Here is a 72089-nt window from a genome sequence, read left to right as displayed (position 1 = left end):
GCTTCGTCAGTCTAAGTTTGAACGCTTTTACACTAGCTTGGTTTGTTAGTATCGCTACGACAAAATTTGACGAAGTTACCGCGTTTAGCTTTGTCAGTCTAAGTTTGAACGCTTTTACGCTCACTTAGTTAGTTATAATCGCTACAACAAAATCTGATGAAGTTATCGCATTTAGCTTTGTCAGTCTAAGTTTGAACGCTCTTATACTCGCTTAGTTTGTTACTATTTCTACAACAAAATCTGACGAAGTTACCGTGTTTAGCTTCGTCAGTCTAAGTTTAAACGATTTTACGCTCGCTTAGTTTGTTACTATCGCTACAACAAACTCTAACGAAGTTACCGCATTTACCTTCGTCAGTCTAAGTTTAAATGTTTTTACGCTCGCTTAGTTCGTTACTATTGCTAAGACAAACTCTAACGAAGTTACCGCGTTTAGCTTCATTAGTCTAAGTTTGAACGCTTTTACGCTCGCTTAGTTCGTTACTATCGCTAAGACAAAATCTGACGAAGTTACCGCGTTTAGCTTCGTCAGTCTAAGTTTGAATGCTTTTACGCTCGTTTAGTTCGTTATTATCGCTACGACAAAATCTGACGAAGTTACTGCGTTTAGTTTCGTCAGTCTAAGTTTAAACGCTTTTACGCTCGCTTAGTTCGTTACTAACGCTATGACAAAATCTGACAAAGTTATCGCGTTTAGCTTCATCAGTCTAAGTTTGAACGCTTTTATGCTCGCTTAGTTTGTTACTATCACTACGACAAAATCTGACGAAGTTACCACGTTTAGCTTCGTCAGTCTAAGTTTGAATGCTTTTATGCTAGCTTAGTTTGTTACTATCGCTACGACAAAATCTGACGAAGTTACCGCGTTTAGCTTTGTCAGTCTAAGTTTGAACGCTTTTATGCTAGCTTAGTTCATTATTATCGCTACGACAAAATTTGATGAAGTTACCGCGTTTAGCTTTGTCAGTCTAAGTTTGAATCGCGTTTACGCTTGTTTAGTTCGTTATTATCGCTACGACAAAATCTGACGAAGTTACCGCGTTTAGCTTCGTCAGTCTAAGTTTGAACGCTTTTACGCTCGCTTAGTTTATTATTATCGCTATGACAAAATCTGACGAAGTTACCACGTTTAGCTTCGTCAGTCTAAGTTTGAACGCTTTTACGCTCGTTTAGTTCGTTAATATCGCTACAACAAAATCTGACGAAGTTACCGCATTTAGCTTCGTCAGTCTAAGTTTAAACGCTTTTACGCTTGCTTAGTTCGTTACTATCGCTACGACAAAATCTGGACGGTTACGCTACGTTTAACCGTCGATCCTAAGTTTGAACTTTTTTACGCTTGCTTAGTTCGTTACTATCGCTACGACAAACTCTGCCGAAGTTACCACGTTTAACTTCGTCAGTTTAAGTTTGAATGTTTTTCGCTCGCTTAGTTTGTTACTATCGCTACGAAAAAATCTGATGAAGTTACCACGTTTAGCTTCGTCAGTCTAACTTTGAACACTTTTACGCTTGCTTAGTTCGTTATTATCGCTACGACAAAATCTGACGAAGTTACCGAGTTTTGCTTCGTCAGTCTAAGTTTGACCGCTTTTACGCTCGCTTAGTCTAATTTTGCCCAGTTAAGTTTGCATTGGGGGCATTTTTATATACATAGGGACGTCTCGTTCTATGCCATTTCAACTACATAAATCAACAACATTGTCAGTTTTCCGCAAATATGTTATCTGACACAATAACAATATTCAATAGCAAAACCATACTTTATTTTTATTTTTCATCAACAGAATTTTTAGTTATATAGTATTACATTCACACAATTACCTAATCAATTATCTCAGTCAATTGTCTTACGGTCACTCGATTAAATCTTCGTTTTCTTCTTCGAAATCTACATTCGCTTCGCTTAGCGCTTTCGGTTAATTATCTTCCACATTTATTATTTTTTCTAAGGCATTGCACCACTTTTTCTCAATGAAACTTATATCAGCTTTTTTTAATTCTTCTACGACATTAATTGATACCTTTCTGTGATAAACTTTTCTCTGTCGACTCTTTGTGAATATAATTTGCTCGTAATACCGTCGTTTCTCCGTAAGGCGAAAATTCGCTTTACGTCAACTTTCTTAGTGTAAACTTTCTCCAGCTTCTTTCTTTTTTCTAAGGCATTATGCAGATCTTTCTACGAGAAATTTTTCGAGCGAAATTTTTTGACAGCTTTATTATTTTTTCTAAGGCATTGTGCCGATCTTTCTACGAGATATTTTCCGACTGAAAAGTTTTGACAGCTTCATTATTTTTTTCAAAGGCATTGTGCCAATAATTCTACGAGAAATTTTCCTATTGAAAATTTTCGTCAGCTTCATTATTTTTTCTCTAAGGCATTGTGCCGATCTTTCTACGAGAAATTTTCCGAGCAAAAATTTTCGTCAGCTTCATTATTTTTTTTAAGGCATTGTGCCGATCTTTCTACGAGAAATTTTCTGAGTGAAATTTTTTGACAGCTTCATTATTTTTTCTCTAAGGCATTGTGCCGATTTTCCGAGCGAAAATTTTCGTCAGTCTTCATTATTTTTTCTAAGGCATTATGCCGATCTTTCTAAGAGAAACATTCCGTCAGCTTCATTATTTCCGCTCAAAACTTTTCTTCACAGACTTTTCATCGATATCTTTTGCTCGTAATTCCACCATTTCAACCTGCGACAAAAATACAAATCTTTTCGTTAGTCTTTCAGACTTAACCAAAATTTGAAGATAACTGATAAAAAAAAAATACTAACATAACTGTTTCATGCTGTCGAAAATCTTTGACACCGCTTTATCATATTTTCTGAACTTTTCTCCGTCTTCTTCGGCAGACCAAATTTAATTTTGATCGAAACCAAACAATTTGAGCTTAGTAGCCTTGCAAATCCAATTTGAAACTGATCGATCCTGAACTCAATTATGCCGGTCAATCTTTAGCTGCCTATCTAATTCGAAATTACCGCCATCTCATAATAGTTAAATTCCAATATAGACTTAATTGTAAAACCACGCTCTGTTTCTTATGCGTGGTTAAATCGATCACTAAATCCATCTTTTTCGATCTCAACCTTCTTGTTTCGTCTTATTCATCATAAATCCACTCGATTTGGAGTCCTTACTCTTGATTGTAGGAACCAAGTACCAAGAGCTAGTGATCCAGATGTATAGTTACACATAACAATATCGATGAAGGGAAAAACAAAGTTAAAAGAAGAGATAATCATCACAAAACCATAGTCCAGTAGTGGTGTCGTCTTCTCCCAATTCGGTTTGTCCAAGCTTCAATTCTGCTGGAGCTAACTCAAGTTTCTGCCTCCCCCAAGATCTGTTTTTCTGCTTTTCTTTCTTGTGGAGTTTTTTTTTTTTTTTTTTTTTTTTTTTTTTTTTTTTTTGCTCAGTAAGTTTAAATTTATTAAATGAAAAGGAAAGTACAAAATTTTGTGGGCGACTGTGGAAACAGCTCCCTTCAGACTAAATGAGACTAGAGTTCATTCCTTTCAAGGCTGTGAAACTCTTTACACCAAGCATTTTAACAATGATTCTAGCATCTAGTGTTGGAATATAATTCAGAAGGTTGCCCCTTTGGTGTTTGCAATGATTTGGGAGTTTCTAAATCGGTGAGCTTTCCTTGACAATTTTGGAATTCGATAGATACTCCAAGCAAAGATTTCTATGTTTGTGAGAGATGGGGGATCCTAAAGGGATGATACAGTGCATCTAGGATGGACAGGAAATGGTTTGGCCTTTAGTAAGGACTGTGCTGGATTTATATAACAACGACTTCATGTTGGTCACGTCCCTCACCTTCTATTTCTATTTTTTCTCAATTCAAATGCTTAAGGGCCCAACCAAGGTCAAAACAATAATTCAAGCTAGAAATCATGTCATCAGGTCATGTGCTCATGCCACTAAACCTATATAAACTTCAAAGGCCATTCAGATGCCACCAATGCATTTCTTCTTCTACAGCTGCAACACTTTGGTTTCAATGAACAATTTATGTTTTTGCCACACTTTCATATATTATTTCGATTTCCTACAAAATCATCGAAAATGCACTAATTTAATTCAACATTTCTAGCAGATATTTTCATGCTACCGACTTCCATTAAATTTAAGGTTCTAGTCGAATTATATTTTCTAATGTCATCTCATTCCATTATCAAAACTATTTTTCATTCTTTTTTCTAGTTGATTTTCTTTTCTCTTCGTTCACATGCCAAAAAGGGCGTTTTGACCGCCATCTAACACGCGCTCTTTTAAGTAAAGGATGGTGTATGGATGATGTTGATAGATGATGGTCATTGAACAAAATAGAAACGTATCAAAACCTAATTATCCCTCAATAAGTAAAGGATAAGTAGGGTATCGTTCCACTTTTAAGTGTATGTTATGTGAAGGACAAGACTGGAAATGGGGTTTGAGGGATTAAAAACTATAATTGTAGAGATTTTAGATTATAATGCTAAACTAAACTAAATTAACTAAACTATTCAGAATTTATAAGAGAGAGAATTCAAGAGATTAGAATCCACCAATATTTTTTATCTATGACCTTCTGCTTTATGGTTGTTCTTACAAGTAGACTACAATTAGGCAATCGAGCGAGTGTCGATGCCCTCTTGGACGAAATATCGTTAACAATTAATTCTACTTAAGGTTGTTCATATATTTATACTATTAATATCTTCTTTCCTTTTATGTAAGCTCGGGCAGCCATTCAATGTATTACCGAGAGCAACATCAAGGAGTACTTCCTAATAGGACGGCCATTCAATGAATCAACACTTAAGACAAACACAAAGAATACTTCCCCTAGGCAGCTACTCCCTGAGCTACCCCTTCTAAGGAAACACAAAGAATACTTCTCTAACTCTAAAGAACTATACTACTAGAAGAAAAGTAAAGAACACTAGCATGATATTAATATTGCAAAACATAAACCCTATTCTATACTTCCATCCCCTAGTGTGGGCAATGGAACTAATAACTAAAAATATAAATAACTAACCTGATTGAAGAACACCATGAACCAGAAGAATCATTAAACCTTAAGCATCGGCTTCATCTCTTCCCTTGAAGGAGAAGATTAGCCTTCCATATATATAGAAGGAAGATCACAAAGAATGAGAAGAAGAAGAGTCGAAGAACATAAGACTGGAAAGACTAACTTATTAAGACTCAACTAGTTAAAACCGAATCTTTTATTACTAATCTCTCTCTTCCTCCAGTTTTGGAGACAAGAATATAAGTGAATTGGCAAATTACATGAGGCACTTAGGTCCTTTATTTATAGGGGTTATAATGAGTTCTAGAAGCATTCCAAACCGCCATTTGTTTCCTAATACAAATCAACTTCTTTCAGAGTCCAACTTTGTCTCCAAAACTGAGAAGGAAGTGGCTATAGTGTCATTTCATGCATCTAGACGCACGATCCTTGTGTCTCAGACGCGAGCATTGCGTCCCAGAGGCGGAAGTCTATTTTCCCTCTTTTGCTTTATCCTTTATCCTCTTTTGCGGGCTTTGGTCCAAGCAACGAATCCTTTGGCCTTGGCCTTCCAAATAGGCTTTAAAATAGGTCCAAGTCGCATCTTTAATAGCTTCAATTCCTTGGCTTTCTCCATGATTGTCTATGGGCTTCCCATGTGATCCTTAATGCTCTGAATTGCTCTGTTTTACCCCTTTTTCTCTAATATTCCACAAAACTCTCTTTTTCACCTGTAGAATTATAAAACATAACTTACAAACACTATTAGTCCACTAAGATGGCTAAACAAGAGGCATAATCGAGGGTTAAATTGCACTTTTTGAGCACTTATCACAACTCCCAACTAGCATTTTTCTAGTCTCTTAGCAAATAAGAAAAAAAAAATAGATAAGTGATCAAAATCACATCCGAATAACAAAAATAAAATCCCAACTCACTTTCGCAAACATCGCGATTGCATTTACCATATGTAGCAAGGCTTTAAACCTTTAAGTTCCCAAAAAAGGACGAGTTATAGTCTCGTGAGGGTTTTAGGTGATATACCCACAAAATCAATCAATAGCATGTTCAAGAATGATAGTATTTTTCAGAGAGAGAAATTCCTTACCCACTTACTGCTTACTCCAACAGATGGTCTCCATTGCTAACTACATTGCTGCAAAAACTCATAGATTATGATGGGAGATAGTAAAAATTGACAAAATTCTCAATCAAGACTTATGTGTGTACTTAGTCAATCTCCTATACTCTCCTATCCAAGAAATGGAATCCCTAGTTTACCTTTAGACAGATGATCTCGACTTTCAATCCTCACCGGTCATACTCTCATAAACGAATCTCTTAGAAAATGGAATATTATTTTACCTCATGTATGTGGGGAAAAGAATAATGAATACGAACATCCCACATGCTACCTTGAAAAACAAATTTCTAGATGACAGTAGTCTCATGGAAAGAATGTCAATCACATATGAAGTGTCGGGTCCTTCACTTTAGCATCATCTCACCTATTTTAGACTTCGTACCATACTGTAGTGATAAGACATGGGTTGTAACTTGGCTTAGGTATTGGTTTATGAAGGAAAGGTAAAAAGGATTCAAATGTTGTTTCTGAAAAACACTAAGGGTTTTGCTTCATTCTTTGGAAGATTCTTCAAATTCTGTATTGCAGAGAAAATTCTTCTTTTGTCTTAGCTTTTCCAACCATTATGTTCAACTTATTCTTTTCTTTTTTTCTTTTTTTCTTTTTTTCTTTAACTCAGTGGTATATCATTGATTAGTACTAGATATGTTTGTTTTCCTCTAGCTTCTTTCACTTAGAACAGAATGATGGTCTTCATTGTATCTCTCTAATATTTCCTTGTAATCTTCCTTTTGTGCTCTTTCTTCCTCCTTGTGTCCCTCATATACTCAGAAACATATGTGTATGGCTGATAAAGGTTTTTGGCTATACTCCTTGTCTAGAGTTGGGTAAAAGATAAAGGGGTTTGGAAGAAATGGCTTGATGTAAGGCTCAAAAGGGTTTAACATGATGGTCCTACTAGGTGGGATAAAGGGTGAATGGGTTCACTTCTTGACTTATTAGTATGATACTCTGTTTCGAATAGACTACAAGACCTAATGGCTATCTCCCCAGTTGATGTCACTTCGTGATTAACCAAATCAATAAATAATGAGACCATATTACAACGACATAAAGAACTAAAAGATGTTGAGTCACTAAGACTCGGATTTTTTGTAAGAACTCTCCAAAGAATGGGTATAAAGCTCAAGTCTCATGGGCTAAGTCTAAAAAATCTACTTCCAGTTTACTAAGGGTTTAAATCTCTCCTCTAACAAAAGTACACAAAACTGGCCAAGTACTATGGTGGTGCCTTGATAAATAATTCTATCAATAAGAACTATGTCTGAGCATAATAAATGGTCTAAGCGATAATGAAATCAATAATATCAACTATCTATCAAACTCAACACTAAGTAGTATAGAATATATATATCCCAGACTCATCATTAAAATTCATTTTTCTCATCTTTCGATATAAAACAAAAAATATTTTTGTTTTTGAAAACTAATTTTCGAAATTCATTTCTCAAGTACACCCTCCCCCTACTTATGCATGCATTGACCTCAATGTATAAAGAAGTAAATGAAATGGATGAGAAAGAGATAGGATATTACCATTGATGCCGAATATCAGTATTTTGATCTTCCTCTGTCATATTAAGGTTAAGCTCACAAAATAGAGAAAATCAAATAGAATTAGTTCAAGAAACAAACAAAACAAATATTTTTAGGTCTTTTTACGTCAGATCCCCAAGATGTAATGTGAGTCTTTTAAAGTCAGATTCTCAAGACTTTTGAGTCCTTTATAGTCAGATCCTCAAGACTAGTATTCCCACCCACTAGGTTTCACTTTGTAAGGATTCTTTCGATCTCTCTCAGCAAGTGATTGACAAAAGTATACCTTGTACCAACAATTTTCTCTTAATGGCTGTAATCCAGGAAAAGTTTCAAAATGGCAATTCTTACACCAACCTAGCTTACACACTCTCCTCTTATGCACATATGAACTTTTACCGAACCCTACATGAGCCATAGAAATAATCTTCCTTTGAAGGTCAACGGGGAGTAAATCCCAGAAACTAACAGGTGGGGAACACTTAGGTTTCCATCTCAAAACTAATCTCTCGACAACATGCTTACTTCCTGTAGACATATTCACTTGATCTACTAGAATTCCTTCCTTTGAAACTTGGTGACCCAGCACTATCCCTTCCTTTACCATGAAGTGACACTTTTCCCAGTTCAGAACTAAGTTGGTATTGCAACAACGTTTAAGGACTAAGGAGAGATGGTGCAGGCAATCCTCAAACGGACATGTGAATGTGGTCTTCTCTTGGTCCTCAGGGTGGATATAGATCTGAAAATATCCTGAGTAACCATCAAGAAAGTAGTAGTAAGCTTGTCCAGCTAATCTTTCTAATATCTGATCGATGAAAGGTAATGGAAAATAATCTTTCCTCGATGTGCTATTTAGCACCCTGTAATTGATGCAAACTCTCCATCCAGTCTGAATCCTAGTTGGAATTAACTCATTGTTCTCGTTCTCGATCACTATGGTTTCGGACTTCTTCGGCACAACTTGAACTGGACTAACCCATTGACTATCAAAAATAGGGTAGATAATGCCAGTGTCAAGGAGTTTGATGACCTCTTCTCTAACTACTTCCTTCATCTTCGGATTAAGCCTCCTATATGGTTGCTTAGAAATCTTGGAATCATCTTCCAAATGAATCCTATGTTGAACTATCATAGGGTTGATCCCCTTGATATCATCAATTGTCCAACCTATAGCTGACTTGTATTCCTTTAAAAGTGCTACTAACCTGGATTCCTGCTCCTCAGTCAAATCTGATTCAATGATTACTGGGTAGCTTCCCAAATCTCCCAAAAAATCATACTTGAGTGTAGATTGCAAAGGATTTAATTCTAGCCTACGTGGCTCCTTCTTAAGCTCTTTAAATGGTCCATCAGGCAAAGGCAATTCAAACTTTTCTTTGAACTTGTTGTCATCCATGACAGGTGATGAATCCAAAATAGCATTAATTGCCTCGACACTAAGTTCCACACAATCTGAGTCTGTCAGAGCTTTCAACAACTCGTTAGCAGGATATGAATGAGTCAGATAATCCTGTGCTAACGCTTCAATCATGCATACCTCGTTCACATCACACACCTCCTGTGGTTGTTATAACATATGGAAAACATTGGTCTCGACTCTCATATTACCAAAGGATAACATCATATTACCATTTTGACAGTTGATGAGTGCATTTGCAGTGCCCAAGAATGGTCTGCCTAGAATGATTGGTATCTGCCTACCAGATGTAGATTCTGTGTCGGTTGGCTTGGTAATAGATAGTGGAGTGACAGGTGGAGTCACTCATGATGGCTTCTTCTTACTTACTTCCACAATAGTTCCTTCAACTCCTTTTGCAACAGTTTCTTCAGTAGGTGGCACAACACAAGATATATCTGGAATATTAGAACTGGGTGGGATGGTGGGGACATAAGTTACCTTAAGCTCCGCAGAATCTTTTCCTGGTTCATAGACAATCTTGTTATCAACTTTCTTGCCTTACCTCAGAGTGGTGACAACATTAACTTGGTCATTCAACTGAATCTCCAGGTTATCCACCTGTAAGACACCTCTTCCTTTCGGATTTGGCTCTAGTTGGCTTGGTAATGCTCCTTTTAATCTCTCTGTCAAGGCGGCAGCGATTTGCCCTATCTGGCCTTGAATGACACTGAAGTTATTCTCCAGCTTCTGGGTACTTTGATTTGTCTGTTTCAGCTCATTTACAATGGTGGTGATAGTTTCTTCCAAATGTGGGATAACTGCATTGCTCGACTGAGGCGTAGGGGAAATATGTCCACTCATAAGATCTGGTACTAACTCTCTGTTTGTGTTGGCTTGGTATTGCTGGTTCTTGTATGACTGTTGATTTCTATGGTTCTTTGGTGGTTTTGAACCGACATCGGTTATTCGAACCGATTTGATCGATTTTGGAATCCCGGAAGAAAATTCATCCGATTTGTATTTTGTGGCTTCCAAATTAATTCGTCCTTGATTGAATCGGGTTATTTCTTCCTAAAGAGTTGATACTACATGCCTCCTCAAGCATTAGTATCCGGATAATCTGAACACTCTTCAGTGGTGTGGCCTTCATCAGAACATAGCTCACAAATGGCAGAACAAGGCTTTGATGGCTGAGGTTTAGCTTGAAAATTGTTTGCTTTTGGAGGATTCATGGAGAACTGATCAAACTTCTTGTTTAGAGTTTCAAGTCCTGTTGATCGCTTGCCATAATTGATAGCATTGCTTGATTTGGGTATTCTTGAATTTGGTTGCCAAATTGCTTCGGCACCCCCTCCACTCTAGCTACGTCCTCATTGCTAGTACTCCATTATTGAGTGTCTTCAGCTAAATTCTCGAGAAAGTTGTAGGCTTTCTTTCCATCCAATGATGTAAACTTACCTTGATGCATTGACTGTATCATCTGCTTGTTCATAGTAGAAAGTCCTCGAAAGAAAAATGAGCCAGTGTGCTCTTATCATAACCATGAAGTAGACATGAGACTAACATATTATTTTATTTCTCCCAGTTTTGATGATATTCTTTAGTCACCTGCCCTTTGAAATTGTTAATGGCTTATTGCATAGCATCTGTCTTCTGGGGTAGGTAGAACTTGTTCATAAACTTTGTTCTCAACTTCTCCCAGTTGTTGATTGAATTGGTTGGCTATGCAGTTAACCATTTGGATGCTTTGCCTTTGAGTGAGAGTGGAAAAAGAATTAACTTAATACTCTCATCCCTGATATTCTGGTTCTTGAAAGTTCTGAGGACTAATAGAAATTTGTTCATGTAAACATAAGGTTGAACATAGTCTGAACCATTGAACTTTGGAAGCATAGAGATTACTGATGCTCTAAGTTCAAACTAGTTAGCTTCTGTCTCTGGAAAAATAATACTGCTGGGTGGTCTCCAATGATTGGCGAATGGAAATCACTCAACTTCTTCCTCTGTTGTGCTTGCATGGGTGGGATAGCTTCTGGATTATTGGTGTCCAAAACACCTCCATCATTGCGTGCGGCCATTGTTTCAATCTCGTCTAGTATTCTTGTGAGCTGGTTGTTAAACCTTGTCCACTGTTGTGTTCTTACCGGACGATGATATGGACGACGGGACATACACTAGAAAATGCTATGCAAAAATGACGAAAAACTATCCTACAATGCTTGAATAATATGCAACTATTCTAAATTATACTAAAATGTAAAACACCTTTCCTTCAACTAGGTTGGGCTTTGCAGCTAGTATCTCGCCCGTTGTCTAAAGTTGTCTCATCTAGGGTTATGGTGAATCACTTGGATTGCTTAAGTACCACATCCCACAGACGATAATCTGTTTGTCAAGATTAGGACAAGAAACACTAGAGTTTGAATTTTTCGCTGTGTTGGCTTATAACTTCAATTGTTGAAAAGGTCCTAAATGTAATTATACTAGAAAGCAATAAAACCAAACTATGATGCAACTATACTAAGAATGAAATAAAAAGAATGAAGAGTCGACTAACCTGGATGGTAGATCTTGTCTTTGAGATGTCCTTCAAGCTTCTCTCTTTCTCAAAAGGATGGATGATGCGGCTAAAATTACCTTAAGATCCAAAGTTCTAATCTTGAAAGAAAACGTTAAACATAAACAACTTAACCCGGCAGCGGCGCCATTTGACACGCGCTCCTTTTGTGTGGGTAGATGGTGTATGGATGATGTAGGTAGATGATGGTCGTTGAACAAAATAGAAGCATATCAAAACCTAATTATCCCTCAATAAGTAAAGGATGAGTAGGGTATCATTCCACTTTTAAGTGTATGTTATGTGAAGGACAGGACTGGACTGGAAAGGGGTTTGAAGGATTAAAAACTATGATTGTAGAGATTTTAGATTATAATTCTAAACTAAACTAAACTAAATTAACTAAACTATTGAGAATTTATAAGAGATGGAATTCAAGAGATTAAAATCCACCAATACTTTTGATCTATGACATTCTGCTTCATGGTTGTTCTTACAAGTAGACTACAATTAGGCAATCGACCGAGTGCCGATGCTCTCTTGGACGAAACATCGTTAACAATTAATTCTACTTAAGGTTGTTCCTATGTTTATGCTATTAATATCTTCTTTCCTTTTATGTAAGCTCGGGCAGCCATTCAATGTATTACCAAGAGCAACATCAAGGAGTACTTCCTAATAGAGCAACCATTCAATGAATCACCACTTAAGGCAAACACCAAGAATACTTCCCCTAGGCAGCCACTCCCTGAGCTACCCCTTCTAAGGCAACACAAAGAATACTTCCCTAACTCTAAAGAACTATACTACTAGAAGAAAAGTAAAGAACGCTAGCATGATATTAATATTGCAAAACATAAACCCTATTCGATACTTCCAGCCCCTAGTGTAGGCAATGGAACTAATAACTAAAAACATAAAGAACTAACCTGATTGAAGGACACCATGAACCAGAAGAATCATTAAACCTTAAGCATCGGCTTCATCTCCTCCCTTGAAGGAGAATATTAGCCTTCCATATAGAAGGAAAAACACAAAGAACGAGAAGAAGAAGAGTCGAAGAACATAAGGCTAGAAAGACTAACTTATTAAGACTCGACTAGTTAAAACCGAATCTTTTATTATTAATCTCTCTCTTCCTCAAGTTTTGGAGACAAGAATATAAGTGTAACGCCCGTATTTTAAAATACGTTTTTATCTATTTAATTAATTAATTTAATTATTTATTTTAAAAATTCGTCGGATTGGATTCGGGACATGTGGGCCTGGTTTCTGGGCCCGAGTCTGTGTTGGGCTTGGGTTTCGGACCCAAGTATATAAACACATTGTTATGGAAAATAGGGTTCAGAGAAAAAATAAAATAATGAAAATGGAGGCAGAGATTGAAGCTTGTTTGCTCGAGCGTTGGAGCGCGACGATTCGGACTACGAGGAATTCATCGAGCTGTTAGTTAAGGTGAGTAGCTATTTTGCTATTTCACCGGATTTGTAGTTTACATATATCGGCGTATACTGTTTCTACTTTTTTTTATACTGCTCATTTTTCCTATTGTATTGGACTTCGTGCCATTTGTAGTTATTAAACTTTGTTAAATTCGGATTGGTATTAAACTGTCGAAACTTTGTTGATTTGGGTAAACCGTTTTCAACTCGAGGTTTTAATGGCGGCCGAGAACTCGCCAATAAACCTTTATGGGTGGACTGTTAGTGTTGGAATAACGAACTTAGTTGGTTGTTGGGGGTCGAGTATGCGATTGGTGGGGCTATTGGGAGCCTTGAATAGGCGTCAATGGCGCCGAACGCATTACTGTCATATTGTGGTTGGAACTTTTGAAATTTTGTTTGTTTGGTTTTGTTGGTTAATTGAGGAATCGTTGGTGGTGGTTGTTTGATTGAGTGTTTAGGAGTGGTGGTCGATGCTGCCAAAGCTTGGTTGGAGGCGTTAATGGCGGTGGACGAACCGGTGGTTGGGCTATTTTTGGTTTAAATTGGTTGTTATGTTTTGTGGTGATGTGTTGTGAGGTTGGTTAGTGGTGTTTGAGTGTGTGTGAGGGCTGAAAATGCTGTCGATTGGAGCTTGAAACAAGCTTTAATAGAGGTCGAATTTTAGATCTAGGTTGATGTATAAATGGGGATTGAATGATTGGAGTTTTGTTTTCATTAAAGTTGGTTGGGTTTGGATGGGGAGTCTAACCGACTTAATGGAATGGGAGTGGGTGGCCGGCGCGTTTTGGTGGCTGGTGGAGGAGAAAATTTGGGGAAGAAGATACACTGTAGCTGTGGTTGGGCCTTGGGCCGAATCCACTTGCTATATGGGTCGACCTTGTTTTGTTTGCTTGGGCCGAGTTCAGTTTTTGGGGCCTTGGTAATTAGTTGGGCCCGATTATGTTTTAAAGTGTTGGGCCAGTTCATTTCTATTTTGTTTGGGCCCTTTTCCTATTATTTGTTAACTTGTTATGGGCCAGTTCTAATTTTTGTAATTGTGGGCCGGTTTTCTCTTATTTTGTGGACCTGTATAATTTAAAGTTTTCGGGCCGAACTCGGCCAGGTTTTGGGCGATTCAAGATAAGTTTTGGGCCCGTTTCTAATATTGCTTGGGGCCAGTCCATAGGACTTAAAATAGATCTAATTGGGTCTTTAAATGTTTGGACTTTCGGGTTATAAGGTTTGGGCTTGGCCAGTTGGGTCCGAACCATGACTTTGGTCATGAGCCCATGAGCCATGCACCTTTGACCTTAGCCATGAACCAGGGCTATGACCCTGAACATGTTGAACGTGGAAACGATAGTTTGACCTTGACCATGACGTGTTGACTTTGACTTTGACTGTGGAATGTTGACTTTTCCCGTTTTTCACATATTTGATTATATGGATAAATATAGTAATAATATATTGTCGAACATTATATAACATTGTTTGTCATTATCTAATTAAGATTTGACGTGAGTAGTGTGTGTAAAGCATATATATATATATTTGATTTTGATGATGATCGTGGACTGTTTAATTGTGCTGCATTTTATGTTGTAAATTGTATAAATTTGGTGGTCATTATCTAATTAAGATTTGACGTGGATATTGTAATATTATATAATATGTTGGGATATATATATAATGCAATATGTTTGGGAGAAATAAATGTATAAACACTCCATTAGTATATATGTGAGATGCTACTATGAGGTAGTAGTATTGGTGAATATTTGCCCACGGGAGTGTGGCGTAGTGCAATAATATATTGGCACGTGAAAGAATGAAAGTGGTTATGAGATTTAATTGAGATATTTTCTAAATATTGTGGTTTAGTGCAATAAGGTATTTGACCTGCACGTGATATAGTGGAATGTTTATGAGTCATTAATGTATGACACCTAAATAAATTACGTAACGAAAATCCTAGAACCTGACTACCACAACTCATGTGATTGGCCCTTTTGGCGTTTCAGTTAATCTGAATAGCCTTCGGGCGTAAGTAATGTGATTGGCCCTTCTGGCGTTTCAGTTAATCTGAATGGCCTTCGGGCGTAAGTAATGTGATTGGCCCTTCTGGCGTTTCAGTTAATCTGAATGGCCTTCGGGCATAAGTAATGTGATTGGCCCTCCTGGCGTTTCAGTAAAGCTGAATGGCCCTCCTGGCGTAGCCGAATAGTGGCTTGATTATTCCGTTCGCAAAATAGAACGATGACGCCAGCGATATTTTTTATGCCGAATAGTGGCGATTTCTTACATAGATTTGGCTTCCGTGTGACGATTTACGGTGTCGCGGCATCCCGCCGTGGTAGTTACGCCTGAGTGGCTCATTATGTGGGGAGGCATGTGGATGTACATGTTCGGCGTTGGGTAGCGATTGTGGTAGCCAGGGAAACTAGGTAAGACATAGATACGACGTGAATTTTAGGGACACGCAAAGAAAGCTAGAAATAATCTAATTATGGTAATATGCTTGGTTGGTTATTTGTTTAGTTAGAACCTAAGGCGCCTCGATGGAGGAACTACATGCCTTATTTATGATGCGTATAGTTTGTTGTGTGGTTAGTGGGAAGTTAAGGCGCCTCAGTGGAGGAACTACCTGCCTTAATTATTGTACTTGAGTATATCATATTAGTCGTTGAAAGTTAAGGCGCCTTGGTGGAGGAACTAACTGCCATTATGGATTATGTATATATTTGTATAAGTATATGTTGTTTTAGAGCTACTCACACCAGCATTTTATAATCTTCGACCCGATTTGCATGTTTGCTTATCGGGTGTGTTCATTCAATGAACATAGTTGATAAGTTTTGACAGTTTAGTGTTGAAGAAGAGTGGTTGCTTTGCTTGTGGTTTTACGTTAAGCGTTGCATCTCGTGATTTGTTTTGTTTTCCCTTGAGGTGATATAGATTTTTAGTTGAGACAAAGTTATTTGTATTTTCATTTGTAATTTTAAATAAAGAGTTATTGGAAAGAGATTTGTAACTTAATCTTATTTGTGAAGTTTTGTAATGAAGAGGACATTTGTATAATAGAAATTTTTATTGGTTTTTAATTATCCGCATATTTTAAACTATTTATGGGTTTTTGGAAGTGGGGAGTGCGTCACACCTCGAAGATCGAAGAGTCGGGGACAAATAATGTTTTTCCGAATTCTGTCGAAATTCGGGGTGTGACAATATGTGAATTGGCAAATTATATAAGGCACTTAGGTCCTTTATTTATAGGGGTTACAATGAGTTCTAGAAGCATTCCAAACCGCCATTTGTTTCCTAATACAAATCAACTTCTTTCAGAGTCCAACTTCGTCTCCAAAACTGAAAAAGAAGTGGCTACAGTGACATTTCATGCGTCTGGACGCACGATCCTTGTGTCTCAGACGCGAGCATTGCGTCTGGATGCACGATCCTTGCATTGCGTCCCAGACGCAGAAGTCTATTTTCCCTCTTTTGCTCTATCCTTCTATCCTCTTTTGTGGGCTTTGGTCCAAGCAACGATTCCTTTGGCCTTGGCCTTCCAAATAGGCTTTAAAATAGGTCCAAGTCGTATCTTTAATAGCTTCAATTCTTTGGCCTTCTCCATGATTGTCTATGGGCTTCCCATGTGATCCTTAATACTCTGAATTGCTCCGTTTTACCCCTTTTTCTCTAATATTCCACAAAACACTCTTTTTCACCTGTAGAATCATAAAACATAACTTACAAACACTATTAGTCCACTAAGATGGCTAAATAAGAGGCATAATCGAGAGTTAAATTGCACTTTTTGAGCACTTATCACCACCTATGTGGCAAATGTCCATTAGTAGGGGTCTCCACTTTATTTGTTTAATCGACAGGGCTAAAGCCCAACTTGCAATACCATAGATCAATATACACACCCATTAACTCATGTGTCTAAGGCTGAACCTTAGCCACATGGCTTGCCACTAACGTACATTGATTTATGTCCAAATTCGTTACTTATCAAATAGATAATTATCAGTTGATAGTTATATTCAATTACAATTACTTAAGATACAAGAATACTTGAGCTACAAGGAGTCTCTACTCTACCTACATATATATACCAAACTATTTTTCATACATAACTACATTCTTGAGACTTGATCCCATCGATAATTTGGGTACGTAGGCAACCGAAAGATACAGTCTCATCATTCTCCCGATCACCATCACTTTTCTAACTACATTTCTACGTTCTTCATCTCTTTCGTCACCACCTAGTGTTTTGATCATATTTGGTCGAAATAGGAATTATGTATTGTACCAGTTTGGAACTACCAGTTTGGAACTACCAGCAAAGATGTCTTAGTTTTTCTGTTAGAATATCAATTGTGTATTGCAATGTCAGAATTATGTATTGTGGATGTTTAAGCTACTGAAGATGGCTTTTTAGTCTAGTTGGCATGACTAACAGGGTATTATGTCAGAGGTGAAGTGGTATGTAAAATAGGCTGGCAAAATAGCTCAAAGAGTTATGTGTAAGCCTATGTGAAATGACTAACAAGGTATTGGTTCCTTCTTTTTTCTGACAAGAGCAAAATATAGACAAAGTATAGACAAATTCCAATATTTTATCTGACACGAACAATATTCCATTATCTGACAAGAGCAAAATATAGACAATATAGGTACAAAATATTCTTATCTGACAAAATATGAACAAAATATAGACAAGGCTATAGACAAAATATTATCTGACAATTCAAAAGGAAATCCAAAAGGAAATATTATCTATCAATTCAAAATATAGACTACGTACCTTGCTGGAAATCCAAAAGGAACATACATATATTATCCTTAATTAAAAAAAACAGCACAAAGTATCCAAATACATTGTCTTCATTTCCAAGCAGGTTTTGTCATTATTCTAGGGTTTGCCCTAGTCTTCAACCCAACTATTTTAGTCCTACTCTTCTTAGCCTGTGGTTCATTTGTAGTTGCTTCATATGGAGGATTGACAATTGGTGCTAGTAGTGTAGAACTTGAGATAGACAATATTGGTGTAGAACTTCAGATAAACAAAGATGGTGTTGAACTTAGTTTTGTGGAAGATGTTTTTCCCTTTGGTTTGTACTTGTTTCCCTTTTCTAACATGACAGGTTCTTTCTGTCCTGGCATCTGTGGAATAGCATAACAAAGAATTCACACTAAGACAACAAAACAAAAATCTAAAATACTAACCTAATAAACACATAAGATATGACTAATATACATACCCTTATAAATGAAGAACCAGTGAAAGGATATGTGTAGTACCCATATCCTTTTGGAATCACCTTTCTCCCACCACCTCTTCTAGATGGTGGTGCATTGTCAGCTGGGGGTGGACTTGCAGGTCTCTTACCTTTTCTTGATCTTTTAGGAGGTGGTGCAGTGGCAGCTGGTGGTGGTAGTGGTGTTGCATTGTTACTTGGTGGTGGTGATGCATTGTCAACTGGTGGTGTACTTGCAGGTCTCTTATCTTTTCTTGATCTTTTAGGAGGTGGTGCAGTGGCAGCTGCTGGTGGTGGTGGTGGTGCATTATCTATTGGTGGTGGACTTGCATTGTCAGCTAGGGGTGCATTGTCAATTGGTGGTGGAGCATTGTCACTTGGTGCTGGTGTTGTATTGCTAGGCTCTTCAGCTAGTGCTTTTAATTTTCTGCCTCTTGGAATTCCTTTTCTGCTTTGTTGATTACCTCCTGTCTTTGATGGCTTTGCATAGTATCTTCTTTTTTCCTTCACAACAAAGTAAAACAACCACAATATAAATAGGATATAGACAGCCAAAAAGAAAATTATGTATGATAGTCCTAAATAAATATAACTACCTATTATATTAGGAATCAATAATGAATTAGACATGATTACTCACATTTGGATTGGGTGCAACAGGTTCAGCTGTACAATTCTTTTTGTTATGACCAAGTACTTGGCATCTCCCACACCTTATTTGAGTCCCCTTTCTATTAGCCCTATGACTAGTCTTCTTTTTCTCCTCATGCATCTCCATCCTTCTATTCTTTTTGGGTCTCCCTAGCATCTTCCTAGCCTTAGGAGGTACAATTGTTGAATAAGAAGTTGTAGGCCACAACCTCTCTCCATTCATAGGATGTAGGAAATGTCCATATGCTTTTTTGTATTCCTCTATCTGAAAGTAACTTGAAACAAAAGTATCAGGATTCTCTTTTGAAAGAAACATAGCTGATATGGCATGGGCACATGGAATGCCACTAAGTTTCCACATTCTACGGGTGCAACTCCTCTTCTCTATATGAACAACACAACCATCACCATTACTCTTTCTCACTTCAACTATCCATCACCAACAAATAGGGGTTGCCAGAACCTTGCTTCATCTTTGTTTTCCTCTAACTTCTTCCTAGCATAAGGAGTTATGGTGTTAACCCAAGTTATGAACAACTCCCTTTTCTTCTGCATTCTAACCATGTTTTTCACCCTTATTTCTTCTAGCATTCCAATAATTGACTTATGCCTTGCTTCAACAATGGTGGAGTTAAAAGTCTCACACATATTGTTCTCCACAGCATCACACCTACTCCAAAAACTAAAAAAACCTGCACCACCACATAGGATTTTGTTTGTTCTTTAGATGGTCAGCAGCCTCAGGACACAATACTTCTACCTTTTTTATGACTGTTTCAAACTCTTGAGGTGTAGAACTCTTGCTAGTTCTCCGGAACAAGGATTTCAGTTGGGTGCCTATACAATATATAATATAGTGAAATGAAGAAACAATGTCATTTTCAATTATAAACTAATGGAACAAAAATTATATATATATATATATATATATATATATATATATATATATATATATATATATATATATATATATATATATATATATATTTTTTTTTTTTTTTTTTTTTTTTTTTTTTTGAAATTTGCATAAATGTGTCTTGCACACATTCTATGCTTAGCATGAAGCAAAAGGTCTTCCACTGCAATAATAAGTCCTTTTTGCTGATCTGAAATAATTTTCAAGCCAAGCCCATCAGTAATGTTAAGGTCACTCAGTAGAAACCCAAGGAACCACTTCCAACTATCCTTGCTTTCAGATTCTACAACTGCCCAAGCAATTGGGAACATTTGATTGTTCTCATCTCTTTCTACTACTGTTAACAACTGACCTTTACAAAATCCTTTCAAAAAACACCCATCAAGACCTATCACAGATCTGCAACCAAATTTATACCCTTTCTTGATTTCATCAAAACACAAATACATCCTCTGAAACATTACCTCGATCAGCATCATTTGTAGGATTAGATTCTACTTCAAATTTGCATGTTGTTCCAGGATTTGACCTTAAGATCTCTGCTGCATAACTCCTCAGTTTAGCATAAACTTCTTTCAAAGTGCTCTCAACCTCACATAATGCCTTCTTCTTAGCCCTAGAACATGTCATTAAATTCACATGCAAAGAATAGTTGTGCAACACATCTCTTTGGAAATCTGCTAACTTCCACTTTGGATTATCAAGTATTCGCTCATAATACCTTTTTGCTAACCATACTGAATTAGCAATTCTGATATTCCAATGTCTCACACATGCATGTGTAGTCTTGAGTGTCTTAATCTGAAAAACGTGTTCATCTTTCATGTATGAAGCCACAACCTGAATCCACAGTTAGGTGCACATCTAACTAATAGTTTATTGCAATTGTTCCTCTTAAATCTAAGTGGATATCTAAATGCCACAACAAAATCTCTGATACACTGTTTTAGTTGTTCACAATCTACAAACTTCAACCCTACCTCTAGTTCAATTTTTTTCATGTCAGTATTGGGATTAAATGTAGGATAGTTCTTCCTTAAGTTCACCACTTGACCACCATCTTCATCTTCATCACTTGAACCAAATTCAGGGGTATCATAATCATCTGATGCTAGATAGTCTGACTCATACTCTAATCCAGTTACAATTGGTCTCCCCGGGGCATCTTCATATCCCTGACTGTTAATGTATGGTCCTGAATCCTTAGTTCCCACCACACCATCATTACCATCAACCTCATTACCATCATAAGTCACCACCCCTTTATCTTTCTTTTCCCTTTTTTTTCCTAGATTGGTTTTTGATCCTACATTCAATCAAATCCTCATCATCAGAAGAAACATTATCCAAACTTGCAGCCTCACTTTCAGGTTCACTTTCAACATCACTTTCAGATTCAGCATCACTTTCAACATCTTCATCATTAAAATCACACACATCCTCTTCTATGTAATGTTCAATGTACACCCAAACTCTTCCTCTAAGTTTGGCAATATTCATCATCTCATTTGTCTGTGTGTCATCTCTAATCAATGTAAGACCAAACAACAAAGGTAACAAAGGATCACAATAGTACATATTAGTCATGTCATTTATTTTCAAGTCATCAACCATACCCTTTAGCTCAAAGTAAGACATCTTATCAGGGTCTATTTCATCGTAGTATTCAATTTTTCCATGCTTATAGTATTGGACATCTTTCTTCACAAACTTGTTGCCATCATAGAATTCTTTGGAATAAATTTCAAATCTACCCCCATGTCATAGTGTTAACACAAAATCATCATCTAATATAAAGAAGGAATTCAATTAAAACTAATAGTTTAAACAGTATCACAATAAACTAACATAAAATGAGAGAGCAAAAGAATAACCACTTACTTGAAGCCATAGCAAATTGTGTGCGGTTTCCCCAATCAGAGATCAAATATTGAGATTTTCATTTTTTAGGGTTCTAAGTTTTGCAAAATTGGAGGGAATTCCAAATTGGGGATAAAAGATTATGAGGCAATAAGAAATTGGGTGTTTTCCCACATTCTGTTTTCCCACATTTGCCACATCATTATAATTGAAATGTTTGATGCCCAAAGTGTTAACATTGAAATGTTTGATGCCCAAAGTGTTAACAAAAAAAGTTTGTTGCCCACTATGTGAAATTGGCCATAGTTGGATGCCCAGAAATTCCATTTTCCCCTATTTTTGTGGGTCTATTTTTTAGTCCAAGTTCATAAGGGGCAGCGCCTTACTTGGCCTGCACATAGATCTGCCACCGGTTTTGAAGAGGGGGTGGAGGACCGGAGGTGGAAGAAGAGGGCAAAATCGGTAGATTACTAATTGATACCAGTACCCAATTTTTCTTTGCATTTTTGCTTTCTTGGTTGTACAGATTAGGTATTACGTTGTGTACAAATTAGGCCAGAGCAAACTAAGTATTATAAAAATTACAGTAAAAATGAAATTCAAATGATCATTACTACATGGCTCCGACCCTGCCCGATACCAACCGACAATGAAAACGTATTTAGATGTCGGAAAGTCAAAATACCAAAATATGCTCAAAGATTGTTCATGTCACTACATTGATGTACGAGATGGCAGAGAACTACATGCCAAAAGGAATTAAATGCAACTCGGCCATCTAATTCACAGAGACTAAATGAAACAAAGCCAAATGCGTTCACGTGTTTTGAAAGGTGTACGTGAACAATGTGCACACATTACACAAGGACAACCAGACCTCCTACAAGAGAGCACTCATTTCTTTCCACTTTTCTTTAGTCTAGCACCACCAAATGAGATTAATACTACACTGACACAGAAAAAATGACACAGTCAATACACAATGACGTGGCATGTTGCAACATTGATGTTGCAGTGGTGAAAATATGAGCCAAAAATCTATTTTTCTCTATCTCAAAACACTTATTCTATTCCAATATCATCTTTTCATTCTCTTTTTTTCATTCTCATCTTTTCTTCATAACAAACCATTCATTCCATTGATTTTTCATGGTGCAACAATGATGTTGCAGTGGTTTTTGTGATGCAACATTGACGTTGCAGTTGTATTTCTCGGTGCCACATTAATGTTACAGTGGTATTTCTCGAGGCAACATTAATGTTGCAGTGGTTTTCATAGTGTAACATTGATGTTGCAGTGCTTTTTCTTGGTGCAATATTGATATTGCAATGGTAGTTTTTCATAGTGCAACAATGATGTTGCAGTGCCACGTCACTGTGTCGGTCAATTGTGTCAGTTTTTCTGTGTCAATGCAGAATTATTGCACCAAATGACCCCTTATCTCTTAGCTCCTTAAGTGCCTGCTCATTATCCAAATTACTCCCTTAGTTACCACATATGTTTCCTATTATCCACTTAATCAAAGACAGTGAAAACACAGTCAAAAATTTTAAGTCTTACCTTCTCTTTATCTTTCTTCTTCTGCAGATTTGCCATATCAGTCTACCAAAAACTAATTTAAAAAATATATAAGAACTATTAAGATGTAAAACAATCAGGTATTACGTTTAATCTCCCTCTACCTTCAACTGGCTACATAAAAACCCCCTCCCTATGGACTAAACCATAAAACCCCCCTGTTTTTTTTTAGAAATAAAATTACATCCAAAACTTACCAAAATACCCACGTAATTAAAACAGCCCAGGCCAGCTTTCTCTCTCTTTGCGAGATAAAACTTCCCAAAAAATTCAGCACCATCTCAAATGGTATTGTCTTCCCCACAATCCCAAATTCTAAGAATTTAATATAGATTTTAGGGTTGAAGAATTAAATAAGGTTGTAGATTCATATTCGAATCACAATTTCGAAAATTGAAAACAGGGTGAAGATAGTGAAAATTCAATTTCTAAATCTGTTATCAGCTCATTATATATTAGATTAAATATCGACATTGTTGATTTCCTACTCGAAAAAAGAAATCCAAATACTAAAGATTGAATGTTAACATTGGTTGTAAAAGTTTTGCAACAAAACTTGTGTTTGGCCATTTGGGTTTGTTGGGGATATTTTTCTTTTTGGCTCTAGCTTTCACAGTGATTAGAGGATTAAACTATGCAAATTAAAATTTTCAGAGTGATATCACTATGTAGTTTTAAGTTTTCATAGTATAAATGTTTTTTTCATCAGGCATGTTTTGTTTCACAAATCTACTATGTAAACTTACATTTTCACATGTAAATTACAATTTTCTTATATCAAACTACTATGTAAATTCAAATTTTCATATATCAAACTACTCTGTACAATTCAATTTTCATATGTCAAACTACTATATAAATTTAAATTTCCACATGAAAATCAGAAGTCCAGCTTGTTCGGATTTTAAAGTTGGTATGGTGTCAATGGCTAGTTCATTCCTGGAATTGAAAACATATTGTGTTTTAGAAAGGGAAAGTCACAGATCAGGTAATAATTGTTACTCTGTATTCTTATATTTTCTAAGTAGTCAATTCAAAAATTCATGATGTTAGAGTTTTGATAAACTTTAATAGGTAGGTCTTTGAGTGTTTGTGTCTTTGAAGTTGTTATTATAGGAAGTAATTTAGAAAACAAATATGCAGTTATGGGGATGTAAACATGCAGTGATGGTACATAGCAAGGCTTAAGTCGAAATATTATTTTTCCCTGGATTCGATTATTAAAGGTTGTCTGGTCCATATAGTAGTTTTACTCTGCAATCTTAAATTTTCATATTAGTTTTACCCTACAATCTTAAAATTCACTCTGCAATATTAAATTTTCATAGTGGTTTTATTCTGCAATCTTACATTTTCATAGTACGTTTACTCTACATTCTTAAATTTGCATAGTAGTTTTACTCTGCAATCTTAAATTTTCATAGTAGTTTTACTATGTAAATATAGATTTACATATATATGACTATGTAAAAATACATTTACATTCTGTCAAGTGTCGGACAATTTTCAATACCAAAAAGTTACTATGTAAATGTACGTTTTCATAGGTCAAGTTACTATGTAAATATATATTAACATATATATGACTATGTAAGAATATATTTACATATATTCTGTTAGGTGTCAAGCTAATTTCAGTCCCGAAAGTTACCGTGTAAAAATATTTTTACACAGTAATACAAAACCTTTTTTAATTAGTTGTTTTAAAAATCTCCAACTAAAAATTGTAACATATAAAATCCAATATCAAACTATAAAATCCAACATCAGAAAAAAGAAAGCAAGTTCATTGACATCTCATTTTTTATATTCGAGCAACATCAAATAATAGACCAAAGAATGCAAAATCATTAACATCTTGCTTTTATATAAGAGCAACCATCAAAGAACAAATAATTGAATCGGTGCAGAAGATGTTGTAGAAGTGGAGCCCACTCTTGGGTTGTGGTGCTCATAACAAAGGCGCTTGTTCTTTTTCCTACCTCTTGTAGCACCCGTGTTCTGCTTCCGTTTCTTGTCTGGTCTCCCAACTCTCGCCGATCAGACATCATTTTCATAATTTTCCCACGGAACTTGTCCACCATTACAGTGATAGTCAAGTGGCGTTTTAGCAGAATCCAAGAGTTGAAGCTTGCGGTGGCCATAGCAACGGTACTCATTTTTCACCCAACAGAAGCACGCCAAGGATTGAAGCTCCGAGTCTGTCTCTATCACACTATGCGTTAAAGAACGAATAAAATGAAATATCCAATAGACAAAGGAATAAAATCCGCCCATTTCCCCTCTTAAAATCCTCATACAATTAGCTCCAAGACGAACACTAGTTAGGATTTTGCAACAAATGACAGAAAAACACAATCCCTCCATTTCACTGCATTTACAAAAATAATGCCAAAATTGATAAACACTACGCAAATCTAACTTTTCATAGTAATAACACCAAAACTGATGAATCACTACGAAAATTTTACTTTTCATAACAAATTCAAAATCTAATAAAAACACATAAAACCAAATTAAAGCAAAGTAAAAACAATATCAAGATGTATAATTGTATAAAACTATAAAATACGAAAGAAACAAGAAGCATTAATTGAATAAAGTTCATAATCAAATTGAGAAAACATCCAACACAAATTTGAAGACAATCGAGCTGAAAATATATACCACTTTCTTCAATCTCTCAGATGTAAGAATGACCATTTTACAATTCTTCAATGTCAAATCTTGTTTCTTCAATGACCAAACAATGAGAATCTGAAAGTGGAAGATTGTTGATCTTCAATAGTGAAACAAGAACATCATTGTTTTGGTGTTCTTTATTTTTTTTTTTTTTTTTATTTTTATTTTATTTTTGTAATCCTCGGTTCATCAATCTTAAATCTCTATTTCCGTGAAAGGGTAGAAAAGGAAACAATTTTGGTGAGGATATTAAAATTAGACCGAGATTTAATTACTTTTACAAAAACAGGGAGGCTACGTATAAATGGCTTAAAAAGGGTGGGGGGGTGTTTAGTGTGTATTGGCGATTTGAGGGTGGATTAGTGCACCGGGTTCTGAATGGGGGAGGTGAGCCTCATTTCTTGGCAAAACAATCCCCCCAACTATATAAACTTGGGTACCCTATAAACTTGAGGGGTTTTTTTTACCTGCACCCCCATTTGAAAAAAGAATTAGACTTGCCCCCGGACTCACTCGCTGTCTCAGTCAATACATTTTGACCGTTACGTGGGCAAGGCAGTTGAAATGTCTTGAATACCCTTTTTATTGAAAAATTACCAAAATGACATATTAGTTTTGCAAAACCAAATTTAAACTAGAGAGTATACATGACACATGTTAATATCTAATTACTTACATCCAACGGCCCACATCACTCTAGCTCATTGATAATTAAACCTTAAACCTTGAGTTCATCTTCCCCAACAAATTAAACACTAATTTTGTTTGAAATCATTAAAAGTAACACTTTAATATAGGTAAAATAATGGTGGGTGTTCAAGAATTTGAAAGGTTACAAGTAATAAACATGCATTCATAATGACTAATAAGAATGTGTTTCGTAAGCTTGGGAGACATTAATAAAGATTATTCAATTGTAATGGCAATTTGGGGCATGTCTAATAACACATAACAAAACAAAAATTGGGGTGGGGATCTAATTTCTAATTTAAGCTTTATTTTAGAATTGTCTTTTCTTGCTACCAATGCCCCTCCTTGTCGACAAATGTCTAATGTATTAAGTGCTTGTGACCGTTAGATCAGATAGAACGAGATGTTAACACATGTCTCTTTCTTTCTCAAACATGAAAATAGGTCTTGAATTTGGAAGTCTAGAGTTATTTTGGTAGTTTACAACGACAAGGGTATTTAAGACATTTCACTGCCTTAACCACAGAGATAACGGTCAAGATGCGTTGACTAAGACAATAAGTTAGTATGGGGGGAAAATCTAATTTCCCTTAATTTGGGGGGGAGGGGGGGCAAGTCTAATTCTTTTTTCAAATGGGGGTGCAGGAAAAAAAATTGCCCTAAACTATATAAGCAATCGTCCTCTACTATGTAGTGAAACAAAATATTAAAGAAAAACAAACAAAAATAATCCAAATTTGGCTATCTTCAACAATCCTTCTTTTTTTTTACCCTTTTTGTCCCAATCCTGGTACTAGACTTGCAGATGGACAAATCATCTAATTGAGCAAAAAAAAAATCCCTGTAATCAACACAACTCTCACGCCCTGTCGATTCATATTTCTAACCTGTAAACAATGGAGACATGATCCTCTGAAACTGTTGAAGTGAAACTCTTATACATAATGTACGTTGAGAATTAGTTGAATAGAGAAATCATTCCCCGTAATTGTGCAATTATCTTTAGAATCTCAATCAAATCAAAGCTTAACTGCTAAATTTTCTTACAATAATTACATTTGACTTTTTAGCAGTAAAATTCACTTTATTAATATGATGAAATTACAGTGGTACAAGTTGTTGGAGTTATCCCTCACATGAGGAAGAAGGAGAAATCAGTTCTGTTTGCTTGAGGAGGTCTGAGTGCACGTGCGCTCAAACTGGTCTAGCTCAAGGCGCGCCCGCGTCCTTAGTACTGGAAAACGAAACGGGTTGTTGAGGGCGTGCGCACTTAGATTTGGCCTTGCCGAGAGCGCGCCTGCACCCATGTTTATTTTCGCAGTTTCTATTTTGCTATAGTAACCGCGAATCAGTTTTTGGGGTATAAACCAAAAACAAAGTTTTGGAAAACCTAACAATAAAAGAAGCAACACAAGATAGAGAAAACCAAATTTTGAGAGCAATCAAGATTGAGAGAAAACTCTTGCATCTAGAAAAGCTTGTAAGGAGAGAGGAGTGATCTAGTAAGGTGGAGAGACTTGAGAGGAGTGATTGTAATCTTCCTTCCCACGTTATAAAAGGATTTTGTAGAAGTAGGCACCATTAGCCGAACCACGGTATATCTTTGTATTGTGGTATATTTGTTCTTCTCTTTATATTATTATTTGTTAGTTGTTGATAATTGTTTAAAGAGTTAGGCATGTTAGGTTAGTTGTAGTGGATATTTAGAATTTGTATGGAGTTGTAGTGTTTTATATTACAAGTTATCTGTGTAGTGGGGATCGATTGGTATCAGTATTCCCCAACAAGTGGTATCAGAGCCAGGTTAGATTAACCTAGGTTGTTATCCAAATCTTGCTCGGAAGATGTTTGACGAAATTCCTGAGAGAAGGTTTGAGTTAAAATAACTTGTAAAGATGGATCATTCCATGAACACTCGCATGACTAGTTTGAATAGAGTTAACTACACCATTTGGAAAGCCAAGATGGAAAACTTGCTATATTGCAAGGACTTGGCACAACCCATTGAAAATGGGGGAGAAAAATCGGAAGTGATTCCTTTGGCAGAGTAGAGCAAGCTTAACAGAAAAGTCATTGGGTACATTCGACAGTGGATTGACGACAGTATGTTCCACCATGTATCCCAAGAGACTACATCTTTTGGCTTGTGAAAGAAACTCGAAGACCTCTATGAGAGGAAGTCGGCCGGAAACAAAGTGCTGCTTATTAAGAAGTTTGCTAACACGAAGTACAAAGAAGGTTCTTCAAAGTCTGAGCATCTTAATGAAGTACAAAATACCATTAATCAGTTGCATTTGATGAAGATTGATATGGGAGACAAATTTGAGGCTTTGTTCCTATTAAACTCTCTACCCGACAATTAGGAGACGTTAGCAGTTTCTCTCAACGGAGCCACTAAAGATGGAGTTATTTCCATGGAGATGGCTACTGGGGCATTGTTGAATGAGTAGACAAGAAGGGGTTCAAGAAGTAGCTCCTCTCACTCAGAGATACTTGTCACAGAGAAGGGGAAGAGATAAAAGCAGAAAACCATCTCATTCTAGAGGTGATGACAAGCAAATCTAGGGGTGAACTAGAACTCCTAAGGCAGAGAGGCAATGTTACTATTGTGCCACCAAGGGTCACTTCAGGTATGAGTGCAGAACACTGAAGAAGGATGAGAAGAATAATTGTGTACATGAAGACATGGTAAAGAAGAATGGAAACACATGCAGAGATACTACCGCACTAGTTGACGATGATCTAGTGGGAATTGTGTCAGATTGTGGTATGTACTATCTTAGTACCTCATGTCAGGATACAGAGTGGGTGATAGATACAGGAGCATCTTATCACGTCACACCGCACAGGGGATTCTTCACTATCTACAGTTGTGGTGAATTTGGTGAGGTAAAGATGGGTAACACTAGAGTTTCAAAGATTGTAGGCATTGGTGATGTTCATGTAGAAACCAATGTCGGCTATACCTTGACATTCAAGGATGTAAGATATGTCCCTGACATTCGGCTAAGCCTAATTTTCACTGGGAAGTTAGATGATGATGGCTTTCTAAACTCATTTGATAACGGGGTATGAAAACTGAGCAGAGGTTCCATTTTAGCAGCCAAAAAGAAGAAAAATTACTCTCTTTACAAGACACAGGCTAGTCTGTGTAAAGCAGAAGTAAATGCGGCAGAAGAAGAAGCTTCCTTCGAACTATGGCACAAGAGACTATGTCATATGGGCGAAAAAAGGCATGGAAGTTTTTGCCAAGGAAAAAGCCTTGTCAGACATAAAAGGTACGCATTTAAATAGATGCACTCACTGTTTGGTAGGAAAGCAACACAGGGTGTCTTTCCAAAGATTCCTGTCTCACAGAAAGGATAATGTCCTTGAGCTAGTTCACACTGACTTATGTGATCCTATGAAAGTAAAGTCCCACGGGGGAGCTTTGTACTTCTTGACTCTCATTGATGATGCATCAAGAAAGATATGGACATATAGTCTGAAGACGAAGGATGAAGTACTTGGCATGTTCAAGACTTTCCATAGCATGGTGTAAAGAGGGAAAAGGATCCTATGAAGTGTATTCGCTCAGATAATGGGGGTGAGTACATAGGGCCATTTAAAGAGTATTGCAAAAGTCATGGGATTCGTCATGAGCAGACCGTTCCCAAGACACCGTAACAAAATGGTATAGCCGAGAGGATGAATTGTACCATTGTAGAGAGGATGAGATGCATGTTGTCTCACTCTAAGTTACCTAGAAGTTACTGGGTAGAAGCAATGCATACAGCCATGCATCTGATCAACCTATCGCCGTCAAAATCTCTGAATAGTGATTATCCATAGAGAGTATGGTCAGGCAGAGATGTTGATTATGGATACTTTAGGGTATTTGGGTGCAGGGCATTTGTTCATATTTCCAAGAATGAGAGATCCAAGATTGATGACAAAGCCAAGCAGTGTATTTTTCTGGGTTATGGGGATGAGAAGTTTGGCTACAAACTCTATGATTTGCTACAAACTCTCTCATCATTCCCTTCTCTACCAACCTCTGAATCAACCATTTCAACGCATATCATTCATTAGTTTCTTGGTTTTGTACTTGGTGATATGCACAATACGGCTTGTTCGGCATCTCTATCGGTGTACTTTGCGGTCCTTCATATCCCTGAAATTTTTTTATCAATGGCAAGATCTCACTCAGTGGCCTATTTAGTGGTGTCTGTTCCGATTTGCAGTATGGCTTCCTCTCCCTATTCTCCCTCCGAACTCCCTCCCTACTTCTTTCTAGCCGCGATGTGTATCCGCGATATCCACCATTTCCTCTATCTGATGTCACCATTTTCCAGTGTTCCCCACCCTTTTCCAAAGATAATACTGCCTTCCCTGACCTTCTGGAATTCTTCTACATTGTGTCCTCATACCTTATGTATTTCTCCACTTGTGGATATAACTCATACAAGGTTGCGATCTTATTCTTAGCCACTGACTGATGTACTCCCATTCCTGGTTGCAGACCTCTTTTGAATGTGATAATAATAAAAACAACTCTTTTACCTACTCTTAACTAATTATGCTAGGAATAATTAAAAGCAATTGGATTCTACTATATGATCAAAGTTCTACTCTCGTTATCGTGTAATATATGGAGTAGAGAATTCGTTCCACTCCTAGTTGTTTAGACATAAAGTTTCACTAATTCTAACAAAATTGATGAGAGTAATGGATTGTATTATACTAATATGATGGGAATTACGATACTAGATTATACCAATGACAATTAAATATAAGATGTGAATATGGAGAAAGAATTAGGAGAATTTGATTCCACTTAGATAAATTCCTAATATGCTAGTGTAGATTATTCCAATCTTAACCCATAAAGATTAAGTATTTGATCTCTAATTATTCATGGCAATCTCTACCAACTAATAATTAGCATATGAGGAAATTTAACCCATTCTCATGGTGAATAAACTAACCACTAGGGTGAAACTCTTGAATATTCAATAATTCGAAATAACACATCAAGTCTTCATCAAAGCTTCATCAAACCCCTCTAATGGAGGTTTAGCTCATATTCATCAGACTATCATTAATAGAGAAATAAGAAGAAAACATAATAAAGAACAATAACTTGCCTTTATTAATCTAATGGAAGAGAGTCTAAGAATTAAAACACTATATTAAAAACTAAGTACTAAATAATTAACTAAGTTAAATCTAGAATATAGGAAGGGAGAGAATTATTCTAAAAACTAAAACTAAGTATCTAATTCCGTATCTCTTGAGTTATGCTTTAGTCCTCTTTATATAGGAGAGGGTTAGGTTTACAATTTCGTGCATACGCTTTAGAGCTATGTTTTGGGCCATGAAATCAAGCCCAAAACCTAATTACATATGTCCAAAAAGGGATTCTCTATTGGAAATTACTACAATAGCTTTTTCATCTACTTCTACTCCTCTGATTGAGTCAAAGCTTGGACCATTAGAAATCTCTTTCCGAACCGGTCGTTTTGATATATAGTAGGCCCAATTCTGAGGTTTGAGTCCAAAGATACAGCCTGCGAAAGTTTTGTTGACTTTTCTGCTCTATTTCTGCCTGTGTTGACTCTGACTTTTCAGCTTTGACTAGGCTTTAAAAAGGCTTTTTCTCCTTGAATCTTGGCCATTAATCATAGAACTTATTAGCAACCAATCTTTGCTCATTTATCTCGCAAAAGTGACATATTTCTTCACATATTTGACTCCAGTACCTGAAATACATAAAAGCACGTAAACAGTACTAACTCTAATTTATTATAAACATAATTGGTCTAAATATAATATTATTAAGGGGTTAAAACTACAGTTTTTGGCTCTTATCAGAATGTTATTACCGCAGTCCTTTCGTCCATGTTCTCTACCTTCAATGTCTCAGCTTTAAATCGGCACAGATAAATCCCTTACCAATTTCGTGGATCTTTAGCTAACATTGAACAAAACCGCAATATCCACCACCCACCTTTTCTGTTATATGAAATGGTCTATGAACGCCTGCTCCAACTCATGAAAACTATTTTTGCTCCTCGACAGCAATCGATAGTACCAAATTGAAGCCCCCTCTTTTAAAATAGTCGGGAACATCATGCACCGCAGCCCATCGTATCGAGCTTATTGCTAGAGAGGCATTTATTGTCAAAAATGGTGAATGTGATCCGCAGGGTCTCCTTTGCCCCCTTCATCGCTTACTATCTCCGCCTCAAGCTCCTGCACTACCACCTTTCTCGATCTGCCTACCCCTCTCTTCACTACTATTTCCATCTTTACATTGCTTTGATCTTTTTCCCCACAAACGACGCCAAATATTGTACCTCACTTACCTCACCCTCTTTTCTCTCTCTTTTTCTCTAGGTATAGCCCTCTCTTGATTATGAAAAAAAAAAACCCTCTCTCTCTCCTTCTCTTTCCTCTTTATACCACACTCCCTTTCCATCCCAGTCATACACCTGTCCCTCCATCTCTCGGTCTTCTTTCCCCCATGTGTAGGGTGCCTGTGCCGTACCCATGAATCCGCGGTCCGATCTTGTACAACGCACATCCTTGGCGTTCGTTACTTCGGGTTTATCCCATCACTAATCTCCTATACTCCGGATCTTACCACCACAGCAGACCCTTACCTGTATTTTGATCTTAAATATATTTCCCCTTATATCATCTGTTACAAGCTCAGTTAATCTATTGTCTAGAGGGGGGCCATGATATACATAATGATCATTAAAAGTGTTACCAATACTAGCTAAGTGATCCGTACTCAAGTTTACTTCTCTATAAACATGCGAGAAGATAACATCCCATAAACATGAGCTTTCATATCTGATCGCTGCAATTGAGTTGTTGCAGTACCATGGTGATGCTTTTGTGCCATTGAGTATTTGTACTACTAGTAGAGAGTCTGTACAAACTTTAACCTTGAGTAATCTATGTTGCAAACATAGATAAAGTCCCACTTCAATTGCTTTTAGTTCTTGAAACAACACAGATCGTTTATGACCTCCTCCCGCATAAGTAAATATAACATTGCCGAGATTGTTAATAGTTAACCCTCCATATCCAATACTATCCTGTTTCATGGATCCATATGTGCTCAATTTTATATATCCAAGAGGAGGTAGCTTCCATTTCCAATGAATAAGGACCTTTCTGTTGAATTTAACTTGAACATCCTGTATGTCCAACAAGTTCCTGATGTCTATAGTATCAATGATCAAGTCTATCCATATTCCCAAGTAAACTTTTGTTTCTTTGAGAATAGAGCTAGCAACATGCCTCCGAGAGTTGGAGCAGTTTTTTAACCTTCTACAATTTCTCTCCTTCTAAATATGACATATTATGGCGCATACATACAACTTATATATTTCTGCTAACGATGTATGTTTCCCGCAAATATTGATGATATCACACCACTCTCCATTAGAGGCATTCATTCCCCTTCCCAAGCCAATTTCATGCTTAACTACTGACCACATATCTTTAGAGTATTGGCAATCAAAGAACAAGTATGTGTTTTGTGTTTTCCCTTGCAAAATCACAGAGACAACATAAAGATGTTGTAAGGACTTTCTTATGGATAAGTCTATCTTGTGTAGGTAGACTTCTGGAGAAGAGTTGCCACCCATTAAAATAATATTTTGGCTGAACTAGCTTTCCCCAAACCAATGTGCACCAATTTGATTTGCTGCATTTTCTTCTTAATGCCTGGTAAGCTACTTTTAAGGTAAGAACTCCAGAACGTGAGTTCAGCCATACCACCCTATCCTCATTCAAGTAATTGTTAATATATGTGGCTAAGATAATATTCTTGATGCTTGCTTCCTGGAGATTCAGAACATGATGATTCCATTGGCTGTTTGAAATAAGAATACTAACCTTTGCATTCAAAGGAAAATTCCAGTTATCTCTTGCTTCCTGGAGGTTGATCAATGGTTCCTCTCCACACCATGGATCATGCCATAGAAGAGTCTGATTATGTGTTGATATGGTATATCGGAGAAGCTTCATAGTATATTTTTTGTTGTTCAGGATACATCTCCAAGACCATGATGAGCAATCCTTAGGCACTGACATAGACCAGAAAAAAAAAATCTTTAATATGTTCAGCCCAAGTCCATGCGATCCACAATCTTGTTTCTTTGCATGCAAATTCGTAAATAAGACCACAATAAGTTGCTCGATTCCAAATGATAGGATCATGTATTCCAAGTGCTCTTTCTTGTTTAGGATATTGGATATTCTCCCTACTTGATTGGTGCCTCTTCTTCCCTATTTGAGATCCATTACATAAGAATCTTGTGCAAATCTGAGATTCTTTAACCAAATCCCTTTTTGGAAGGATGAATGTCTTTACCCAATAAATGTGGAATGAGGCTAAGATATAAATAATCAGTTGTAGTCTTCCAACATGAGTTGGGAATCGATTCTTCCAATTCTCTACCTTCATAGTGGTTTTTTCAATCAAGGGTAAACAATCCTTGATACTGATTCTAGCAGAGACTAAAGGCAATCCCAAGTATTTAATGGGAGGAGTGACTAGCTGCATGCCTAGCAGTTGAGCTAATTGAGTTCCATCTTCATGTGAAATGCCACCATTGAGAATGGTGGATTTGTTTAGATTCATTTGTAGCCCTATTGCCCAAGAGAAAGTAGCTAGAATGCCTTTCAAGGCCAATGTAGAATCCATATCCCTTTATGAATATAAGAACATCGTCAGCGAAATATAAGTGAGTGACTTTTGTTCTCTTGCAAGATGGATGCGGATTGATAGTCCTACTAGGCAAGCCTATAAGTCAGAGAGAGTTTAGAGATTCCATGACTAACACAAAAAGGTAGGGTGACATTGGGTCACCCTGTTCCAAGCCCCGTTTTCCTGGAAAGAAGCCCGGAGGTTCTCCATTGAAGATAAGAGAATAAAAATTAGTAGTAAAACATGCTTTGATCCAAGTTTTAAGCTTGTTGAGGAAGTTCAACTTGTCAAGCATAAATGAGATAGAGTCCCAGTGAACTGAATCAAAAGCCTTTTGAAGGTTCACTTTTATAGTGCATCTTGGGGTGCCATGTTACCTCGAGTAGCTTCTGAGCATCTCATGAGCTAAAAGTTGATTGTCTTGGATACTCTGACCCGGAACAAAAGCAGATTGGCTAGGAGCCACTAAGTCATGTATTACATGCTTAAGTCTGTTAGTTATGACTTTAGTAAAACTTGTAAATGATATTAGTACAAGAGATAGGCCTATAATCACCGACTTTCGATGGATTCTTCACTTTAGGGATTAAACATATGAAAGTAAAGTTTCTGCATTTTGGAATAGAAAAGTGAGAGAACATGTACTTGACTGCCTTGATGAAATCAACTCCCACAATAGTCCAACATTTTTTGAAAAAGAATGTATTGTATCCATCTGGTCCAGGTGCACTATTGTCCTCAATATCAAATAGTGCTTTAATAATTTCAGCTTTTGAAACTTCCAACTTAATAACTACCTTCTGATGTTGTTTTATAGTGCCTGTTACTTCGAGTTCTTAAAAGAAATGTTCATTGATATCTGCTTCATCTTGATGCCCCAGTAACTTTTTATAGAAGTTCAAAAATTCTGCTGCAACTTGGTTTGTATCATTAAGAGTTCTCAACTGACCAAATACAATTTTTGCATTTTCTTTCTTTTATAGCGCTAAAGAAATAGGCATTGCATCGATCTCCAAACACCATCCAATCACAATCAGTTTTCTATTTTAGGTCTACTTTCTCCATCTTTGATAAATCAATATATGTTCCCCTTGCCTCTTTCTCTTTATTCGCAAGTGTAATGTTAACTAGATCATCTTGCAACTGTTGTTTCTACCAACACCAATGTAATGCCTTCCTAGAAGTTATAGTACAAAAACCATATATTGCTAAAATCTAAAAGGGAAATGCACTTTCTTAGAATCATACCAATGTACAAACATTATAGAGTGGTCTGAGATTCCAGGTGGTGCAAAGATTGCTTCAGTACAGAAGTGGTTGTTCCAAGCCACATTTATGAGAACTCAATCAATCTTTGACGTCTTCCTATGTGATCCTACTGCGTTGTTTGACCATGTGTAAAAGAAGCCTAATAATTTCATGTCTGCAAGGCCAGTGGTGACTATGCAATCCATAAACTCTTCAATCTCCTTCAAATGAACTAGTTCACAACCAACTCTTTCATTAAAGTACAATACATTGTTGAAATCTCCCATGAGGCACCATGGTATGGTTAAGTTGTTATGCATTCCTTTGATACTGTTCCATATAACCTTTCTTTCATTGGGATCATTACTTGCATATACAACTGAGAGTTCATACACTCTTAATGAAGATAGGATTCTCACTAAAACATGTATATGTTGCTTACTCTCTACAATCTTAGTGACCTCTAAATAACTTGAATCCCAGCAAATCCACACCCTACTATTAGAATCACTATCATAGTTCTCAGTGTATTTCCACCCTGGGCAGCACATATTTCTGATAAACTCAAAATTATCCTTTTTAACTTTTGTTTCAATCAAACCAAAAAGACTTAAATGATTCTCCATTTTTATTTTATTAACTTTTTGTGCCTTTTGTGATGAGTTAATCCCCCTAACATTCCAAACTGTGATTTTATTCATCATTAAGAAAATGTTTTAGAGGAACTCTTACCTACCCCCTTGGGCCTACCTTTATTCTTCTCCTTTCTTGCTAGTTTTTGCCTGTCTGGTAAACTGGAGGAATCAGGTAACTCTGATAATTTCTTATACATCACTATAGTCATTGGTGTGAAATTCAACATTCCGACAACATCGCAGAGGAGTTGTCGATCCTCTTGAAATTCCCCTCTCTTCACCACAAAGTTCCTTCTATCATCTATATCTCCTTCAAGGATTTCATCTTCACCTTCATTAGTGTAAACTACCATTTCAGATGTTTCGAATTCTGTCCTAACCTCTTCGAATGCTTCTTCTTGATTATTAGCATTTGTGATTCTGTGAATGGAATTAAAGCAAGCTTGTTGACTTCCTCTAAGTGTTCAAACTCTATTTCATTATGTTCAAATTACACCTCGAATCTATTTAAATGCTTGTAGTTCCTCATGTACTATGATTTGAGCTTCCTCTTGAATTTCATCATGTGTTTTTTTTTTGATTCTGTCCCCTCCATAATTTGAGTCGTAATTGTAGTTGCATTTGTCTCATTTTCAGTTGCTTCTTGCACTACATTAGCACCTTGATAAGTAGCTTCATGTTGCTCATTGTCATCAGTTATAATAACCGGTGCATCCTTGTATTGACCCTCATCAAATGTTCTTCCATAATAATCTCTTAAACAACTAGTTTGCCCCTATTGTGCATTCTTCTTAGGAGTCCATCTTTGTTGTTGCTTTCTCTCTGTTGTACCTTCTGACTTGATAAGCACCAAAACTATAGTTTAAACTCTTTAATAGTATTTCATTTAAGCCAATTGTGTTATTAATAATGTGAGTTTATCATTTACTTGTTTTTATGTATTCCGTGCTTTGGAGTTAAATAAGTGTTAAAATGATGTCAATTATGCATGAAAAGAAGGTAAATTAATTACTATGTGAGAATCATGGAAAAAGCCAAGATTTATGAAGAAAAAAAAACTCAAGTCAAAGGAATCAAGCGAAAGTCAACCCATATAGAAAATTGTTGAAAAGTCTCAATAAAACTTCAAACTGACATATATTTAAACTTAGAGCTCTGATTGAGCCCTATTTTATATCAAAATGACCGTCTCGGAAATAGCTTTCTAATGGTCTAGTCCTCGACCCATATGGTATATTATAAAGTTAACAAAAAAGGGCGAAACAAGAAAATGTTGAGATTTAGCTTAAGTTAAATTCTATGTATTGGATCCTAGTGTGATTTTGAAGCCTATGAAGAGATAGAATTTCGACCATAAGATGTGAAACCCCGCCTGTTCACTATAAAAGTAGTGGTTAATTTCAAGCTTAGGTATCCATTGTATTATCCAACTTTCGTTTAGTTTTTAAGGTTAGAATTAGGGTTAGCCACCATAATCATCTTCTTCCTTCACCTTTAATAAAGCTGATGTTAGCACTTTGATGGTTTTATATCTATGCAAGTTAGACAACCATTTACGTACCAATATTCAATGATTTACTTTACTCACGGATTTCGTGTGTATATTTCAAGTAAGGTGTTCGTCTAACCTTAAAACTAGGCTAATGTCACAACTAGAATATGTTCAAGGTAACTATTGAGAAGAATTTTTAACTTTTTATTTTTGCTTCTTATGATAACTTAACATGCAAGACAAGGAAAAAAACGAAACTTTAGTAGTTTAAACAATAAAACTAGAGAGAGATAAAGATAGAGGATTAATCCTACTCATACAAAGTCTAGCTATATATATTTTTTAGAAAACAGATTACTACTATGTCTAATCCGTTTTGGGTTCATAAACAAACCTGAAATGGACTTGAGGATCGATCCCTAGCAAGATGTACTCATCTCGGAGTCCATCTTACTAGCATAAGGAGTTGAGCTGATATTTCATCTCTAAAATATCATCTCAACTCCTGCCTTCATCCTACATCAACCTGTCAAATAGAGAAGTCTTAATTCTCCAGGGTCTCGCATTCGCGACTAGCCTCAGTGTCACCTGAGTCGCGCACGCAAGTTCATCTCGAGCTCCAGGCTTTTAATTTGACCTAACACTACCATTTTGGGGTAGGATGTTAAATGAGTCCTAAGTTTCTAAGTAGTGATTCTGGAATCTAAGAATACATAGCCTGATCCTCACATGAGCATCATTAACCCTCCACCTTGGGAGAGTTTTAGCTCATGTTCATGGGATTGAAATGATTATGCAAATTGAAATTATGCTAAGTTAAGAAAAAAAAATAGAAGAAAAGGAATGAAAGACCTTATTTACTTGAAGAAAATTGATTTTATTTGAAAGGAACAAAAGCTTTCCACCATTAACATTATTATAAGATAACTTCAAGCTTTTCCTAAAAATGAAAACAAATGCATGAATGGAATTATTCTCCCAAATCCCAAATTCAATACATATGAGAGCATTCTCTCATTTCCCACGTGAAAGCATCTCCCACCATTTACTCATATTTAATTCCATCTTATCTCCAAATCATACAAAGCCAAAATTAAACACTATTTGGCACAAAAAGTCTAGTCAAGGTAATTAATACATGCAAGGTGTCAATTTGTGCAAATAATTTGGCACTTTTGTCTTGACTTGCTCCATGATTGATGGCTCATCCCTTTTTGTGGGCCTGCAAAGTGGGTCCACGTGTTGTGTCTAGTGGTGGGTCTGCAAATCAATTTCTGCAAAATTTGGCCTGAGGTAGAGCTTGTCGTACTGATTGTCTGGCAGCTTACTCACTGAAATCAGAGTCCATGTTCAAGATATATGAGCTTCAGAAGTTTGATGTTTTTCTGCACGTAATTCCGTTCTGATTTGATTCTCTCATGTTTGAATCCCTGGGCTTTAATCCGGCTTTGTTGAGTTTCACATAGTCTGATTAGGAAGACTTCAGCTATATACATTATTCCGTGCTTTAATGCAGGGTTTAACCATTATTTTCACGTTAATTGCGAAAACCGCAAAAGTACGAAAATCTAATTATTTCATGATTATTAAACATATAATTAACCAAATTGCTATGTCTCTACGGGGTTTAATATTACAATTTTAGGTGCTTATCAAAAGCTTCTATATTTATTCTTCCATATAACATAATGTTTTCTTTTAATCATGTTATTGTGGTTATTCCAATGACATTAGGCTAATCTTCCCATTAGAGGGAGTGATTATGAAGCATAATGAAGAATAGATTGTTAAATTATAATTATTCATTGTGTATGTTTTAATCGGTTTAGTTTCTTATGCATGTTTAGAGATAAAATATATATTGAATTAAACCAAGGATTATTATGATTGTAACATAGATGTTTAGTTGTAATTATCCTACATGCTAATAATAATGACTATAGAGATGTAGGTTGTTACTAGGAATGATAAAGTTTAAGGTTTTAGATTGGAACATTGCGAGAAAACCTAAAAATGATTACTTTTCAATGAGTAATTCGATTTTTCATGAAACTAATTATTAGGTGGATTATCATTCTCTAGCTCTAGTTTCTTTTCATTCTCATATCATATTTTAATTGCTTATTTAAATTAGATTAAGAATATAATCATTAGTATATTCGTAAAACAGAAATCTCTCAACATAATATTACTCTCACTATTTTCTACTTGATTTTATTTAGTTGAATTTCATAATTCTTGATAGTTTAAGAGTTGATTCAAACATTTACTAGATCTATATTACTTAGAGAGAGAGAGAGAGAGAGAGAGAGAGAGAGAGAGAGAGAGAGAGAGAGAGAGAGAGTATTGATGTAAACACGTGTTTGTTAGATTAGGTATTAGTGTTTATGCATTAATATTTAGTGAAGTAAATTTGTGTTTATCAGTACTCTAGCTGGTTTTTTTGTTTCAGTAGTTTTAATCTTCTATGCATCCTGTTTATCCTTGTTTTTGGGCAATTTTCATATGTATGCCCAAAGATGTTACAAGCTTTACATTGCTCAGGAACCAGTCATAGTCCAAACTTATATCAGCATTGTTCCCTTCTCCAAGATTGACTAAAATAAAAGAGGGAAATCCAAAGTTAATATCCACAACCACGCATACCCTTGCATAATTGATTTTTGTTCTTTTGGTTGTCGCATTGTCCATTCAAATAGGTTCTCCTAGGATGCTAGAAACGATATCAATGCCATTTTTGGTCCACAACTACTTTGGGAGGTTTATCTTGATCCATACAAGGAGGGCGTTGAGTTTGTTTCTTTGCCTATCAACAACATGTGACCAAGATCTCACCCTTCAACATGCCTATCAACAACATGTGAAAATTATGCCTTCTAAGAACAAAGGACCATGGTCGAGGATAGTTTGCCTGTCTTCATCGTTAAAGAATTTGAAATAAAACAAATTCTTGTCAACAATCATATCGACTCCACCCTTCAATTTCCACTGTTTGGACACTGCATCTTTCACAAAAGGATATGAAAGTCGTTTTTCAATAAAGAAACCAACTACATAATCCTTCAACAGATCCAGTCCTCCAGAATATTGATTGTTAATAATTCATATAAACGCCAAATAAATAAAAATTATTTTTCAACTCTATTAACCTAACAATTCCGGTATGATTCAACGTGATCAGGGATATGATGTCAATACAATCGGGTGAAGGTAAGAACCAAAATTTAGGGTGGGCTTGGGTTACTTGGTTAACAATTTGGTAAGTGTGCTTAGGCCAAGCCTTTAACTGGAATTGTACCTCCCTTCATATGTTTGATGTTTCCTGCTATCAAAACATAGAAGGGAGTTTCGGCATTATTGAAATTTGAAGAAGTGTGCCAGCTTTTGGGCATATTCGAATACGGTTTCTGTTAACAATTCTCAGTCGCAGCATCTGACCACAACAAGTGCTCAACTCTAGAATTCTAACAGTTGCCTGATTTTGAGACAATGAGAACAGGCAGGGTCTAACTAATAGTTGTTTTTGTAGGTCTGGTTTTTAGTCCAAGTTCATTAGGAGCCAGCGCCCTATTTGGCCTGCACATAGCTCTGCCACCGGTTTTGAAGAGGGGGTGGAGGATTGGAGGTGGAAGAAGAAGGCAAAATCGGTAGATTAGTAATTTGATACCAATACCCAATTTTTCTTTACGTTTTTGCTTTCATAGTTGTACAAGATTAGGTATTACGTTGTGTACAAATTAGGCCAGAGCAAACTAAGTATTATAAAAATTGCAGTAGAAATGAAATTCAAAGGATCACTGCTACGCGGGTTCGACCCTGCCCGGTACCAACCAACAATGAAAATGTATTTGGACCTCAGTAAAGTCAAAATACCAAGATATGCTCAAAGATTGTTCACGTCACTACATTGATGTACGAGATGGCAGAAAACTACTTGCCAAAAGGAATTAAATGCAACTCGGCCCTCTAATTCACAGAGACTAAACGAAAGATGCCAAATGCGTTCACGTGTTTTGAAAGGTGCACGTGAATAACGTGCACACATTCCACAAGGACAACCAGACCTCCTACAACAGAGCACTCATTTTTTTCCGCTTTTCTTTAGTCCAGCGCCACCAAGTGACCCCTTTTGAGCTGCCTTAGCTCTCAGCTCTTTAAGCGCCTGCCCATTATCCAAATTACTCCGTTAGTTACCACATATGCTTCCTATTATCCACTTAATCAAAGAGAGTGAAAATACAGTAAAAAATTTTATCCAAATTACTCCGTTAGTTACCACATATGCTTCCTATTATCCACTTAATCAAAGAGAGTGAAAATACAGTAAAAAATTTTAAGTCTCACCTTCTCTTCATCTTTCTTCTTCAGCAGATTTGCCATATCAGTCTGCCAAAAAATAATTTAAAAAATATATAAAAACTATTAAGATGTAAAACAATCCCCAATTATATAAACTTGGGTACCCTATAAACTTGAGGGTTTTTTTTATCTACACTCCCATTTGAAAAAGAATTAGACTTGCTCCCGACTCACTTTCGCCGTCTCAGCCAATACATTTTGATTGTTATCTCATGGGCAAGACAGTTGAAATGTCTTGAATACTTTTTTGTTGAAAAATTACCAAAATAACATATTGGTTTTGCAAAACCCAATTTAAACTAGAGAGTATACATGACACGTGTCAATATCTAATTACTTACATCCAACGGCCTACATCACTCCAACTCATTACTAATTAAACCCTAAACCTTGAGTTCATTTTCCCCAACTAATTAAACACCAATTTTATTTGAAATCATTAAAAGTAACACTTTAATATAGATAAAATAATGGTGGGTGTTCAAGAATTTGAAAGGCTACACGTAATAAACATGTATGCATAATGACTAATAAGAATGTGTATTAACGTTTCATAAGTTTGGGAGGCATTAATAAAGATTATTCAATTGTAATGGCAATTTGGGGCATGTCTAATAACACATAACATTTTTTTTGGGGGGGGGGGGGGGTCTAATTTCTAATTTAAGATTTATTTTATAATTGTTTTTTCTTACTACCAATACTCCTCTTGTCGACACGTGTCTAATGTATTAAGTGTTTGTGACCGTTAGATTAGATATAACGAGATGTTGACACGTGTCTCTTTCTTTCTCAAACATGAAAATGGGTCTTGAATTGGGAACTCTAGGGTTATTTTGATAGTTTACAACAACAAGGGTATTCAAGACATTTCACTGCCTTGTCCACAGAGATAACGGTCAAGATGTGTTAACTGAGACAACAAGTTAGTAGGGGAGGGGGGCAAGTCTAATTCTTTTTTTAAATGGGGGTGCAGAAAAAAAAAATGCCCTAAACTTTATAAGCAATCTTCCTGTAGTGAAACAAAATATTAAAGAAAAACAAACAAAAATAATCCAAATTTGGCTATCTTCACCAATCCATGTTTTTTTTAACCTTTCTGTCCCGATCCTGGTACCAGACTTGCAAACTTGTAGATGGATAAATCATCTAATTGAGCAAAAAAAAATCCCTTTAATCAACACAACTCTCACGCCCTATCGATTCATATTTCTAATCTGTAAACAATGGGGACATGATCCTCCGAAACTGTTAAAGTGAAACTCTTATACATAATGTACATTGAGAATTAGTTGAATAGAGAAATCATTTCCCGTAATTGTGCAATTATCTTTAGAATCTCAATCAGACCAAAGCTTAACTGCTAAATTTTCTTACAATAATTATATTTGTTTTTTTACTAGTAAAATTCACTTCATTAATATGATGAAATTACTGTGGTACAAGTAATAGGCCACATAGCAAGGAGCTAACTACACAACGCCCAAGAAGATCCCCTCTACCCGTTTACAAGCCCTATCCAATTTTACAGGAAGTATCACTAGAAAGAGTATACTAATTTACCATAATTTGTAAAAGTGTAATCATACTTACACCTAAATTTGCATATGGTTATAAAACTTGTAAACAGACTCCATATAATGGAAATACAAATCACGAAAACAATTTAAAACTTGGACAAAATCGAGAAAACTAAATAAATATAAGTAACAATAAAAAGAGAAAAAGGATAGACATGCTATATTCCCTGATCGTATGTTTGAAGTTAACAAAAAAAAAATTATCCATAAGGTTCTAAACTTCCCAATACTTGTTGGGCGACACTCAATTGTCAAAAACTGGAACCCTTTCGTTTAAAGTTTTACTTTCATTTCTCTAAAATTTTGGATATGATGTCTCTTTTGCCGGCGGAGTATGTGTTTCATTGATTCAGTTTGTTGCGCACCTGCGTTATATAGATCCGTTTTCTTTAGCTTGCCCTGCTACTACATCAACTGTTCGCTCACCCTTCGCTTCTGAGGGTTGAGGACAAGACATGAGTAGTAGGCTAGTTGCAATCAAATCCAATGTGAGGGGGAAAGGCAAGGTGGCATGAATTGGATTTGTATATAGTGATTTTTTTTTTCTACAAATTTTTTCATAATAAAATTTAGGGTTATTTAGAGATTGGTCCTACTTATTTAGGGGTATTTAGGGATAGGTCCTAAAACTATCGATTATTAGGCTTTAATCCTACTTCTATCGATTGACCTTGAGTCGTCTCAGTTGACCGTGGTCAACCCATTTTATAATAATATATTTTTCATTTTTTATCAAAATGGCCAAACTACCCTTCCCCAACACCTTCTCCTGAAATGATCTCTACACGCTCTCTCCATGTCCTACATGAAGCTCCAAGACCAGTAAGCCACATCATGGGTACTAACATACCTATAATGCTTCTCATGTCGCGAATCAAGTTTCTGCTTCGACCATTGAGATTGCATCATTCAATGCCTCCGACTCAACATTCCAAGGATTAATCCGAATAAAGCCACTAAGTGAAGGAGAACGACCAATGAATGCGGATACTACTAACATACTCTTTTTTTGGGAAGATTCGAATCAACTAGATTGAACCGGATACACCCTATCGACACACAATGTATTCTTAAGGAGTAAGATTCATCCCTTCCCTACGGTACCAGAACAACAACACATTCAACAATGGCGTAGAAAGCCATTCTTTCACTTATCGAGGCAGCTCTATCGAGAAAGACTATCGGTTCATAACCGGGTTGTCCAAATTGTTCGTTGATCCTCTCGCACGTGGCTTGTATCTCGATCAGTATTGCATGAAGGCCTCGTCCTCTTCCTCTAGCGAGGATTTGCAAAACCCCCGACCAATCTGACCCCTCCCGCCAAATTTGGGTGCTTGCTAAGCATATGCTCCATTGCCAATAACTTCAAATTAATTCCTTTGAAGATATCCATATCATCCACACCAAGCAACACCGTTTCCCTTCAAATTCTTTGCGACTCTTCTACCCTCCACTCCTTATCTGCGAGACTCAATCTGATTCAATCGACCCATGTGAACCCTAACCGCATGATCTTGATCCCAACCATTCTTCTGCAATTACTTAATCCGATATAACCTCTCTTTGACTGATACTCCAAACCCAACATTCGACTACAAATAAGAAAGGAAATGTCGTGCGTAATCAAAAGTGTGGAAACCAATCAAATCTGAATTCAAAAGTGCCTTGAGAATCTCCTCTCTGACAGGAAGAGTCTGATATATCTCAGACGAAGGAAACGGGCTGTGCAAGAAGAACCCCATTCTCAATCGAAGAAACCGCCTCCTCAAGAATGTGGGCAGTACCATAGAAGGGTAGTTTGGCTATTTTGATAAAAAAAAATGAAAAATATATTATTATAAAATGGGTTGACCACGGTCAACTGAGATGACTCAAGGTCAATCGATAGAAGTAGGACTAAAGCCTAATAATCGATAATTTTATGACCTATCTCTAAATACCCCTAAATAAGTAGGACCAATCCCTAAATAACCCTAAAATTTAAAGCTCTTCTAGAAAATATTGGGAGCTTAAATTTACATCCATATTCACAAGAGAAAAAAACAAGTAATATTACCTCGTCGTACTCTTTCTTATCAGCCTTGGGTTGCTTCAAAGGCTTTGCTTTTCCACCTATAACAAAATTATTATAATTAGGATTTCCATAAAAAAACAAAGAAGAGAGAGGAAGAAAAAAAGGTGACGTGATAGTGTACCTTGCTTGGACGACATATTTACGCGGCGCGCAGGAGGTGAAGTACTGACTGATTGAAGAAGTGCACAAAGACTTGTCTAGGGCAACCCGAAAAATCAACGACAACTCTCCACACGGAAAAAAATAACTTGGTTTTTGGTAACTTTTACAGACTAGTCTCCATTTATAGTGTTGCCCTTCGTCTTTGATTCCTGTTCACTACTCTAATGGGCTAGATGCCTAGATCCAATAAGTTTTTCCAATCTAAGCCCAAACCAACCTTGGACCTTTTTAGTAACGAACCTTTTCTGATTTGCCGACTGTATAAACTTAAAATGCTATTAGTGGCAGGTCAATATGCAAATAATGCAATGCACAATCAATGCATGTCTAGTTGTGAGATCCGACAGCCGCTCATAAAATCACACACCTCTTTCCAAACCGAGCTTTGTAAAACATAACTTGTGTATCACACTATCACTCTCTAAGGTAGTATCACCGAATGACTTAATACAAGGTTTAGTATGCTCTCCAAGAAACGCTATGATCCCATTGAAAAATAATAAATGGTTCCACAATGATAACACTAATTCCCCATATAGACTAGAGCTAATGGTAATTGCGTAATTGGTCTTCTCTTCTAAATGTTCTTGTTCGTCCAAGTTACTATTGTTAATTTGCTATACTACTTTCCAACACTATTTTTCAGTCGTTTATCATAGTTTTTCTTTGTCAATGTTGTGTAAGCCAAGTGTAATCACAAATTTGCAAAGTATAGAAGTTATTATCTCTCCTTCTCGTGTTTTCTGTATTGAGACGAGCAGAGTAGTACAGGACAAGAAAAACTGTTTAGGCATTAACCTAGGAGACAAGTTAAGCCATTGGTGGCGATAGGCTCAATGTTGTTGTTAACAAAGCCCATAGTCTAGTTCACCAATAAACAGCATTCTTTTTTCTAATTATTTTCTTGGTTCTCTAAACAGATTGTAGAACCTCACTTAATATTCATGGCCTCATGGGTAGACAGGTAGCTGTGAATTGCTAAGGATTGGCCGCCAGAGCAGACATGAATTCTCTCACTCCCCTGCTTTCTACTCCTGTCAAGATTATCCATCTCCGTTGCAACATGAATCTCACTTTTCATTCAACGAAGCCATGGTATGTTAATCATCTATAGATGTCTCATATACAAATTATTACTGATAAGTGTGACGACAAATGTATGTCCTTTAACTGACGGTTTAGTGTTGTTGCAGCCTTTCATTCTTTTGATGATTAGATCGTTGGTTAAGTTCGTGACAACAATAGTGAATCAACCAGTGGTTTCGGTCACTACTATATTGTACCACAGCGACAGGCTCCCTAGAAACGAGAACTTGGAAAGATTTATTCGAGAGGATTTATTTGACGAAGAGAATTATTTGGTTAATTTCCTCATCAACCTCTTGAGGTGTTTGTGGTAGAACCGTAGAAGGTGGACATTGTACACATATTTGTCTCATATGGTAGTATGGCCAGCAAACTTATCGGTTTACACCATTATTAAATGGTAGAGAAACTTGTATTCTCTGGGATGGTGGAATGAAAACCTTTTTTTTTTTTACTTCTAGTGCTTTATATTAGCAACTAGTTTTCGAACTCGTCCTACGAACGGGTTGCGTTTAATGATATTGATTAGAAAAGGCTCAATTATTATTGGTTCATTAATTAATTATCATTAACATAATCTTATTTGAATTTATCATACAATGTAATTTTTTTTTTAAAAAAATCAATACATACGACATATTACATATATATTGAATTTAGGAATGAATAAATAGATTAGTTTCTTTCTGATGAAATCTTGTTGTCTTTCTTGTATACTTATAATATATAAGGAGTATCCTTTTTAGTTTTTGAAAGACTCCAAACTCTCCATTCACTTAAAGCTCTTGTTAGGCTTAAAGCTCTTGTTATGTTTTCTACTTTAATGGGTCTGTTGTTGCAATTGGATCATTTTATCAAGCGACTGTGTCTTTATCCTATTTATAATCCCTACACCATATTCATTATGTACCTCAAGAAGTGCTACAATCTGCCTTCTCATCCTCATAGCATTAGAGTTAAATTAGTTGTACACAAATTTGAGTTCTGAGCAATAGTTTATGGAGACCAAGGGCATTTATGCATTGAAAAAAGAAAATATGTAAGCATCGCTGGTCTTCTATCTTCATGTCCATGTTGGCGGCATATACATCTTTTTTGCCATGGGTTAACTTGGATTACGCATACATTGAACTACAATTGCTTAAAATACAGTATTCAGAATCAGTCTAAACTTTTACAACATATATTGTACTACAGAAACTCATATATGGGATTATCATTCCATTTATGACAGAGTAGTATATTTAGATATAGGAATAAGTTAATCTCTCTAGTTATGCCTGATTAATGAAAATGCATTGTTTTTTTTTTTTTTTTTTGAAATATTTAGAGGGTTAAGGCAAACTCACACCGAAGGCTTACAGTGCCCGAATGCTCATCAACCTCAAAGGGAACCTAGCCTGTAGGCTTTCACCAATGCACCCATTTTGAGTAGACCCAACCGCCTCCACCTTGTCCATGAAGACTTACTTTTACTCCTCGGTCCACCTAGAAAATGCATTGTTGCCTAGAAGTCTAACGCCTTTTGAAGCTCTGGGCTATCAAAGAGATATACAGCAAGTTAGCTAAGCTAGATATATAAATAGATGCATAGGAATCAAAATGAGAAAGTTAGTTTAAGGGCATACTATATGCTAATGCTGCAATGCTTAATTAAGATTTGGTTATTTTGGTTATTTGTTTTTAATTTTTAATGTTGTGATTGGTCTAAAGTTCTAAAATTCAACTATATATTTTCTTATGACTCCAAATGCCAATAAAAAGCCAAGAAGGTGATTGTCAAACTACAACCCCATAAAACTCATGACACCATGAATTAGTGAAAATAATAACATGATCACAATGGCTTAGAGAACATCTTGCAAAGATAAAGAACTCATGAGATTCTCGAAAATACCCATAGAAAACCCCATTTATGTGATTTTCAACTTAATGCCAAGTTGCCAACTAACACAAACAAAACAAAAGGTAAGAGAACTTAACATAACACAAAGGTAAAGAATCTGCGATTTACAATAGTAATTAATCATCAAACATTTAACTGTTTGATTTCAACGGTCGCAAAGGTGTTACAAAGTTTGCTACTAATAAAAAGGAGAGAATTGGAAGAATTTGATCGATGTTAACTACGAATATAGACCTTTAGTTACACTTTAATACAATGTGTTTATTACAATTTGATATATTCTATGCACTCCTCGCAACTTACTTTTGGAATCTTCATTAGTTTGTCTAAAATATCATAACGCAGAGTTGAATCACAAAAAACTAAACATAAATATACAATTAGCAAATTTAGAAGTTATCAATCTCAACTTTCTGATGTCAATTAATGAGAACAAATCATTAGGAATAAAAACGGGCATAAAGACTTTGAGAATGAGCAACACCGCGAAGAGTCTGGTGTAAAACTTTCTACATAATCATATTATAAATTAGAAGTGAGATATTAAACTACAACATCATCAAGACCACTATCAATGATGAATTCAGTACTTCTGTCAACTAAATGCTTGATGGTTTTCAAGGCCAATAGTTATGATTCTGTAACAAAGGACTCTAATTCCACAAAATGCAAGATCCCACTTCCCAGATCTACCAAATAAGCACTAACAACAACCCAAAAGGCAAATTGACAAAGTGCCACTTTTTAAAACTTAAACTGACTTGTTATTCTGATCTGGACCACCGACAACAAAGACAATCAAGATGTTAGGATTAGGATTAGATGAATAGAAAAATGGATGAAATCCACCATCGTATCCTATAGTTTGTGGGTGGCTTATTAAGGAGGGCAAAGAGGATCCCCTGTGGTGAATTCTCCGTGGGAAGTCTGGTCCATAACCTACCATATATGACATCCTTAAGGGGTTCTCACCAAGAATATAGTCAACTTGCACATGACATAACAATGGTTAGTCTTAACTTCATGCACCAAGTACCATTAATATGTATACAGGCGTTTGCATATGCCTTCTTTACGTATACACAAACATATGTAAGTACAACATGCCTGCCTCTTTGCTAGGTTCCTTAGGGTGCTTGGTGTGACCAACATGTTCCCATAATTAAAAGTTCGGCATGCAGAGAGCGTGTATTTTGCATATGTATCGAGTAAGAAGGTTATTGATGTAACATATTGAAGATTGCTTTGACTTAATTTGTACATGAGACCCCCTGCAATTCAGATTATTTTATCATTAGCTAGTTATTGGATGGAAATTACTAAGAGCAATGGACTACATATAACTTGTTTTAAGGGCCTATGTTCTCTCTTAAAGAACAATAATTACACCTTGTTTCGATTTTTTTTGCTCCGTTGTTTTGGTCTCTAAGTGCCAAACTTGTATTAGTTTTGAATTGTTGGAACCATTTTAGTGGTATCTGAGCACTGATCAGTGATGTTCAATCCAGTTTCCAAATTGTGATAATGCAATGACCTTTTATACCTCTGATGTATTGTGTGCTTGTGGAGGGAGAGTTCGGTAGAATTTTGCACATGAAATCTTCGGCTTGCAGTTTGTATTGCTCAAAGGACTTGTCCTTACTCAACAAAGCTCGGTAAATCCAATCAAAGAAATATGAAAACTGTTAGATCGATGAATCTTTAGCAAGCTTCCTATTAAGACACATTTCACTTTCATATCACAACAGTATGTATGATATGTTTTTCTATTTTTCTTGAAACTTACTCTTGATAGAAGAACACTTCCTCCAGCAAATTTGTTATCCCAACCAAGATATCGGTTCGTCAATACCCCTAATGATTTCAATAGATTGAGATAAGAAACATCATTTGTTGCCCTTAGCGATAAGCAGCTCCCCATATTAGCTCATCCTGGTAATTTAAACAATCAAAAATGTTAACCACAAAAGAATAATCGTTTATGCTTCAAAGAAAAGTGGTAATATATTGTTATTTATGTTGGGATTTTAACCATTTGTAATAGAAATAAGATCATTTTTTCAGTTAGTGCCCCTTTACTAAATGTTGATGTTAAAAGTTCTTTCTTTTAGACCATATGCCTTTAGTGGAATGAAAATTTAAACAATTACCTGATATAAATATTGACAAAATATTTTAAATACATATAAACTTCTTACCTTGTATCCCGAATATGAGTAGTAAAACGGGTACACAGCTGAACCAAGTGAGTCACTATATGCACCTCTGTACTGCAATGCGACTACAGAAACAGAGTAGACACTTCGAACTGTGTCCATGTCCTCTGGCCGCTCCCAACACTTGTGATCAACATTAGGATCACCAACTCCTACATAAAGCTTGCTTGGAGTAGCTGTACCACACTTGAGAAGGTAGTCTGTTGCTCACCGAATGGCACCTCTAGCACTTCCTAACTGGCTCCCCAGGCGCCCACCATATTCCAATGTACTCCATGACAACATAGTAGTTGTGAATGACATGGGGAAGTTGAACTTAACATTGTCTCCAGCATCATAGTAACCGCCTCTTATATCAACCTAAATATCCAGCAGAGAAGATGTTAGAGATACAATGTCTAGCAACAACACTCTCCGCATAAACTGAATATTTAGTACGAAGACAATGTGGAAGGAAACTCGTGATTTTAAGCAATAAGCACTGAATGCATGATATTACTAAGGGAGAAGTAAACAAAAACAGCAACACAATGATGTAATGTGTGCGTAAAGCCATCGATATTCGAATTGGACCTCCATGTGAGTTCTTGATCTGGGGGAAGGTTTCCAGACCTTTGGCCCTGAAAAAATAAGATAGCTTTGGATAGAGCATCCTCGTAGTTGGGATGCCCATCAATCTAAACACCAAAGAAGAAAACAAATAAACCAAAGAAGAAAACAAATAAAAGTAGGAAGAAGAGAGACTTGGAAGTTCCCCTTCTTCCCTCATCCATTGGTAATATAGTTTTTTTCCCGCTAAATAGGTAATACAATTAGTACTTTAGGTACATAGCAGGATCCAACTATGATGCTTGTATATAGAAAAGTTGGGAATCCCAATCACTAACGCAAAATCAGGTTTTTTACTCAAAAGCATCCTTTCTCTTGGGTTTGCAACTATTCTTATTAATGGATGAAATGTTAATCAAGCAACCTCTTTAATCCACCCCAAGTTGGTAAAAACATATAAATGTTTCATGTGCTCATGCACCAAGTTTCATAGGTCACTGGACATTGCACAATCTCCTTATACTACTGTATAGAGTCAATGTTGAATATAGAATCACCCAAGGATCTTTAAGAGTTTCAGTAGCGACCATATGGTTCTTAGCAATAAGGATTAACAATTGGAAACCAATTACATCAATCTAAACCTTGTTAAGTACAAAAAGCAGCAAGCCGGCCATATGGTTCTTGGCAATAAGGACTAACAATGGAAAGCCAAGTACATCAATTCTGAAGAGCTATGGTACCTTAATTTTCTACTGTTGAAATGAAGCAGTTAGATTGATCAAAGAACGTCCTACGTGGGCTTTCAACCCCGTTCAAAGGGCCTTCTTTAACAGTTATTTAATGTATATGATTGATGCACGGTTTATTTATTGGGTGTTGGGTACCTCCTAGTCCTAATACTTCTAATGGAATTGCTCTTGATCACTAAGCCATGTATCCATGAGATAATGTTGAAACTCAATAACATGAGTCAACCACTTCCACATATAGTAGTTAATACCTTCCACCATCTCCAAACCATATGGGTGGTGCAATGGACACATCCCACAATATTGTGTTTAACATTTTACATATATACAAAAAGAATAAAATAATAATAATAATAATAAATGATAGGCCTAACTTAATGCATTTTAATAACATGGGCTAAATGTCTATCATAAACTCATAGGTTCAAAAAGCTGACCTGATTCATTTGCATTGAATGAGAACGACACTTCATAATCTTCCTTTGCCATTGCACCCCATGGATCAGTAGAATTGAATTTCAAAGAAATCTTATGTAGTAATAGTTTCTCCTTCTTATCTCTTCTTGACAATTACCTACATTCTCAAATTAAAAATTTGCTACCGGTGTTATGCACCCATTCTTCTAATTTTTATTCTGGAAATTGCTAAAATGCGTAACCAATCAGTACCCATTCTTCTAATATTTAGCCAGAACAGTGATCATTTGTCTTGATCAATACTATTTAGGGTCAAAAGTATCATATCAAAAACTATAACCAATTTTCTTTAAAAAATACTTTTGCGTACATGCATCAAAACCTTCCCAACCTGCTATTGACAATACCAAATGTCCACTCCACTAATAAATACCCAACTCTTCATTTGGATGCATGCCTATACAAAGACCAACTGACCTCAAAGCAAAAGGTATTAAACTCGCTTTTATGACCTCCCATGTATTAGACTCAGTTACAACATCAGAGATTTGTTTTGCAATTTAGAAACATATAAATGATCCAGAAAAAGGCAGGGGAAACATCACTACAACAAATAAAGAGTCATCAATGTAATGCATTTAAAACCAAAATTTACCAGGCTAAGCAATTAAGTGATCATTTGCATTTACAATCTTCATTCTTGAATAAAACCTTACTAAGAGAGCATAAATTAGTGGTCTGGTGATAGGGAACACCTCCGTGAGTAGAAATAAGCTCCCATTATGTCCTTTCAAATTAATTGTAGATAGTAGGTTTCTTGACTGCAAGATATGCACACAAAAATCTAAGCATGAAGAACACTGCCTTCCAATGGTAGCTTACAAACTATACTTGTAATATGGTGTCTCAGGTCAAAGGCGTGTAAAATACTGATTTTGGTATTCGTCAATGATTCCTCTAGCAAAAGTAACATATTGTTTTAGCAAATCTATTCAGTCGAGGCTATGGTTTTTAAATTACTATAATTTGTAGTGTTTATCAATAAAATGACCAAAAAGTGAATTTTCTCGATAGATTATCAAGAAATAAGCAAACTCTATCTTACCTATCTTATAACAATTTAGCAATGTTTATTAGCTTAAGGAAACAAAAAACTCTAACATAACAATAAGAGAAATGTTTAATTATAAAGGACCAAGTTAATATGTAACTTACGACTTAAAGGATCACCTCAAGGAAAGCTAGGTTCCTTTCCATTACTTTGAAGTGTACCAATTGATCAAGATCGATTTAGTATTGACTACCTGAAAACCACATTATGACAGAAAATCATGAGAAGAAAAATATATAAAATTTATTCCATTTATAAAAAAAGGAAAACAAAGGATAAAATAGGATTATAAGATTATGAATCTATCATTACTTTTGTATGCAGCTCGAAAAAAAATTAAGTTCCTCAAGAAAAGCTGAAATATTAAAAGGCGCAATCACCAAGCAAGCACTCTATTGAAAACAGATAATTCGAATAAAAAATAACTAAGCAAGAAGAAGCTTGTATGAATGGAAACTAATTTCTTAGCACAGCTAGCTAGGTAATCAAAGTGAACCAAATACAACAAATGTGAGCAATATATATCTGAAATTGGGCGTAGCTAAGAAAAAAAAACCCAGACACATAACCGATAGAATGACTCAAACAATTATATGAATGTGCACTACTGGAAAAAAATGAACTACATACTTAGGTGTATTAGGACTGAAGTAGAGAAACATTAGAAAAACCACATCACCATTGTTTTAATGACAATGACAGATAATATTCGCATCTGAAATTCATCCATTTAGATAAAGAGATAATTTGGCCTACCAAAGGGAAATGCTACAACATAATAAATCAGTAACCTACCGTTAACAAAAGAAGTTTAGAATTGCATCTTAAAACCTTATCGGTTTAACAACGGTCATTTTACAAAAGAAAGGGTCAAGGGTAAAACAATATAATATAGATTGGTTATGTAAATATCTAAGGCCTAATTAATCACAATACAATAAGCTACCAAGAACAAAATAAGTTTTGAACCCATTCAAATAATTGATATCTGCTATCATAAGATGGAAAAAGAAAATTAGAAACTTCTGGATGTACTTCTAGAAAATCAAAAGGTTTTCTTGAGTAACCAAAATCTCCTAAGATAGAAAATAATAGCAAAAGTTTCAAGGGATATTGTTTACATTAGACTTTGACAATCATTCGGGAAAGAAGCCATGGAATCAATTCAAGTTGATCATACATGTTAACTTCTTAATGTGCATAGTGAGAGATTCAATGTAATCTAGTGCATTAGTCCAAATTTATTTATTTCATAACCTATACAAACAACTTAGCAACTTAACATGTTCCTAATATTACCATACCCTAGCTCAACCTATCAAGTTCCAAAACTTGAGAAACTATATCAATAACCTATATATGCACCACCAATTCTTATAAATGCATCTATGTCTTGTGATTATTGTACTTTATCGCAGGAATAAATGTACTCAAGCTTCACATTATACTAATAGAAAACACAGTAACCACCTTTCATTTGTCTAGCTCTAATATATTAAACTATAGTTTCAATCCTTCAAGCTTTCTAACGTCTGAAACCGTATAAATATAACGTAGCACCCATGTAGAGAGTATAGAAAAACATATTGACTCGCACGAAAAGTAAAACAGGACATCCTTCAAGCTTTCTAACTTCCGAAACCGTATAAATATAACGTAGCACCCATGTAGAGAGTATAGAAAAACATATTGACTCGCACGAAAAGTAAAACAGGACCACTGGACATTATATAATAACTGAAAATAAAAAATCGTGCCTTCAAGCCATTGCTCAATTCGTAAACTAATCAAATAATTTCAATAGATAATAACCAATAAAAATAACTAAAAAAAATAACTGACCTGAGGTTTCCAAACCTAGAACACTGACTGAATATGACCGTTGGCGAAAAATAGCTTCATTGCCAAGATTGATGAATCCCATAATAACTTACGGTGACATTCCCCAACATTATTGCAAGTTCAGTTGCTGGCAATCATGTTTGTGGAGGAGGTATCATAAGTATAAGGCTTCAGATATAAACAACAACAAATTCAATTCAATTGAAAAACATGGATGATAAAGCAAAACCCTCATGGATGACTTCATTCCTTGCGAAATTCATGAAGAAGACCCTCGATTGAATCAAAACCCTAACTTCTTAAACCCAAAACCTCGTTTTTCAATTGGGAACTTGCAAAAAACCAAAACTTCTAAATATTTGTGTGATTGACTGTCCCTAATATTTGTGTTAATAGTTTGTTTATCGACCGAGAAGATGAGTGTTGAGGCGATAGGGTAGATTAGGTAGTGTTGTATTTCTGGGTTTTGTTTCCAAAATAAGTAAAATACATCGAGTTGGGGTCTCTTTTTTGAAGGGTTAAGCACCTAAACCTCCTCGGCCCCGCGTGGACAACCTCAATGAGCTTGAAAAAGGACTGTTTATATATATCTACACTAAACAATCAATTATCAGCATAAACTAAAGCACATTTTAAATATTTAAATAGGAGAAAAAAGAGGTTTCATATGTTTTGAAGTTGTGGCTTGGGTAAAGTAATATGAATCAAGGAGCACTAAGTAAACGAATATGGGAAAGTATGTAGAAGGAGCACTGTTTTCTTTGAGAAGAATATGGTGAAAACTGAAAATAACATACCTTTTAGCAGCAAAAGTAAGAATACGTTGGCGAGAGCAACCTTCCTCATCCACACCTGTTACACTGTTGATCAGATCCATGGCCACGTTGTTTTGGACCATATATTGTTGGTGAATGTTATCTTGACTGAAACGAAATCTAAAACCAACTATTATAACGTGACACAACAGATATAAAGCAATCACAAAAAAAATGATGTTCATAATGCTCAAATATTTGAATGGAATTGAAGATGCAAAAATCTAATTAGAAAAGGACCTTGTGTGGAGAGGTGGCATCACGACTTTCAACTTCGGAAGCATTAACCGTAGTGAGAAACTCACCATTATTACCATCTTCCTTCAACTCATTCAGCAATTCCCACATCGTAAATGTTCGGCTTCCTTCGTCTTTACGGATCTCAGCATGCTCCGTTTTTTCAATCCCGTTTGATTCGATCTTGTTTGGATCCGAATCTTCTTCAATTCGTTAACTACTTTTGGTTCGTAATTCAAATTTTGGGAAGAGGTACGGTGGGTTATAGAATAGTGTTTGTTTGGGTTTTCTACGTGAAGAAGAAAGTCAGATTTTGTGGAGTTGAGTTAAACTTCCTTTTTTTTCTCCACTTTTTTCATAATCCCCATATGACGTGGATAGCCTCAGAGTACTGGAAAAGGGACTGCTGCTGCCTCCATAACCTTGCAGGACAGTTCTTTATGCTTTCAGAACGATTTGCACTTGTTGAAGAAGAATTTTTATCTGCCGAATCAAGAGACTGCTCACATAGCTGAATCACCTCTTCATATACTTCGTAGCTATTAGATACAGTAAACAAATATGTCAGTAATGCAAACTGATATACTTGTTGTAAAATAGATATGATTAGCAGGCTAATGAATTCCAAGAGTAAATGTATACTGATTTCTCATTTAGAATCTGAGTAGTGAATGAAATATGAACACACCGTCGAGAAAAAGCTTCGCCTTCATTTCAATCGATCTCTCTGAATAAGGACTTATTAAAAGCGCTGGGCAATTAGTTGCAAAGCACCTTCCGCGATCATCCGATGTTCTTATGTGCAAAAGCTCAAAGACAACGATTAAGACATCACCTACTTGCTACCAGGTTAAAAAGGAAGAAACCAAAGACGTGTCACTACATTTGTACACAAAAGATATGATCGGGTAAACTATACATCAAGCAAAATAAAGTATGAAAAGCCCGATGCGAATGGTGATTCTATATGTTTTGATGTGCAGATAGTACAATAGGTTCTTAGTCTTCTTCTAGTTTATTGCCTTCAGCTTCTTTCTCAAAGACTAAACCTTCTTTCAATTTAACTGAGACTCGTCAAGCTTCCGCAATGTGAAAACGGAAAATCAGATAAAATCTTATCATAGCTGTCAGTATAACAGGGTGAGTTATTACAGAGTGAAAATGCTTGCTAACTTGAATTGTGCAATGTGCAGCTGTGATCTATGACTTGGTCAAGATATTCATTCTTTACAAAAGAAAAGATTTCAAAGAAAAATTTATTAAGTGACACTGTTGTATGTCAAGATATCCAATTAGCATAATGAACTTTGATGATCTCTTCTTGTACAAAAAAAATCAAAGAAAAATTGTTGAAGAAGCATAATTGCTTTGCAATTAAACTTTATGTTTCAATGTTCATTTGTTCTCATTATTACTGTTTTTATTTATACTCAAGAAAGTAGCCTCCCTAGATATTAGAAGACCAAAAGTTTTTATCTAGTTAAAAGTTTGGATGTCAGCATCACAAATATATGAAAATGAAAGATTAAACTCACGAAAGACGGATGCACATACTTGCGCTTTCTGCAGACCGTTAGAAGCTTCTATTACCAATTTATGATCCAAGCACAGATCAGCTCCTGGTGGTAAAGAATCCTTGAAATATTTCAATGCATCTTCAACTTCACCAAGCAACAGATGACAACTGTACGAAAGCATCAAGTGATTTAGGGAAGAAAGACGTGTCATCACAAAAATTGACTTCCAAGTAAGATAGATAAAAAAAAAGAACTTAACATAAATAAGACACACCTATTCCTGACTCTTCAGAACTGCGTTCATCCTGTTTCTGCAACTGTTGTTGCCTATATTTTTCAAGGATGGCTTCCCTTCTTTTTCTACTCTCTTCCTTGATTCTTTCAACATCTTCCTCTTCCTCTGCAGCCAGATTGAATTCAATCATTTCTTCATTGTCTTCTTGCTCATCTTCATCTCTAAACACATAGGTAATAGCCAAAAACGGTATCTGAGAGTAAGTTCAACAATTAAGTCTCCTATAAAGAAAGGAATAAATATGTACCGTTTTAATTTGTCTTCATGCAATTCTAAGTCCTGATGTGCATTATTAGATACCTCAGATAGATGATTTGACCTCCTGTCATGGTTATGTTCTGCCTCACTTTGTTTCGAACGCCTAGAATCCCTATAGCCTACGTGAATTTAGAGGTGGAGAAAGAAGGTTTTGGGGGTCTCGTAGGGTTTAGAATCTTATTTGTGAGGGACTCAACGTATAATTCCTTTTTTTTTCTCCTTATTCCCCGTGAGTTTTTTTCCCTCTCATGATTTCTTCTTATTTAGTTATCCCGATTTTTCGAACTTTTTATTTAGTTGTCTTGATTTTTCGTAACAACTCTAGTACTTAATCCCCCTGAGTACTTAAGATTTGCTGACGTGGACAGCCCCAGAGACCAGGAAAAGGGACTGCTAGCTCTCTTCTCTTCCAAAGCCCTGATTGGAAATTGCAAAACCTTGGTCAAGGCAAAGAATACAAAACTCAAAACACAGCAAGAATAACTCTACCACATAATTAATAAGAAGTTTGCTAATCTTGCAATAAATGGCATGATGGGGAATTTCTGACTTATTTCACTGAAGATAAATCTTGAAGCTTTCATCTTTAAGTGATAGTTCTTGTCAACCGCTCTCTTATATATAGTAGTTTGTTTCTCATCTAAAAGCTTAGGTTGTGACATTAACAACCACCCATGTTTGGCGTCACGGATAAATGCACCTGCTAGTTCCAAGATGTTCACGGTAGAGGCATCACCATAAACAGGGTGATTAAATATGCATTTGGCGTTTTGTTCTTAGGGAAGGAGGCGGAGAAAGAAGGTTTTGGGGACTCGTGGGGTTTAGAATCTTATTTGCGGGGTATAATTCCTTTTTTCTCTCCTTATTTCCCGTGAGTAATTTTTCCCTCTCCTAATTTCACGTGAGTAAAGTGGGTCGACGTGGACACCCTCAGAGAAGAGGAAAGGGGACTGCTATTATATATATATATATATATATATATATATATATATATATATAAAGATTACCATACGTCAAACCAAACCAACTGCTTTACCTTCACTTTAAAACATGATGAAATTACCATACGGTATATTAAAATCTGATTTCAATAGAAATTATGCAGTGTTTAACAAAGCCCAATCTGGAGCATAAGTTTCTTCAACAACAAAATTTTAGAGTATTAATATGACGTTCTTAATAATAAAAGGAGTGAACAACAATTTAGAGTGTTACTCACCTAAGTGCAACATCCATGACAAAAGTTAAGGCTGTAACTGAGCTCTGTATGGCTGAAGCAAACGTTGGTGAAGTGTTGTCCAATCCCAGCAAATAGAATCCTTGATTTGCGCTATTCTAGAATCAAACAACTCAATTCATTCAGGTAATATAACAAATCTTATTTTTTTGGGTAGCATTTTGTTTTCATGAAAAATCGAGCTTACCCAATGAGAGCAAGGCAGAAGAATTGAATGAGAAAATAGACAATCATTCCTGGAAAAAAAAAACTCGTTAGTATCAAAATGCATATCATTAGATTCAAAATCGTTGAAATCCAAAATGGGGTAAAGGTTCAATAAAAAAAAAACCCAATCCAATAAATTAAGTGGAAAGAATTTCGAGAAATTGATTAAGAGTTTAAGACATACCTGGTTGCAAGTTCTTAATTTTGTCACATTGGGTATGCAGTAAATATTGAAAAGGGGCCATAAAACAACATCATTTGGTGGAAGAGGATGAAGAAGCTGAATAAGAAATTCAGAGTAAGAGGAAAAATTGTGAATGATACCTTCACTTTCTCATCGCGGATGTGCCCGGGTCTAAGAGAAACTGGTTTCTCCATCGCAACCAAACAAAGAACCTACAACGATATTGAATAGTTTGTTAGTACACTCTGAAACAAAGCGTAGAGTTCAAACTTCAATACTAAATAAATGCTTCATTGATAAAAGATTCTCTTTCTCATTTGAACAAAGGAAACCAACTATATGTTGTGAGTACCCAGCAAAAAAAAAAAAAAAAAAAAAAACTATATGTTGTGAGTCCACATAAAAATCATATGCTTTGCTATATAAACAAAGTTTGGAAACAGATTCATGAATCTTTGTGAATATCAAAAGGAAGTACCTGCAGGAGATGGTTCTGAATGATGTCACGAATGAATGATTATGCAAACATCATTAAGTTTTAGTTGTCATTTAAGGAAGCAATATTGTAATTTTCTAAAATTAATCAACAATTTTGGATACTGAGAGAGCATATGCACAATCCATGTTACGCATGTAAATTGAATAATGCTAGTGACATAAATCAATATCTTGAACGCCTTTAGCAAAATTTGAGTTTTGGAAACAAAAGCATACCCATATTCATCAAAATATCCACCACACCCATCGGTTCGTAAATCTTCCCTCGAAAACAATGCTGAAAGTGGAACACCGCTTAAGCATGCATTGAATTTAAGTTGTTACTTGTGTCGAAAAGATGGGTATGCTTAACATTCTTCAAGTGCAAATTGATGATCAGAATTTCAAAAAAAAAAAGTTTAAACTTTCATTTCAGTTGTGTTCCATACATAAACCATGACCTACGTATTAGTTTCTGGTAACTATAGCAAAGTCTAACATCTTTAACTAAGGCGGAACGAAAAAATCGGGGGATGCATACTCTACATTACGGAAGACTGAGTAAACAATGAAACTTATTTATTTTTATCAATAGTAAACGAAAGAAACTACTGTCAGTTTCTTTCAAAACCTTGACCACTTGAGTGGAAGAACTACATTTAAGTCTTGACTCGAACATTAAGAAATACAATAGCTCTCAAACAATATATCACCTGAATGTTATCAATGTTATCACGGTTCCACCACAGGGCAAAAATAAGCGATTTGCAAAACGGAGCACCAACTGTCAGGTGGAAGCAAAACAAAAGGTAAATACAGCGCAAACATGTCTTAGAATAAAACACAACTACAATAACAGCTGCAGCAAAAACAACAACAACCACGATGGTAATAAAAAAAATTTACAGAAAATGTTACCAAGTTTTGCACCAACTCCTTTCCTAAATAATGATCGATACAGTATATCTGTTTCTCCTCAAATAATTCCCCAAATTGAACTCGGTTCCTCTCAGAGTCTAAACCCTTGCCAAAGGCTTCTCAACAACAATATGAGTCCAGCCACCATCATCAGCTGAAAAGGAGATAGTAAACATTCATGTAAGTTTACATAGAGATTGAATGTTTTGAAACTCTGGAGAAATGCAGGAATCCATAGTAGTAGGTTACCGTGGATGTCCTCACATTTACCTGGACACATTTTCAGGTTCACGACTTCATTATGTTGTCTTCCATGCATTTTTAGGTTTAGAACCTGAGACACATTTCAAAAGCTATATTCAAATAGACATTTTGTTTGGAGAGGTGAACTCAATTCTTAATTTGGTATTGCAATGTCTACGTTTTTTTTTTACTCACGCAAAATCCGGATAAAAAACTGCATCAGGGGTGTTAATTTTTTTTGAGAAATTGATTGAACAATCGAATAAATAAAAAGAGATTTCATTAAATTAAAAGCCAAAAGAAGAGAAGTGCATGACTTGTTTGCTTTTGCTTTTATTACACACTGATGCATGTGAGAGAACAAAACAAAAAGCAGGAAGAATAAACAAATTGCTTAGAAGAAAGCAAGAGATCTAACCTTTTCTAAGACGGTAGGCTCATTGCATTTGCCAACTCAAGAAGACGGAACAGGCCAATTGCAAAGAAACGGCTATAGCTAAAGCTTCCCTTGCTCGCAGACCCGCTCTGAAATGTCTTTCGAAAGTACCTCATCTTCTCCTTAGAGGTGGAGAAAAAAAGGATTTGGGGGACTCGTGGTTATCAAGTTATTTAGTTATCCCGATTTTTTCGAACTTTAAATCGCGGGGTTTCTCCTGATTTTTCGTGAGTAAAGAGGGTACTTAAAATTTGCATACGTGGACACCCTCATAGCGCAGCAAAAGGGACTGCTATTATATATATATAAAGATTGCTTCTTGTTATATTGGAAGAAAATGGTCAAGGAGTTGAGGTGAAAAATAGTGTATTACAGGACTGAAAACTTTGATGGATTCGTACCTAATGGAGCTCATTCTCGACCTTTTCAGAACCAATCTTCGGCAAGGTAGATTAAGAATTTAGAGAAGGTCTCTGAAAATAATGATAGTCATTGATTAGATGATTAGATGGGAGACTTGAAAAATGGAGTGATCGCTGCAGGGGGAGGGAGAATAACGTTTTTAGGGTTCTAAAAATCCTTCGTGGCTCGATACGTTTATAGAATGTTATTGGGGATTTGATGGTTTGGTGTTTCAGGAGCAAGCGTTTGCAGATATGGGATAAAGAAGGTATGTAAATTACGGTCAATCTATTTGATCAGTCCGGTCCTTTTGATGTCATTTTTTCGGTGGTTTTCGCCTCAGAAGAAAACAGCATGACTGGCAGAGCAACTAACAGAAGTGGAAGAGAAGAATATCTTAGCGCTTCCATTATGAGAGAACTTGATTGTCTGGTTCCTTAACCAAGCAGAATAAGGCAATAGTTCATGCTTAAGAGTTCTACATACCCGAACTGTGTAATCCATTGGCTTCGCCAATATATCAACATTTGTCTAAGTAAGTCTATATTAGCTCAGTGGACCTCTGGTACAATTGGAATGGTCACCAATAGAATATTAACAGTGTAATACCTCACATTTGGGATAAGATGTGAATTTGCCGTACATTGTACTTCAACAGTACAATAGAAATGAATATTTTGAATACTAAAATATGGTCTTGTTTAGAGAGCATCTTTACTTGAAGTCAAAATCATTATGCCAGTGAACAAAAAGCATTTGCCATAGAAAGATACCATGTCAATTAGACAATTAGTAAAATGCGTCTTAGAAATAAAAGTATTAACTAATGAATCCCGGTGAACAAAAAGCATTTGCCATAGAAAGATACCATGTCAATTAGACAATTAGTAAAATGCGGCTTAGAAATAAAAGTATTAACATTTGAACTAATGATTTCATACCAACTTCGAGATAAAATCAAACAGTAAAACCCCAAATGACAAAACAAACAAAGAACGATTCAATAAAAGCAATACAACATTAATCTAGAGATTAGAATCATGTTTTTTTTTAATCATTAATAGAACATTTGAAAATAAGAAGATGACACAAACTATATAGGAATCTATATTGTCTAAAGTATTAAACCACTAAAGAAAAAAAAAAAAAAAAAAACTTGTACCTTGATCGATATTGATTTCATCTCAATGGGTGAGGATGAAGAATCTTCTGCAATATCAAAGAACACGGGAATTAATGTACTTGGGGATAACAGAAAAGATAAAACCAAATACACTATATTGCATTTTAAAATGGTAACTTATAATTAAAAATAGCATCGAAATCCCGGAGATCAAAGGAACTTCAAAAGAAAAAGGATTGAGTCCGAGGAGATTGTTTTCTAAATAATTTTCTCGGTGTTCGAGAATGAGAGAAGGGAAGCTTTTGGGTTCCGAGTGAAATGAAATCAACATGCGATATAGAAGCTTTATTGTTTCATGGAGGTGATTGCTTTGCCAAAAAAATTTGGTGTTTTGAAAAGCTAAAATTTGGAGAAGAAAGTCTGAAAATTTTACAATTGTTATCAAATGAACTAAAATGGATTAAAACAAAAAGTGAAAACTAAAAACAAAATGAAGAACCAACATACCTCAGCTTCTAGTGATGTTCCGAATCCCCTTGGTGCCACATAAATCAACAAAAAAGAGTAGCCCACTTGGTGATCCTTCCTCGGTCTACCAATAAGGTACTGAATGACAAACTTTCCATAATACTATTGCAATTTTGTGTTGAACTATCTAGGCTTTCCACTTCAAAAAACAAAGATGAACATGGAATAAACCAACCCATTATCTCAAGATGGATTTCACCGGGAAAAAATAAAAAAATGAAAAATAAAAATAAAAAATAACAATAAAAATTCGGCTAACCTGCCTGTGTTTGTAACGCCCGTATTTTTAAAATACGTTTTTATCTATTTATTAATTAATTAAATTATTTATTTATTTAAAAATTCGTCGGATTGGACTCGGAATACGTGGGCCTGGTTTTGGGCCCAAGTCGGTGTTGGGCTTGGGTTTCGGACCTAAGTATATAAACACTTTTTTCTAGAAAATAGGGTTCAGAGAATAATATAATATTAAAAATGGAGGCAGAGATGAAAGCTGGATTTCTGGAGGGTGGAGCGCGACGACTCGGATTAGGAGGATTCGTCGAGTTCTAATACGGGTGAGTAGAGTTAACTCTCACCACTACTAGAACTATGATTTTTTATCTGTTTAGAATTTGCGAATTTACGGTCTATATAAACTGATATTGTCTCAGAGTTAGTTTTTCTCAAACTAGAGTACCTGCCACGTATGATGAATGCTTTAATCACAAAGGTTTCTTCCCCGTTAGATTTATTTTGTTAGTTCTGTTTCTCATTTGAAATACCGTGATACTTGTGGTGGTATGGGAATAGTGTGGATCGGTCTGCCGCGGCACTAATGGCGTCGCCGGTGACAATAAAAAAGAGAACGAAATCTGTTGTTTTGATTTACTTTTTATTGTGATGTTTGGATCTGTGGTGGAGTGTTGGATCACCGAGGGTCGAGTGGGGGCGCTGAAGCCTTGAGGGGAGGCGCCAATGGCCAACGCCTTTACCGAGCCACCGGGTTGGGCTATTTTGGTGTAATTGGTTGTCTTTGTTTTGCTTTGTTGGGTTGAGGTTAGGTTGTGAGGTCGGATTGAATGTTGGGTTTGTGTGGGTCGATTTAAGCTTGTAACAAAGCTTTAATGGTGGCCCAAACGATTTTCAGATCTAGTTTGGTGATGTTGGGATGTAAGGATTTGAGGTTTTAGTTTTCATTAATGTTGTTGGGTTTTTCATTTGGAGTCGAACCGACTTGAGGGAATGGGAGTGGTGGCCGGAAAATTCGGTGGCTGCTGGAGGAGGAGAAATGGGTGAGGAAGATGACCATTTCGATTTGGGCTTGGGCTTTAGGCCTAACCCTTTTGGTTTTAGGTGGGCCGGTTCTATTTAAGTTATTTGGGCCAGTTCTAATTTTTAAGTTGTGTTGGGCCCATTTCTATTTTAAGTTGTTGGGCCGAAATGTTTTATTGGCTTGGCCGAAATTTCAATGGTGGTTGGACTGAAATTTCAGTTTAGTGTTAGTGTGGGCCGAGTTCTATTCCGGATTTGGGCCAAACTAATTAGTTGTTGTGGGCCAGTTCAGTTTCAGTTTTTGGGCTTAAACACTAGTTAGTTATTGGGCCGGATTAATCATTTGTTTCGAACCAGTTTCATATTAAGTTGTGGACTAGTTTAAGTTAAGTTTTGGGACAGTTTTCTTTGTTTGTTTTCGGGCCGAACTCAGTGGTGTTTTGGGCCAGTTCAGTCTAAAGTTTTTGGGCCAGTTTCTAATATTGCTTGGGACCAGTCCATAGGACTTAAAATAGATCTAATTGGGTCTTTAAATGTTTAGACTTCCGGGTTCTAAGGTTTGGGCTTGGCCAGTTGGGTCCGAACCATGACCTTAGCCATGAGCCCATGAACCATGCACCTTTGACCTTAGCCATGAACCATGGCTATGACCCTAGACTTGTCGAACGCGAAAACGACAGTTTGACTTTGACCAGGACAGTTTGACTTTGACCTTTGACCTTAGCCATGAACCATGGCTATGACCCTAGACTTGTCGAACGCGAAAACGATAGTTTGACTTTGACCATGACATGTTGACTTTGACTAGGGCATGTTGACTTTGACCATGACATGTTGACTTTGACTAGGGCATGTTGACTTTAACCAGGACAGTTTGACTTTGACCATGACATGTTGACTTTGACTTTGACTATGACATGTTGAGTTTGACCTTGACCATGATGTGTTGACTTTTGACCGTTGACTTTGACTGTTGACCGTTGACTGTGGAATGTTGACTTTTCCAGTTTTTCACATATTTGATTATATAAAATATTGTCGATATTGTATAACTTGGTTGGTCATTATCTAATTTAGATTTGACGTGAGTAGTGTGTAAAGCATATATATATATATATATATATATATATATATATATATATATATATATATATATATATATATATATATTGGCTTTGATTGTGGACCGTGGATCGCTTATTTGTGCTACGCTTTATGTGTATATTATATGGACACATATAGTAATAAAATGCTGTGGAAGCTAGTATATATTTTGTTGTCATTATCTAAGAAAGATTTGACATTGATGTTGTGTATTTTGACACGTGACATGATATAATATGCTGGGATAGTTATATAAATGCGATATCTTGGAGAAATGTATATACACTCCATTATTTTATATGTGAGATGCTAATATAGTATTGGTGAATGTTTGCCCACGGGAGTGTGGTGTAGTGCAATAATATATTGGCACGTGAAAGAATGAAAGTGACTATGAGATATAATTGAGATGTTTCTAGATATTATGGCTTAGTGCAATAAGGTAATTGACCTGCACGTGATATAGTGGAATGTTTATGAGTCATTAATGTATGACACCTGAATAAATTACATAACGAAAATCCTAGAACCTGACTACCACAACTCATGTGATTGGCCCTTCCGGGCGCTTCGCTTAATCTGAATGGCCTTCGCGCCCTTCCGGCGCGCTTCGAGTTAAAAGGCTGAATGGCCTTCGGGCGCCCTCCCCGGGCGAAATAATAGTGGCTTGATTATTCCGCTCGCAAAATAGAACGATGATGCGCAATATTTTATGCCGAATAGTGGCAATACTTACATAGATTTGGCTTCCGTGTGAGGATTTACCCGCGTGCGGCATCTCGCTCGGTGGTGGTTACGCACGGAGTGGCTCATTATGTAAGGGAGGCATGTGGATGTACATGTTCGGCGCTGGTAGCGATTGTGGTAGCCAGGAAACTAGGTAAAGACATAGATACGACGCGGATTTTAGGGACACACAAAGAAAGCCCGAAATAATCTAATTATGGTAATATGTTTGGTTGGTTATTTGTTTAGTTAGAACGTAAAGTTTCTCGATGGAGGAACTACATGCCTTATTTATGATGTGTATAGTTTGTTGTGTGGTTAGTGAGAAGTTAAGGCCTCAAATGAGGAACTACCTGCCTTTTAATTATTGTACTTGAGTATGTTATATTAGTCGTTGAAAGTTAAGGCGCCTCGGTGGAGGAACTAACTGCCTTGTGGATTGTGTATATATATGTATAAGTATATTTGTATTTTAGGGCTACTCACACCAGCATTGTTTATAATGCTGACCCGATTTGCATGTTTGCTTATCGGGTGTGTTCATTCAATGAACATAGTTGATAAGTTTTGACAGGTTTAGTGTTGAAGAAGAGTGGTTGCTGCTTGTGGTTTGCGTTAGCGTTGCATCTCCGGATACGTTTTGTTTTTCCCTTGAGGTGATATAGCTTTTCAGTCTAGACAATGTTTTTGTATTCTCATTTGTATATTTTAATTAAAGAGTTATTGAAAAGAGATTTGTAACCTAATCTTAATTGGGAATTTTTGTAATGAAGAGGACTTATGTATAATTGAAATTTTTATTGGTTTTTAATTATCCGCATATTTTAAACTGTTTATGGGTTTTTGGAAGTGGAGAGTCGCCACACCTCTGAGATCGAAGAGTCGGGGACAAATAATGTTTTTTCCACTCATTTAAATTCGGGTGTGATGTTTGTCCAAAGAAGAGAGAGAGAAAGTTATGGGAAGAGAATCCAAGCAATGGATAAGAATCGCAGAGGTTCTTATGTCACAAAACTGACTTATAAATATTCATCACAATTAGATTTCCCTTAAACCCGTGATCTGAACATAGGGTTCCACACGCCTCGATTATGCTTTGGTTCGTCTGGGTAGAGAATCTCAAGAGTTGTTTTAATTTTAGTCGGGGTTTTTTTTTTTTTTGGGAACAATTGTGGGTTTTGAGGTGGGGTTTCCATTTTAAGTGGGAGACTGAAGTTAAATTGTAACATCTCCATGGATTAACTTCATTATTTATAACCTAGATATATATAAGGCGATGCCAATCGCTTTTTTCCCTCATTCGTATGCGAGAATGGACCAAGACGCCAACATGAGACAAATCGGTAAAGGTTTCAACCTTACAATAACCATTAATCATAGTATTAAAACTAAACAAATCCAGCTCAACTCGCCTCCTAATCATCTCTTTATACACACCTTCTACATTCTCAATCTCATTCTTCTTCACTAATGCACTCAATAAAGGATTACACTAAACAACCGATAACCTATATCTATAATCCTAACAAAAATCATGAGTACACTTCTTTTTTCCTTAAAAACACATCATAAACATGATAATTCGATTTTCACAAACTGAAATTCAGGTCACAAAAAGAGATCGAGACAAAGTAAATTCATTAGAATCTTTTTCCTATACTAAATCTGAAAAACCAAGCATAATTATAAGGCTAACGATATTTAATGTGTAAGTAGTATATGAAATACATACCCCTTAATGAAAATTCCTTAAATTTGCATATGATACATATGTGATATGCATGTGATTTCATTGTGCCCGATCTATGTTATAACTACAAACATAAATAATTTCAGTTACAAATTTACACTAAAACCAATAGAGAGAAGGATTAAATTGTGCATGCCTGGTTACATAAGTTATTTATTCCGCCTAACATGGCATTTAGTTACATGGTTTAAGTAAAAAAACTAACCTTTCAAGATCCTTACAGTTGGTATTTACAACATACTATCTTTTCATAACTTATTCTTGTAAGCAATGACAGTAAACAAAAATACCATTAAAGTTCCAGACATTGTTATCTTGGAGCTTTTCCAAGTAACCTATTCTAGTGTCTATATTTTCAGTTCGAGCTCATGTGGATAAGGTCATTTTGACGGGTTTAATATACTATTGATTGCTTAAGTACAATATATAACCTTATTTACAAATACTTACCAATTCGTATTGTGGATTGGGTCATCTTTAAAGACACCCATTCATATTGCGCAATAATAGATATAGATGTGTTGATATAAAGTGTGTGTGAACCCCTAGGCTCTAGAACAGTTTTAACAAAGTTAAGAACAATTAATCGAAAAGCTGAAAGCGAACAAAGAGAGCGAATGGAACGTAGTGACCGGGCTGCTATGAATATTGTTCCAGAAATGAAGCTCGACTTTTTATATATTATGAAACAAACTAATTAAGTTTATAACCATTGTAAGAGAATGATAACTTTCCTAACATATTCTTATCCAAAGAAAAAAAAACTAAAAAGAAATTTGTTACCTTCATATTCTTCTTCCTCAGTCAAATTTTTTGTATTTGACCCATTCATCTGCCGAATCCGCTTCCGACCCTCGCCTTTGGTTTCAAAGAAGATAAGCAATATTAGATCCAATAGCAGCAACATAGCAACTAATATCCATATTAGCTTTATCCGATTCAACAACAACTACGCTTTAAGCCTTTCAATAACTTATCACCTTCAGATTTAATCCAAGACACAAATTTTCCTTCAGCTTATTGTTGAACTTAATGCCGACATGAATATTTCACAATCTTAGTTTGAATTATTGTTCTGCATATTGGGTTTGGTGTTGAAGAGAAGTTTGGGTTTATTCTTATTAGAGCTTTGTAGGTGAACCAATGTGAAGTAAAGGCACACTTGCCATTTTTTTTTTGTGCTTTGAAAACAAAATGTGAAAATGGGTGATGTGATTTTGAGAGAAAAGAGAAGATAGGATTTCGGATGTGCAGAAGAAGAGATTTGAGGCTTAGAAGAATGGGTTTTTTAGTGTTTTTGGTCCCGATTTTTAGGAGAGATGAATTAATTGGGACTCTTTTTTTTCTCTCCGAAGTTCTTGTGACTTTTGCTAATACGCTTTTCGCCAGTTTTTCTCCTTTTTTTTTGGAGTAAAAAGGGTGACTCTTGCTAATACGCTTTTCTCCAGTTTTTTCTCCTTTTTTTTCGTGAGTAAAAAGGGTACTTAAAAGTTGCCTAGGTGGACACACTCACAGCACTCCAA

At 36.0% G+C, this 72089-nt stretch overlaps 1 protein-coding gene, 2 long non-coding RNA genes and 2 pseudogenes across 3 annotated transcripts; all 5 read right to left on the bottom strand.

The window, feature by feature from the left end:
* Positions 1-18963: 18963 nt before the first annotated feature.
* On the bottom strand, positions 18964-19353 carry LOC147511129 (uncharacterized). The gene has a single exon (XM_086598367.1). It carries the CDS (start codon positions 19351-19353, stop codon positions 18964-18966), a length of 390 nt encoding a protein of 129 aa, XP_086454493.1.
* A 23228-nt stretch (positions 19354-42581) lies between these two features.
* Positions 42582-47126, bottom strand: LOC147511127 (uncharacterized). The gene is made up of 4 exons (XR_015219211.1): positions 46936-47126; positions 46797-46852; positions 43146-43187; positions 42582-42963 (listed from the first exon to the last, which is right to left on the bottom strand). It is a non-coding gene; the product is annotated as an uncharacterized LOC147511127 (long non-coding RNA).
* Positions 45473-46754, bottom strand: LOC147511128 (putative alpha,alpha-trehalose-phosphate synthase [UDP-forming] 7 pseudogene; annotated as a pseudogene).
* A 3593-nt stretch (positions 47127-50719) lies between the features above and the next one.
* Positions 50720-54421, bottom strand: LOC147511126 (endoglucanase 3-like; annotated as a pseudogene).
* A 2434-nt stretch (positions 54422-56855) lies between these two features.
* Positions 56856-58404, bottom strand: LOC147511125 (uncharacterized). The gene is made up of 3 exons (XR_015216940.1): positions 57911-58404; positions 57653-57778; positions 56856-56982 (listed from the first exon to the last, which is right to left on the bottom strand). It is a non-coding gene; the product is annotated as an uncharacterized LOC147511125 (long non-coding RNA).
* Between the last annotated feature and the right edge of the window lie 13685 nt (positions 58405-72089).

The sequence above is a fragment of the Coptis chinensis genome, chromosome 3, assembly GCF_015680905.1.
Source record: "Coptis chinensis isolate HL-2020 chromosome 3, ASM1568090v1, whole genome shotgun sequence".
Lineage (NCBI taxonomy): Eukaryota > Viridiplantae > Streptophyta > Magnoliopsida > Ranunculales > Ranunculaceae > Coptis > Coptis chinensis.
The sequence above is the reverse complement of the archived record's forward strand: the minus strand, read 5'-3'. Positions and strand labels throughout refer to the sequence as shown.

Bases quoted from the DNA above. Each gene is read 5' to 3' on its own strand.
- LOC147511129 (XM_086598367.1), bottom strand. From the start codon at position 19,353: ATGTGGAAACTTAGTGGCATTCCATGTGCCCATGCCATATCAGCTATG.